The sequence below is a fragment of the Indicator indicator genome, chromosome 14, assembly GCF_027791375.1.
Source record: "Indicator indicator isolate 239-I01 chromosome 14, UM_Iind_1.1, whole genome shotgun sequence".
NCBI lineage: Eukaryota > Metazoa > Chordata > Aves > Piciformes > Indicatoridae > Indicator > Indicator indicator.
In genome coordinates, this window is record NC_072023.1 from 10,016,975 (window position 1) to 10,089,063 (window position 72,089).

Sequence of the window (72,089 nt, forward strand, 5' to 3'; positions counted from 1 at the left end):
TTTTTGTCCTCTTTTTTTTTTCTTTCTTTGTAATGTGTGATTCAGGAGCAGCTGTTCTGTGAGCCTGAATGAAAAGGTATAGTGCTGCATCCCTTATTTACCATACTGGGTGGTGAAGATAGCTTTCTAAGAAGACTGAATATTGCTATGATGTTAAGTTGAGGGCACTATTCAGACCATGCTTGAAACAGGCATTGTGGGACAAAAATTTTGTGGCCATATCTCAGCTGCCTGAATTAGGTAGTGTCCCTGAAGACTCATTGGAGAGATTTAGACATTCTTGAAGTGCAACAGCCCTTGCCATTTGCACATGGTACGTAATCTGTCTCAGAGGTTGAAACAGCCAGCATCACTGAGGGCATCTGCCATCGCCAGCACTGAGGGTAGGATCTTTGCCACTGCTGCAATTCCAAAGCAAAAAGCCATGGCTGGACATCAGACCTACTGATGACAACCTCTATCCACCAGGACATGTGCTCCAAGTTTTCTTTGCCTAGAAGAAGGATGGGATGCACAGTTCTGGTGTAGAGGAAGAGGATAATCCCTTTTCGAGGCTGGGTTGGTCAAAGCACAGGCAGGAATGCAAAGGCTGTGGGACCAGAATGAAAACACACATCAAAGAGCATGATCAGGACAGGCTAGTCTGCCTGGAGAAGCAGGACTGGGGCTTGTCTCCCTGATCACGAAAATTAAGGCACAAGTTTCTACTAAATACTTACTCTAAGAACCAGTTATTTCATAGCACTGCAATAAAACACTTGCTGGGCTCATGCAGTTTGCTGCAACAGATCCAACGAGAGCTGAAGAGATTTCACTTCCCAGTAAAGAAGGAACTAGTTTTCATAGCTCCATCAGCACTATCATTCACTGTAATATGAGTACAAATTTAATTTTATTAAAGCAGCATTTCTAAGGTAGCTCAGCTAAACACAGCAAATACGAGATGCCACTACACGCTGTTGTTTTCATAAGGACAGCAGCTTTTATATTGGAGAGCAATAAATTACTTGGAATGATATCAAGCCCTGGAACGCTGTGCTAATACTGTTCTGCACTTGAGTAACTCCCTGTACAACATCAACAGGCCTCTGGCTGTAGTTTTGTTCAGTGAGTAGGTGTCAGAGGCTTTTTTTTTCCCCCTCAGCATATACCAACCTGTGGTTCTGACAAAGATGATGAATGTTTTCCTATTTTCCTGTTGATAATGACAAGGACTGAATCGGGCTCTCACAACCACACTCCCACAAGACTCATCACCCTTCCTGGAACTATCCTTAGCACCCAGTTATAAAGAGCTGAACAGCGAATTTACATAGTATAAATCAGAAGGGAATGTTTGCCATGTAATATCCTACTTGTTTTGTGACTGGTTGTAGGAAATTCGTTCTTTTATGTGCAGTTTGTGGGTTTCAAGAGTCAGCAAAGGCTCATGACACTTGGGGACCATTTGGACAATTTGGTGATTGAAGATGGATCTCCTTTTCACATAAGGCACCTTACATCCACCTCAGACTTCAGTCAGTCCTCAAAATGTCTAGGTGAACCCACTGGTGTCACCTCTGGCTAGACCTCCCTTGACACTCCAGAGTGCAAATTCTCCTCCTCCAGCCAGCTGCATTTCCCTCTCTAGCCACAACCCCTCTGCATCATCCCACCTTCCCTGGGGAATATTATCTCACACTATTAGGTTTGAGGAAGTTGCTCCACTGTCATGATCCTATGACTGAGGGATGCTCATAAACCAGGGAAAAGGGCTCTGGTGGCTGTCTTGAGAGCATGGGCCACTAGTTGTTCACAGCGAGCCAAGAACTGAGCTTGTGGGAGATGTTGGGCCATCAGAATAAACATTACTAGGGAGCATTGTCACCCTACATCCCGTGTAATTGCCATAATCTGAAGGATGCAGAATAAACCTGTGCAAACTGATATTTTCCAAAGACTGATACTTTGGCAGGAGTTGGTGACAATGATGGCAAAGAATATGATTAACAGAAAAGGCCACCTCCAGATTTCAAGCTCCAAGTGCTCTTCTCAAAAGTGTACCAGAATTTTGTCACCATAAGCAAAAGAGCACACTTCCCCAGCTTCAGGGACTTGAATTGCTTATACTTAAGGCATCAGCCTGAGGCAGAAAGATAACATGAAAAAAGGTGAAATTTTGAAAGGGAATATTTGGTAGAATTCTAAGTGTCTGAGACAGGGGAATTGCAACACAGAGTACAGCAAAATGCCATCAACAAAAGTTTGTCCAAACATCTGCAATGCTGACAGATTTAGGACCCTTTGGTGGAGACATAGTTTTCCTTAACTCTAAAAAAGATAACCCTGGGAATCATGTGGTAGACCCCAAACACCAGATGCCTATCTACTCCTCTTTCAAGTAAATCAAGAAGAAAGCCTCTTCTGAGTAGCTCCCTACAGAAGCAACCATTTCATGGCAGTGAGGGTGCTTTGAGCTACCTGATGTCCCTAAAAGATTGTCACCTATTTCTACCTAGGAAATCCTGTTTGTGACAGCCTTAAATTCATGGAATAAAAAAGAGATTAACCAAGAGAATAAAGCTAAAGTAGCAGTAGCATTTGTTCCGTTAATGCATAGAGGAGACAAAGGACAGGAGAGGGAGAATAGCAAGGCTTCAGGGAGTGGAAAATTAGTAACAGGCAAGGCTGATATTGCTGAAATCCTTAAATATTTTCTTAGCTTCAGCAGTCACAAACAAAGCAAAGGGTACCATCCTAGAGTGAGGAATGTGCTTCCTGCAGAGAAAGAAAGAAAAGTGTTAAATTGACTTTTCCTGTTGTTGAGGAGAAGATGAAATAGCTCTTTTCTACTATTTGAAGCATTCAAAACCATTAAAAGCTGACAAGGCCTGGGGTCTGTATGGCTGTAAATAGCAGCATCTATATTTAATTGAAGATGATGAAGGAATCATTGAATTACTGTCCTATAAGCTTGACATCAGCTGTGTGACAATGATGACGAATTCAATGAGCAAGTATGTGACTGGGAGTTTTGTAATGCAGAAAAAGAGGCAGCTGCTATGAATTCCTGGCACGTGGCTGCTGGCTGGTACTCTTTAAGAGGTGTTAAAGATTGTTCAGGTGGCCAACAGATCTTGCTTGATATGCTGGTCTTGGAAGGGTTGAAGCAGCACTGCAAGCTGCATGATGAGTGGACATCCTCTCCTTGAAACACCTATGAAAACAGCTGTTGGAGCAATGAATGATTTACTCCTTTGAGACATAGACCTATATTTTTTTTCCTTTGAGCTGATTGAAAAAAAAATCTGTTTGGGCTTTCTCTTCAAGTGTTTAATCTAAAGCCACCTTGTGGCTTTGACACCAGGTTCACTTTTGATCAATTCTGGAGTCCTTTCTAAAGCTCTAGCTCTGACGAACTAGAATGAAAGGCATTTTGCCTGCCCACCTTCTTCATTCAGCTGGGCTTCCTGAGGTCAGAGGGTGAGTTTTTATTGCTAGCCACTTGAAAACAAAAGTAGTCTGTGCAGATATCTTTTGATAGACACTGTAAATGATGGATTTCAGCAAAAGCAAGAACATGTCATGGAAGTGGGGTAAAACCTGGATAAGGAACAGAGCAGGTTTGCATGGCACAAGCAAGGGGGAAGTGCTACAAGAAGCCTTCTTGGAAGAGCCAAGGTTTCCTGGTTGGATTAAGCCCACCTGAATTATTTCACTGACCATCACATTTTGAATGAAGCCTCTATTTACACTCAGCCTTTTTGGCTGGTCTCCCTTGAGGTGCACAGATGTCTGAGCTAAAAAATGATAGCATTTTCTCAAAACCCCCAAATTCACCAAACTGTCAAGAGGCAGAAAGCAGAACAGGAAAACAGAAGCAGGCACTTAGGTGAAACCTGTAGTCCAGGCTAAGGGGAGAGGTAAAGTCACAGAGGAAGGACACTTTGCAGTCACTTAGCAAAGTCAGGTCAGAGCGCAGAGTGGGAAAAGGCTGGAGAGCTTGGTCAACATGCATGAAGAGCCAGATGTTCAGCTGCTTTAAATCACATCTTATTTTTGAGCCAAGGTCGAGTGTGCACCTGTTAGGAATCGCAGAGCAGGCAGCACTCTCTCTGCACATTCTCTTTCTGACTGTGATCAGAGCACATGCTAATCACAGGGAAAAAAGCCAAACAAAACCCAACAAACCTTTAAAGGTAAACAACTCCCTGCAAACCCCAGCTCTCTTTTCTAGCCACCCTGAGAAAACAACAACTGTAACAGTAACAGAAATCCTTTCTAGTGGCCCCTGGGCTCTCTTACTGTGTTACTGCTAAAAGCCATCCAATCTGGAAACTCTAATTTTAAAGAGTAAAAAAATTCTCCCAACATGAGCTTTTGATCAGAAGAGCAATCATTGCATGTGTGTCTTCTTGCTCTGCCCATTGATGTGCATTTTAGTGTGAGATGCAGCAAGTTTTCCATATTAAATCATCCAAAAAAGAGTCAGGTAGCTTCACCATCCATTTTTTGTGGGGTCCTTTTAAAGCCCAGGTTTCCTCTGCTACAGTCATGCCCTCTTCCCCTTAAGCAGCACAGGCCCCCTTCTCTCAGGTAGCTGATACATGGGCAAAGCTGATCTCAACTCTGCCAACTTGCCACACTCCCCATCCCCTTCTTTCTGATGTATATTTGCAACCCTGTTTGGACTTTGTCCCAGCCTCCACCCTCTTGATTGGTGCTAATTTACGTTGGTTCTCGGACCTTGGTCATCCATCTAATTGTTTTTTAATCCAATTGAGAATTTTGCCCTCACTACCTATGTCCCAGATGGATTTACAAGGGAAGATTAAGGACAACAGATAGCTAGGTGAGCTAAAGAACAAGCCAGTGCAGTCTGAGGGCTCAGAGGTGTCTGCAGTATGCAAACATCATTATCAGGATTGTGTCTTCCTCCTTCCAAAGAGGACTAATTTCCCTGAAATTGATGGCCTGGCTCTCTGAGAAAAGTCAAAGTGAAAATGGAAATCAGGGCCATAAGCTGGGGGAAGGAATTGTTCAGGTTGTAATATGTTTTATGGAGCTTTAAAGGATGAAACTGTCATACAGAAAATGTAAGTGGAGTGTCAGGGAGAGCTGTGAGACTGCAGAGGGGTCTCTGCTGAGAGGACTGCAAGCACTGTCATTTGAGTGACTTGAAATTGGGTGAGGCAAACCTCCCAATATGTACCATAAATAATAGCTGTTCAAGGACTAGGACAAGATGGGCTCTCCTGTCTCTTGTTTCCAGCAGACCGTGGCAAAAGCCTTCCAGGATGTGCATCGACAGGGAGCACACAGCTCCGTGTTGTCACTTCTCATTGCCACTACCTTAGAGAAGTGATTCAGAACTGCTGGGGGAGCAAAATGTTATTATGACTGGGTTTGAGCCTAAGCTCTCAGCCAGACCCTTTGGGTAGAGATAAGAGCCGTGCATTTTTTGTTTGAGAAGTGGGATGGATATTCTGAGAGGTGGTCAGGGTGTTTCTGTCTGGGACGTGTAGCACAGGTGCTGGGAAATTTGATGGATTCATTTGCTCCAAGGCAGCACAGCTGGAGCCTGTGAGAACAGCAGTGAGAAATCTGATTCCATATTTTTTCCTAGCCACGTGCTTAGGGAAAACCACAGACTATTACTCTGAAGTCAGGATGAAATTAAGACTGCATTGCTATATGCAGGTCTTGCTAGTGTGTGGCTAACTTCCTCAGATGACTTCCTAGGAACCTTTTGACAGGTCTAAGACACATTTATGCCCCAAACAATCCTATATGTCTGAAAGACTGGGGAGTTTAGGGAGTCCCAAGACTAGTGTGCCCAACTTGGCATTTTTTGGAAACACTACAGTATGAAACAATGCAAAACCAGCATTCTGGGGATGAGCACAGCCATATGGACTTTCTTAATTCTTGCTTTGAAGATAAGTAGGAGGTACAGAGGAAAGTAAAGATGCTGCTATTAGATGATATAAGATGAAAACTGGAAGACTAAAGGACATTTGGTTTTAACGAGATACCAATGCCAGAAACTGTCCCACTCAGTGGTAGTTTGTTTTGGCTACAAAATCAGAATAAAATTATGAAATCATTGAAACACAAAGTAATAATAAGTACTAAGTGTCTCTGAGATTTGAGCAGCTACATATAGATAAAGATGCTAAATGTATCCTGAAACTTAGATTTGCTGTTCAGTGGAAAATTCTGAAAAGTCATAAAAGAGCACAGAAAGTTCAAACAGAATTGTTCTGTAACAAAACAAACCCTCCAAGTATTGAGCCTGCTAGTAAAAAAAAAAAAAAACCAACAACAAAATAAGACTTTGATTTTTCAAGATGAAGTTGATGGAGTTTGCTCAGCAGCTCTGCTTCTCACCACTCTAGAGGACTTCTATAGAGGACCTCAGAGTCATGAAACAGAGCTTCCTGATGTGTAGGAACCCTGGTCATGAGGTTATCAAACAACTGAGATGGACAGAAAGTAAGCAACAAAAAAATCTGCCATGGAAAAGCTGCTTGTTTTCTATTGAAAGAATGGAGAAATTTAAACACTCCATGTCTTGACCAAAAAAAACCAATTGCCATGTTATGATCATCCCAGAATCTTTCTCTATGCTATTCTATTCATAGAATCATAGAATTGTTCTGGTTAGAAAAGACCTCTAGGTTCACAAAGTCCAGTTGTCAACACCACCATGGTCATTAAACCATGCCCCAAAGTGCCTTGTCCATACATTTCTTGAACACCTCCAGAGACAGTGACTCCACCACCTCCCTGAGCAACCTATTTCAATGCTTGACCACTATTTCAGTGGAGAAATTTTTCCTAATATCCAACCTAAACCTCTGCTGGTGCAACTTGAGGCCATTTCCTTTGATCACTTGACACTAGGGAGAAGAGACTGACCTCCACTTAACCACAACCTCCATTCAGGGAGTTGTAGAGAGCAATGAGGTCTCCCCTCAGCCTCCTCTTCTTCAGAATAAACAATCACAGTTCCCTCAGCTGCTCCTCACAGGACCTGTTCTCCAGATCCTTCACCAGCTTTGCTGCCCTTCTCTGGACATGCTCCAGCACCTCAGTATCTTTCTTGTGAGGGGTCAAAAACTGAACACACTATTCAAAATACAGCCTCACCAGTGCTCAGGTACAGGGGCATGACCACCGCTGGCCACACTCTTTCTGATAAAGCCTAGGATGCTCTTGGCCTTCTTGGCCACCTGAGCACACTGCTGTCTGTCAACCAGCACCCCAGGTCCTTTTCTGCTGGGCAACTCTCCAGCCACTCTGCCCCGAGCCTGTAGTGTTGCATGGGTTTGTTGTGACCCAGATGCAGGACCCAGAACTTTGCCTTGTTGAATTTCGTACAACTGACTTTGGCTCATCAATCCATACTGTCCAGATCCCTTCGCAGAGCCTTCCTATCTTTGAACAGATCAACACTCCCATGCAATTTGCTGTAGTCTGCAAACTTACTGAGGGAGCACTCCATCCAGCACTCCAGATCACTGATAAGGATATTGAAGAGAACTAGCACCAAACCTGAGCCCTGGGGAACACAAAGAAAATAAACTCATGCCCCTGAAGAGACTGGAGGAATATTCCTGCAGGTGCTGGCATGCAGCCCTGGTCTACTTGTGCAAAGAGTCATGCACCCTCAGCTTTAGATGATTGCAGTGGCAGCATCTCTATTCAAGCTAATCATTGTATAGGGACAACCATCACCCTGGAAATTGCTGTAATGCGTCGACTAGAAACCTTACTGTGATCACTTTTTCTTCTTTAAAGTGAGCCCAGGGTGCTTAGCTCAGGTGTTTGTAGCTGAAGTGCAGTCACCTAAAGTTGCATGAAGTAAATACCTTATCTAACTCCTGTTGATTTTAAATAGTTGGGTGCTTGAACTCCTTTGTTGGAGCTGAAGTGTAGTCCTTTATCTGGCTGAACTGTCCTTCAGATGACAGATAGGATGACAGGGATGAAGAGGATATAAAGATCCAAGCAGGTGTCAGGAAAACGTCATGTATAAGACCTATAGGAGGAAGGACACTGTGTATCTGACTCCTGCTGAATAGTTGTGGCCTGGAGAAATGAAATAGGGTAGGATTTACTTTTTCCCCTGCAACAATCAGCTACTCCTTAGCTTACAGATCTCCCAAAGCTGAAGTACATGGAAACCTGGTACAAGGCAGACAACAAGAAAACTATTGACTCACTGTGCTTCACTATGTAACTAACAATTAGTGGCCAAAAGAAGGCTGAAGACCTGGCAGCTGCAATCTGGCCAGGGAGATTTCATAAGTAAGCAACCTATTCATAGTCATTAACCTAGCAGCACTCCCATGTGCACAGGATAGCCTGCCCAGCAAGCCTTTGGGTCAAGATGTGCTTTGCTTTTGTCATGAATGGCCACCCTTACAAATGGTATGTCTGGGGGGAAGCCACATTTGAATGGCTTTGCTCAGTAGCTGCCCCTGTCATTGTGCAATATGTTGTGTGGCTGCAAGGCAGAAGATGGTGCAAGCCTTTAAACAGTGTTTTCTGACAGTGCCTCCTGTGAAAGTCAGTGCAGACATTAGTGGTAGCAGGATTGGACCCTGAATAAGCAAGGGGAAAAAAAAATCTAAATATATTTTGGAAGGAGGTGAATAATATGTAAATATTAAGGCATATAGACATTTTATAAATGGGCAGGCCAATCTCATTATTGATCTACAATTAAACTGAACCGTGGGGTCATAGCATCCTATTATGTCTAGTAGATTAAATTCAGGCTGCCTCTTTTTGTTATTGTTTCTGATGGAGTTTTTGAGCTTTCTTAATTCAGGTCAAAAAATGAGAGGCTTCCTCATAAGCATTTTAATTAACAAGCTGAAGGATTCTCTTGTCTCCAGAGACTCACAATACCAATCCAGTGCTCAGCACTGCTACCCCTCTAAAACTGTCACACTTCAGCTCACATTGTTTTTGTGCCCCTTTATTCATGTCAGAACCAGACAGCAAATTAAACCCACAGCCTTTCCTCATTGACTGCTTGGGGGGGAAAAAGTATCTTGAAAGCTTAATTTTTGACCTAAACATGTTCTTTTCACTCCCCAGCATGTGAGGACCTGAATGTGTGGGGAAAGAGACCTAAATCTGTGGAGGAAAGTCCTTTTGGTTAGTCCTTGGGGCTATGCATGCTTCATCACAGGCGTCTTGCCTGCCCCAAGCCGCCAGTGTGATCAGGTCATCCAGCATCATCTCAGGGCTGAGTAAAACCCCAGTCCTTTTGCAGAGGTGCTCATTGCACTGTTCCACCACGCAGAAGCTCTCAGCTGAGCAGCTGGGTTATTACAGAGCATGCTGCTCCTCAGGCCGATGGGGATCCCCTTCCTGGTCCCAGTGGCTGTTGCCCATGTTCTCTAGACTGTCACTGCAGCGACTCATGGGGGCACTCCTGTAGCAAGCTGACCTTGCACCACAGTCCATCCATCCTCCTTGCAAGCTTGTTTGAGCAGAAGAATGGCACATCACCAAAATAGTCATGGGTGAGGAAAGCATGCCCCTAAAGTCCCCCACTCCCTCCCCTATGTGGAGCTGGTGCAGATACTGCTTCTTTCCAATTTGTGGGGTAGTGGTGTGCCATACATGGGGAGGACATTGAAGAGCAAGCATGGTTTTGGGAAGGGCATCAGCTCCAAGCGGTGAGGGACGAAGGAGAGCGTGCTGGGCAGGCAGGCAGTTGTCAGCTGCCCTTGCAGTGGTGAGTAGTATCCCATGGCAGGGATGGTAGCAGAGAGCTTTCTTGGCATCAAGCTGGGAGCCTTTCAAGAATAAAAATGCAGTCTCAGGTGAATCAATACAGACTTTTAGTTAGATAATTTACCATCAGCCTTATTTTTTTCCCTGGTGCTCAGTAATTAAGAAGAAAAGTTTAGAGGAATAGACTCCCCAAAACTCAGTGATGTGTTGTTACTCAGGGAGAAAGACCAAATACACATTTTTTTTCTAGCCATGGAAAATCTTCTGACAGGGAAAGAGCCTGTGTGCTAGCCTGGATAATATTAACTGTCCTGGACTTGGAAAGGACATGGGCCAAAGTAAAAAGGGATGGTCAGCTTAACTGCCTGTAAACTAACGTAGCTTTGTGGCTGCAGATGTCATATTTCTTCCCACTCAGGAAACTTCTCATGGTAAAGGTATTTTGAATCAGAATTTGATTTACAGGGAAGGGATTTAGAAGTAAAATAGGGAACAACCATCCTGCAAGAGATGCCTCTCAACATATTTACAAAACGTTTTAATTTAAAGAAGAAATAAGCTATTTGGCCAGATTTGCTGGGATTTCTCTTCATCATTACGCCATTTTTGTCACTTTCAATCCTCTTTCTCTGGGCTAGTCCCATGTGAAGAGGTGACCTAGTAAAGGATAGCTCTCTTTCCCTAAGTGGCTTTATACACAGCCTTCGATACTCACTGTGATACCTGACTTGGGAGCAGGAACATAATCGACTTCTGTCAGATGCTGAAGTCCACCAAAGTTGCCAAATTTTTCGTGTTTCCTCCACTTTGCTCGCTGGTTCTGGAACCAGATCTGGATATGGGTAAGAAATGAAAGGTGAAGAAATGAGCAGGAGATGAAGGAAGAACTTCTCACTTCTAACTACTTTTCCTGTTCTCTAAGTGAACACAGGAAAAGACTGACCTCTGGTTCAGCAGAACCAGGGGCTGAACCTAAAGGGAAATACTGAATTTGACAAAGCACCTTTCACATTTTATGTAGTATATCAGATGTCTGGGCTGTCAGCACAGCCTCTTTTCTCTCACAGCTTACAGAAGAGCCAGGATCTCCCTGATCAAGGAAAGACAGTGTCCCAGCATGCAGCAGGTGTTCCAGGGCTCTCCTGGGAAAGCAGATCCTTTCACGGTCAAAGGTTTGCAGCAGTCAAGGCATTGTATTTTCCCTAGAAGGTGCAATTTGTTGCATGACAGAGCTCTTTCACCCTCTTCCCAAGCAAAGACCCACTTAGATGTTTTGCTGGGCTGCAATAAAAATGCATTACCAGCAGAGATGTAGTAACAGGGTTCTTCCTATCTATAGCTGGTAACATTTTGAAATTCACATAAGGAATCTAAGGAAAAGACCCGAGGGGATGAAATCTTCTGAATCACTCAGAAGTCTGAGTATGTTTTCTGTCATCTTCTTTTGCACTAGGAACCAGACAGCAGTTTTTCTCGGTGGAGTTTCTTTCACCCCTCAGCTGATTTGACCAGTCTGGCTTCTGGCTACAGCATAAAAATATTTACTGTGTAGCCACAGTGGAGCATCTTGCTGGATTATTGTGAAAAGTTGAATTGTAGATTTTAGCTGGCTTAGGAACTTGCTGTTTGAATGTAAGCAAGTGGTTCACATGAACACAATTGATTAGTGATCAACCCCAGAGGCTACAGGATATAAACATGTATGTATTTCAAACCAAATAATGAACAGTTCATTTGTTTCTACATCACTTGCCCAGGAAGTAATGGGAGTATCAGAAGCCTTCTGCTATATTGCTAATAGTTAGAAGCATCCATAGCTACTGAACAAACAGTTTTGTTTTTCTGGGTTTGTATGTGTTTGAGAACTGCTTAGACTGTACGAACTGCTTTGTTCCCTTTCTGCCATGTAGCAATTATGTGGTGAAATGGTACCATAAAAATGACTCCTCTTCAACACTGACAAAGTGATTTAGGGCAGAGGAGAGACTGAAGCCAAAATTCAGCCTCTGAAGACTGCACATTGGATAAAGTCCTCACTAAATGGATTTTTTTTTTTTTAATAAAGGCAAAGCTGTGATTACAGACCGAATTTCCTTCTCTATTCCCGCCCCCCCCCCCCCCCCCCCCCAGCAGCTCTCTGTTACCCTTACCTCTTAAAATGCCTGTCCTGAATTTCTTTACTGGGATTTAAACCTATTCCTCCATGCTTTATCTACCACAGATATCAAGTTAATGATACAAGTTATTCTTTGCACACTGCTAACCTTCATTTTTACAGTGTTCCTGAGCTATGGTACTGAGATAGAGCACAGTATTCCCATGTGTGTTCATGAAAGTCACACCAGTGCTGAAGGCAGGGATAAGTACTTTGTGCCTGAGATTTCACAAAGGACTGACTTGCCCTTTCAGTGATCAGCAGATTCTCCAAGCAGCCAAGGACTAAGACAGAGTGCAGAGGGAGAGTGGCATGGCCTATATTGTAGGACTGGCCTCCACCTGTTCTCTGTAAGATTGTCTATTTGTTGTTCTCCTTGTAGACCAATGATCCAGAGCATGATGTACTAAGAATCAGCCTTTTGATTATTTTCCATTTCCCTTATATTTTTACCACTTCATAGCACTATCATTAAAAATGCTACTGATTAGGTAGTTGGAATTCATCCTTGTGTGAAGTAAATGATTCTTACGAGAGACCACCTTCGAAATGTCCTCGTTTGCAGTTGGGCACGTGCTGCAGACATAGATTTTTTTGTCTGTTACCATATGACACTTGATCTGCTCTTTTTTCTTAATCCAAGCAGGGTATAGGATCAAGGCAAGTTCCTTACAGTGACATGCTATCAATGTTATACAGTCACAGAACCACAGACTGGTTTTGGATTGGAGGGAATCACAATGTCACAGTATATCAAAGGCTGGAAGGGACCTCAAGAGATCATCAGGTCCAACCCCCCTGCCAGAGCAGGATCACTTAGGGTAGTCTGCACAGGAATGCATCCAAGTGGGTTTTGAAAGTCTCCAGAGAAGGAAACTCCACAACCTCCCTGGGGAGCCTGTTCCAGTGCTCTGTCACCCTCATTGTAAAGAAGCTTCTCCTCATGTTGAGGTGAAATCTTCTATGTTCTAGTTTGAACCTGTTGTTTCTAGTCTTATTACTGTGAACCACTAAAAAGAGCCTGGCCCCATCCACTTGACACCCACCTCTCAGGTATTTATACACATTAATGAGATCCCCTCTCAGTCTTCTCAAGACTGAACAGCCCCAGAGATCTCAGTCTCTCTTCATAGGGGAGATGCTCAAGTCCCCTAATCATCCTCGTGGCTCTCTGTTGGAATCTTTGAGAGATGATCTAGTCCAACCTCTCTGCAGTGAGCAGGGTTATCTTTTACTAGATTAGGAGGCTCAAAATCCTGACCAACCTGACTTTGCACACTTCCAGAGATGGAACATCCAGCATTTCTCTGGGCAACCTGTTCCAGTGTCTTGCTACCCTCATTGTAAATAATTCCTTCCTTATATCCAATCTAAATCTACCCTCTTTCAGTTTAAAACTGTCATCAATAATCTCATCATAAAAAGGTGAGTTTGACTACATCTGTTTTCCATAAACCAGTCTTGAATAGCCTTAAATACATTACCCCTTTTTTGATTCTTCATTAACAGAGACTCATATTGGCTTTATCACTGTTTTGCCAAAAATCAATGCTAGGCTGACAAGGCAGTCATTATGTGATTGTCCTCTTTACCCTTTAGATACTGTCACAACATTAGATTTCTTCAAGGTCCCTGGAATGTCTCTTGTGTGCCAGGACCGATTAAATGTCAGCACTGATGGCCTAAAGTGCTTCTAAAGCAGCTTTTTAAGAGCTATTGGAGGTAAGTCACCTAGAAGTCTGGATTTAAAAATATCTGTCCATAGCTGCTGCTGTTCAACATTGTCTTTATGGAAAGTGTTTCATCATCATGACCATGTAATACTACCACCTTACCTGACGTATTCCAAGGATAGAGCAGAAATCATAGATTAACATCTTTGCCATTTCTGCATTACTCTTGGCAGTCTCACTATTTTGTAAAATAACACTTTGTTGTTGTCTTTAATGGACTTCTGTTGAGTTTCTGATGATCTTTAATTTTTGTGACCAATGCTTTGAACTGTATCCTTCTGCCTTGCTTAATTTTTTTTTACATTTTTCTTTTCCTTTTTCTTTTCCTTTTTCTTTTCCTTTTTCTTTTCCTTTCTTTTTCTTTCTCTTTCTTTCTTTTTCTTTTTCTTTTTCTTTTTCTTTTTCTTTTTCTTTTTCTTTTTCTTTTTCTTTTTGTTTTTCTTTTTCTTTTTCTTTTTCTTTTCTTTTTCTTTTTTTTCTTTTTTTCTTTTTCTTTTCTTTTCTTTTTCTATTTCATTTTCTTTTTCTTTTTCTTTTCCTTTTTCTTTTTCTTTTTCTTTTCCTTTTTCTTTTTCTTTTCCTTTTTCTTTCTCTCTTTCTTTTCTTTTTTCATAATATCTTGTTTCTAATCTTTAGTCATCCAACACTCTTGATTTTTTTGTTAAATGTAGGCCTGTACACATGCAGGGCTATAATTCCAGCTATCAACTTCAACTGTTTCATGGCAATCATACCTTCATTTCTTGACTGGAGGCCATAAGCTTTTACACAGTTATGAAATGTTTCAGTTGGTTACCCAATAGTTGCTCACTTCTCTGTCTCTTTTTTCCCCCCCCCCGCCAGTTAGATTATCTCTCTGATTTACACTGATTTTAGCTCTGTCAAAATTATTATTTCAAAACACCAAGAGCATATAGAAATTCTCTGCAAGTGCAACCAACCAAAATTATAACAACTTGTAACTAAGTTCATGCTTGTAACTAATTGTAACTAAGTTGATGCTAATTATTATTTCTGTGACTGATTTTGTCTTCACCAGCCAAAATGGGGCCAAATGCAGAATTTCCTGTGTCATGTGTAACATTGCCTGAAGTGGGAATTTGCCATCCACAAGTGGCTTTTTACTTCCTCCGTCCACATCTCAGGTTCATGTTTCCCATGATAGCTCTTTTCTACTTTTACCCAGCAGATGATAAATAGTTTTTTTAAGCAGAAGATTGTCCTGCTCTTTCATGTGATTTGCTGTTCTGTTGGGAACACTGACTAGTAGCCCTCACTTGTGCTTTATACCATTGGAAATGCATTGTGAGTGCACTGGTATTGCTAACGGGCACATTACAGCTACGCTGTTCCAATTCTCCCTGTCACCTAACTATGAAGCAGTATCATCATGGTTAGTCAATAATCCCAGGCATGTCAGAGTCAATAAACTGCTCTGTGTTTAACTTTGATTTTTAGAATGGAGTATGTGCACAGAAGTTCACTGATGACTCCAGCATTCTGGCAGGTACAGAAACTGCCTTATGCAAAAGTCATCACAACAGTGCCTGGTAAACAACACCAAATTCCAATACACAGTGGTATGTATATTTTAATCTATCAGATTTAATATGCAGGAAACATTTGGGGTTAATTTTGAGCTCAGTCAGGAAGAGTACATTACAGCTGGGGGACACTGGATTAGTTTCCATGCACTGAAATTGCCACCAGGGCATTTATAGCCTGTAATATCAAAATACAGAACAATAAGAAAGCATTTTGATCCGGGCAATTGTTTCCACTTTTTTTTGAGACCCTGGAGAAAGTGGATGTGGATGACAGTTTGTCCTAGAGGTACATTAGTCTATAAAAAGTTGAAAAGGAAACAATGGGTACAAGTTTGAACATAGAAGATTTCACAGAATCACAGAATCAATGAGGTTGGAAAAGACCTCAAGAATCGTCAAAGTCCAACTTGTCACCCAAGACCTCATGACCACTAAACCATGTCACCAAGTGCCACGTCCAATCCCCTCTTGAACACCTCCAGGGATGGTGACTCCACCACCTCCCTGGGCAGCCCATTCCAATGGCCAACCACTCTCTCTGTGAAGAACTTTCTCCTCACCTCCAGCCTAAACCTCCCCTGGTGCAGCTTGAGACTGTGTCCTCTTGTTCTGGTGCTGGTTGCCTGGGAGAAGAGACCAACCCCCTCCTGGCTACAACCTCCCTTCAGGTAGTTGTAGACAGCAATGAGGTCACCCCTGAGCCTCCTCTTCTCCAGGCTAAACAGTCCCAGCTCCCTCAGCCTCTCCTCATAGGGCTTGTGCTCAAGGCCTCTCACCAGCCTCGTTGCTCGTCTCTGGACACGCTCAAATATCTCAATGTCCTTCTAAAATTGAGGAGCCCAGAACTGGACACAGTACTCAAGGTGTAGCCTAACCAGTGCTGAGTACAGGGCACAATGACTTCCCTGTTCCTGCTGGCCACACTATTCTTGATGCAGGCCAGGATGCCATTGGCTCTCTTGGCCACCTGGGCACACTGCTGGCTCATGTTCAGGCGGCTGTCAACCAGTACCCCCAGGTCTCTTTCTGTCTGGCTGCTCTCCAGCCACTCCAACCCCAGCCTGTAGCACTGCATGGGGTTGTTGTGGCCAAAGTGCAGCACCCGGCACTTGGACTTGTTGAATGCCATCATGTTGGACTCTGCCCATCTGTCCAGCTGGTCAAGGTCCCTCTGCAGAGCCCTTCTACCCTCTAACTGATCAACTCCTGCTCCCATCTTGGTGTCATCCGAAAATTTACTGATGCCTGACTCAATCCCCTTATCCAGATCATCAATAAAGACATTGAACAGGATGGGGCCCAGAACTGATCCCTGGGGGACACCACCTCAACCTGAGGAGAAACTTCTTTACAATGAGGGTGATGGAGCACTGGAACAGGCTGCCCAGAGAGGTTGTGGAGTCTCCTTCTCTGGGGATTTTCAAAACCCGCCTGGATGCATTCCCGTGTGGACTACCCTAAGTGATCCTGCATTGGACTCCATGATCTCTGGAGGTCCCTTCCAACCTCTAATGTATGGATGCTTCCTGTGACTACCCTAAGTGATCCTGCATTGGACTCCATGATCTCTGGAGGTCCCTTCCAACCTCTAATGTACTGTGATACTGTGATACTGTGATACTGTGATACTGTGATACTGTGACAGATGAATGATAAATACTTTCATAAATGGCTGCTCTGTCGCTACAGTCCTACAAGTTGCTCATAACCATCTGCAATTCCTATTTGCTGTGCATTTAGTGTGTTTAGAGCTCCTGTTAACCCTTTGATTAATCCCATTTGGTTAGTCCAAGCTGAGTGAAAAATAATTTTTTCCCTGTGTGTAAAAGGAGAACAGTGATAATGGTAAGGTAACAGAGAGGTCATGTATTTCATTAACGTTATCACCCAGGCATAAACTCTTAAGAATGTACTCTGAATAAAGAATTGGTGCAGTGAATATAGCCTTTTGGAGACACAATGTACCTGAACTCTGGCTTCTGGGAGGTTTATCTTTGCTGCCAGTTGATTGCGAATGTGGACATCAGGGTAGTGAGTCACTTGGAAAGTCTTCTCCAGTTCCTGGAGCTGCTCAGCTGTGAATGTCGTCCGAATTCTCCGTTTCCCTTTCCTCTCAACTGTGCAAACAAGGAAAGGTGTTTCACATTTTACAGGAAAACCCACAGGGCCACAAAAAGATTCACACAATTTCTGTAAATAGTTATGCAGCTGGGATGGTACCTCAAATGCCTTCTAGAGAAGTACTTGCCATAGGTGACTGCCTCCTGACGCAGCAGTGAATGCAAATGAACTCTTATCAGTCAAGGAGTGAGTACCTATCTGTGTGCCTATCTGCAGTGCTAATTCTATGGATCCACTGGATGTCATCAGCTACAGAACTCTATGTATTTTTACTACACTAGCCCTGAAATTTGTTTGTCATCAAAGTCCTTTAGTGCTAGACCAACCTTTGACCCGTTTTTGCTGCTGGCACATGCACACATCTGTTGCTAATTTATAATCCCATATTAACTATTGGTGAAGAAACTCTTGATGTAAATAAAGAGTAGACACTCCATTTTGTCTTGGTGCTGCTCTCATGCCTGTTACAAATCATCTTTCTTTCAGCTCAATTCTTTTCTGTCCCTATCTTTTCCTGTTTTAGTGGTCTTACTAAGCTTTCCTCGGGCTCTGAGGTATTATTTTGTTCTATTGCCACTCTACTGATTTTGATAAATTTTCTCCTCCTCTATGTGAGCAAGACCAAGGAGTACCCAAGATGTAAGAACTCTGTGGAGAGAAGTCAAGCATTTCAGGCGTACTGTCCACTACTCTCTTCCTGTACCATTCCTTGGCAGTATTTGCTAATAGCCAAATGTTTCATTGCATTGTGACAGTGGCATTAAAAAAATGTTATGTTACAAAGAAAAGTCCTAGCACTCTTTTGACTGCACTGTTGTTGTGTGGGGACTTTCTAAACAAGCTTAACTCCTCTGTTCCTTCACCTGCTGTAGTGTGACCACACCAAAGACTCAGCACTCCTGCACTGCTTTGAAAATGTCCTCCTATACCTGGGTATTTTATTTCTATCGCGAACCCTCGTTTGTCAGTTGGTGCAAGTTAGAACAAGCTCTAGGTGTCTCTGAAATTATTCTCAAGGGCTGACATCTTGCAAGGAGGAGGAGAAAGGAGCAATAGAAGGCAGCTGATATGTAGACTTTGGAGTTCAGCCTTGTCCAAAGACTGGAACCCTCTGATACACAAATGAAGTATCTTCCAGCTGACACTGAACAATCAGCACAAAAGCCATGCTTCAAGTTTTGTGAGTGAAAGATTTTTTTTTTTTTCTTGCTGAGCTTGGAAAACTGCAGCCTTATAGGAGCATAAGAAATCTAATATCACTAGCGACTATGATGAGCTTGCTACTCAATGACCTGAAGAGATTGTCAATGACACCATGTTGCTCGAGAAAATAACCTTTTTGAATGCTTTTGGACTTCCATGTTCTGATGACAACTACCCCTTCAAACTATGTAGCTAGATATATGCACTTCCAAATGGGAACAGTTAACCAGAAAAGGTTAGCTTAGTCCCTCAAAGAGAATTTGTACTTCCTTTCTCCACATTTTTTTCAACCACTAACATAAACTTTTCCTTTTGGGGGCTAAAGCAGTGAAAAAAGGTAACTAAACACCTTGGTTAATATAAACAAACCTTGCTGCCGATCAAAAAAAAAAAAAAAAAAAAAAGACAGTTTTTATTCTGTAATCAAAAACCCCATTGTGTTTCTCTTGGCCCAGAAAAAATAAGGAAAAAAATTCCGTCCATTGACTTGGTAGGATGGTACCTATGGCACAATACCTCAAGACCAAGGAGTGAATAAATTCCTTTGTAAATATTTCATCTTTCCTAAACCCTTCAGGTACCTTGAAAGGCAGCTAGTCATGCAAGAGTGACTGCAGAGCGTCATTTATCGTAACTGCTGTCAATACACCCATATCTCAGGAACAACTCAACAGAGCTGAGGTACAACCTAGTTAAATCCATATCATTAGACTTTTCACCAGCTTATCAAAGTACTACTGATTAGACTGCAGTGCTAGCTTCAGCCCCAAGAGAAAAATATTATTTATGTAGAATCTCGCTGGCTGTGCTGGGTCAGAGATCTGAAAGGAGAATATTTTTGTGCATTTGTGTTGAAGACAACAATAAGCACCCTCTTTTAAGGAGCCCTGATTACAAAGATGCAGCTACTTGAACCTCTTCACTCATATATCCTCCACATGTTTCCTTCTTAAAAGGTGAACTGTTTCACAGACAAGACTTATATAAGGAGAGGGTCTACCCAGTGCTCAGAAGTGTCCATTCTACTGAAACCAGATTTTTCAAAGCTGAAACTCATCAGATCAAAAAAGATACAGCAACATGAGGCCAGCTATGAGCCAGTAGAGACTGAAGGACAGGTTTCAACTGGAAATGAAATTTAACTTGCTAGCAAAATGGACTTCTGTGAACTAATCAAGGCTTTTTCAAGAAGAAAATCCAGAAAAGTGCATTTTTTTTTTCTAGAAGTAATCAGTCATTCTTTTGGTTTCATATATAACAACCTATAAAAAAAAAAATCAGAAAATCTGAGACTCTGTGCCAACATCTTTTCTTGCAAGATGAAACTTTCTCTGGCTATAGCTTTGATACTTCCCTTTGCCTTGGGACCTTAGCTTAGAGATCCCACAGCAAACAGAACTACATTCAGAATGGCACTCAGAACTACAGTCTAATAAAGGATGTGGGTGGATGATATAAGACTAGAAAGTGTTGGAAGTGTAACATTGGCTTTACAAACGTGACTCTAGAGTCCCTGGGGAAATAAGACTCTGTCTGAGTTTCCTGAGCTTTCTTTCTATGTAAAAACTGGGGATATTCAAGTGTGCTTTTATTCTTTGTGAAAGTCATTTGCAGGTTAGCTGCTTGCTGAAACCAAGCCGGAAAATACCAGGCAGCTAAACATGTCAGCATTTGCAGATGCTTAGCTATACAGCTGTCTATACATTGCCTTACTGTTGACACTGGAAGGGCCAGATTCAACATGCTGATAAAGCAATATAGCTCCTTTAAATTCAGTAACAGGCACAGTTTGGCTTCTGCAGTTCTGGCTTTATTATTAGGCTAGACTTGGACCAAATTCAAGCATTTGATTTTTTTGTAGAAATAGAAGTTGTTCTTGAAGGTGTGCACCGAAGGGAAAATTCTAACTACATAACAGAAAAAAATGTTTTTACCATGAAGATATCTTGATGTGGGCCTGAAGAGACTGAGAAGTATCTCTTTGTAGACACTCCATGTTTGACTGGAAAAAGGCCTGAGCAACCTGATTGAAGCTGGCCATGCTTAGGAGCTGGGATAGGACAAGATGGTCTCCATAGGTCCCTCTCACTTTATTACATCTCTAACCTGTAGATATCCACGTAGACAGAAATGCCTCCATCATTTCTTTTCTAAAGAGTAAGGGAACTTAAAGCTTTAATACTAAGCTCAGCTCAAGGAATCTGATTAGCAATTCCTTATTTACACAATTTTAGTTTAGCATATTAGCATATTGTGGCTATTCAGTATAACACAGTTACAAGATAGATTTATGAGCAAATCAATACCAAAGACTAATTCTTGTACCTAAGTTTGCTAAGTGAAAGATGTGATTTCAACAAAGCCAGACTTGAGCAAATGCATTCAGGACTGTAGTTTGCAGAAGGCAAATAGCCTATGGTGCACCTTGCACTGCTCTTTCTCAGCTTCCCTGCATACCTGAACCAGATAGATAAAGGCTACCTCAGGGAGATCCTTGCAATGGCATCTTTCATCTACACTTAGTCCACTAATAGGCTAAGACTGTAACAAGCCTGCTTGGTCTCATTACATAGGTGGAGGGATACACTGGAGGGATAAGGAGACAGAGATCCAAGAGAAGGGCTGTAAGCCAGTGCAACACATATTTGCTTTGGAGTATGTAATCTAGGTAAATGAAAACTGTTAGGATCAGTTTATCTTGCTGCAATTCTCTTTGTCATTTCTGGATAGACACACTCTCATGCTATGTGATAACTAGATTCAAAGACTTTGCTGCTTCTTTGACAAGAAAAGAGAAAACAGTTACATAATTGAGCAACTGGCTTAAGCCATATCCTCAGAAATATTTTTTAGTCTGTGCAAAATGTTGACTGTATCATTGGTTTCTCAGAAAGAAACTTAGGAGTGTTAAAAAAGAACCTCACTGTATCTGGTTAAATTCTGGGTTTGCTTTTGGCCTCTTTTAAACAATTTCCCCTCTCTCTTCTTATTAATTCAACCAGTTACAATACGTGGATCTCCCAGTTAGTTCTTTCTTATAGCTTTTCTGAATATTGTTCTCTAGTGGTGAAAATTTGCTCGTGGCAGCAAAGCCCATAGCAAAAAAAAAAAAAAAAAAAGGTCAATTGAAACTCTAGCAAACAGTTATTACAGAGTGCTGGTGGCATCGAGACAAAATATTCTCATCTGTGTACAGAGATGGGCCTGGGGCAGTCCCTCTGCTAGTTAAAGAGGTGGCTCACAGCTTGCAAAAGAGCTTGTGCTGCAGTTTTTAGGTTGGAGTATGGCAGTGGGGCTAATCCTCATTAAAATGAATTTTCAGCTTCTTTTGGGAAGGACTGGCACAGCCAGTGAGACTGATCCTAATTGGATGGGTACAGTGTGCTCTGGGTAGTGCCTCAGCCTAGTGGAACCCAGCTTTTAGCATCCAGCAACTGCCTGCTCAGGTGTGGCAGAGAAACACAACTTGAAATTTTAAAGGCTTGACTTCCCTTTACACAACTCCTTGAGGGAGAGTTGCTTCCACCGTAGCGAAGAGCACAGTGTCTAATCACCTGACAGCAAGGCTGAGATGCAGAGAGGAACAGACTTTAGGTGATGTAAGCAGGAATGTTAAAAAAAAAACCTGTTTAAGCAAGCTGTGCAGTGGCAGCCAGGGGAGTTTCTTACTTAGCCTGCTTGTCAGAGGAGTTGTCAAGGAGTAGATGGCATATATGAAACCATTCTTGTGGACAGGTCATTGCAGAGGATTGTGCTCACTGTCAGCCTGAGCCCCTGGTGAATTTAACCCTTCCTATCTGCTAGCAAAATCATAGTGTTTGCAATTGTTACTGCCCTAAAATGGTTTTGTGCATAACTCTGTAGTACAGTCAGAGGTCAGCACAATACCTGGAGGAAGAAGAATGCAGGCCATCGTTTGAGAGACCCCAGCTGACAGGGGTGTGTTAGTTTCCATCACTTGGTATCAGTTGTCTAGCTAGCATAAACGACCTGCACCTTCATGAATTCCTTCAGGTCACAGTGGATTTGGGATAGACATATGTGTAGTTTCCACATTCAGCTAAATCTCAAGATCTCCTACTTCCTGTGAATGTTCAGCTGTTGCCAAACTTTATCTTAAAAGCAGTGGCCACCCTAATCAAATAACAGTTCACAAAAAGAAAAATAGGTTTCCCACTACTCTTCCTGCATTCTCTGGTCAACCACCTTTGCTGGAAACCAAACATTTCCCATGGAGTAAACTGAGCTTATTACAGGTTGCACAGACAGTCTGTTTTATACTTTATTCCTGTTCTTTGTGGTGGTTTATACCTGAAAACCTCTAGACATCAATCAGGCATGCTTGTTTACATCCTTGCTTCAGAGTCTGCACTCCCTCCAAGAAATCATCATTCCATCATTATTTTAGCATGTAGTTTCTGCTGCTTCCTGTTTCACTTTCTAATACAGTGTGTGAAAAGCCTGACCTCAATTTCAAAGAGCAGTAATTAAAAGTACCAAATCCCAAGGATGTAATAAAGAGTTCTCAGACAATTCAGGAGAAGCCAAAAAGCGCTAATAAGACTTTTGATATAAACTTAATCACCATGTGCTGTCAACTTTACAAGTGGTCACATTACATGGATGTTACTAGCAGGAACAAAATAACACCTGGGTCCTGTGTAATTTACCCTTTGGAACCAAAATTTCCAGGAAGGAAGGGGCCGTTTGAGGAAATCATTGAATGCTAACATTTGTGTTAACTTAAAAAAAAAAAAGACGACAACAAAACAACCCCACAAAACCACAGAGAAACAACACAAACAGAATTTATTATAGCCTCCTAACTTCTGACAGCTTTGCTTTCTTTAGTGGTTACTTACAACAGTGAGACTTCTGTGTGAACACAGACTGAAGGGTGGGAGTACAGGATTCAGGTTTCATTCCTTTTATTTAGGCATTTCAAGAAAGCAAACTTCCTACTTTTCAAGGAATTGGTCAATAGGACCCTTGGGAAATTGGTCAGTAGGAGCCCCTGGTATCAATACGTTCAAATAAAAATAAGTAAAGAAGTAATTTGTAAAATTAAAATACAGATCATAGAAGCGCAGAGCCACAAAAATGACTAAGGGAGTGGTACATCCTCCTTATGAGGAGAGACTGAAGGAGCTTGGGCTCTTTAGCTTGGAGGAGACTGAGGGGTGACCTCATTAATATTTATAAATATGTAAAGAGTGAGTGTCAAGAGGATGGAGTCAGGCTCTTCTTGGTGATGCCCAATGACAAAGGACAATGGTTGGAAGTTGAGACATAGGAAGTTCCATGTAGACGTGAGGAGAAATTTTTTTGCTGTGGGGGTGATGGAGCACTGGAACAGGCTGCCCAGGGGGTTTGTGGAGTCTCCCTCTCTGGAGATATTTGCCTGGATGCTTCTCCTTGTGATCTGGTATAGGTGATCCTGCTCTCGCAGGGGGGTTGGACTAGATGATCTTTTGAGGTCCCTTCCAACCCCTGACATTCTGTTATTCTGTGTGATTCTGTAATACAGGCTAGAGGATGAAGGGATTGGGAGCAGCCCTGAAGGGAACCACTCAGGTGTACAGGTGGATTAAATGCTGGACATGAGCTGGCATGGTGTGCTCACAGCTAGGAGAACCAACTGTAGTCTGGGCTGCTTCAAAAGCAGCATGACCAGCAGGTGGAGGCAGGTGTTTCTGCCCCTCTATGCCACTCTGATGAGACCCCCACCTGCAGTACTGTGTCCAGCTCTGGAGTCCTCAACACGAGAAAGACATAAATGAACCCGTTTGAGTGAGTCCAAAGGAGGGCCACAAAAATGATCAGAGGGCTCAAACACTTTTCCTGTGAATAAAGGCTGAGAGAGCTGGGGTTGTTCAGGCTGGAGAAGTCTCCAGAGAGACCTTTTTGTTGTCTTTAAGCACTTTAAGGGGAAAGATGGATGCGACCTTTTATAGCAGGGCCTGTTGAGATGGGATAAGGGGTAATGGTTTTAAACTAAAAGAGGGGATATTTTGACTAGTCATAAGGAAGCAAGCTTTTACAAGTACGATGGTGAAACACTGCAAGAGGTTGCTCAGAGAGGTGGTAGAAACCCAGTTCCTGGAAACATTCAATGTCATGTTGGATGGGACTCTAAGGAACCTGATCTAGTTAAAGATGTCCCTAGACCCTGTTGGGCTAGACAGCCTTTAAAGGTCCTTTCCAACACAAAACTTTCTATGGTTCTATGATTTAATATCCAGGATGTGATTAAATATGGTCTTCATGGAGGGAGAAAAACAAAGACCCAGACTTCAACAATCCCTCAGGTAAACTCACCAAAACAAGGTCAATTGTCTGCTGCATTTCTAAATGTGTACAGGAATACTGCACTTCAGAGACACAGGGCTGAATGGCTATTCACACAGAAAAACAGAAGACTGGTAAGAGAGCTAATGGAAGCAAAAAATATGTAGAGAGGCATTTATTTTTTGTCCTTATTGCTTTTCTTTTTCCTTTAGAATTGCTTCCTTTTAGGAAGCAGGATAATATTCTGCAGGACAATGGGATGCTTCTGTCACTTCTCCCAGTTCCATTGGTGTATTCTGGGCAGCTGATATTTATCTGGGATTGTCATTATACAGTGCTTCATTGTTGCTTAGGTGTTTTATAAATGAATTAAGATGAGTTAGCCTATTGGGGAAAAGAATGTTCTGCAAGAGATAAACCATGCTGTTTCACAGGGATACATGGATTTGACCATATTATCCACAAATGAACAACACAAATTAATTTATGGCTTCACAGAAAACATGAACACTAAGCTAAAGACACCTGCAGCTGGCATCAGTACAGAGGGGACATGACTTACTCTGGAAGTTCTCCAGAACTGAGATAATTTCAATATTTTCTGTATCTTTATGATAATTGCCACCAGAACTTGTCAATGTGCTTTGGATTCAAAGATGCTATCACAGTAATAAAACAATTAGATTAATTTTAAGAATCCCTGACCTCCCAGTTAGCTATGTGCAGAGGATTTCTGCTATGGAAATATTTGGGTGATATTGACTCATTACAGCAGCCTCCTCTACAGTGAGTAATGAAGACGTGAGCTGCAGGACATAACAGAGACCTGGTTTTCCCATGGCCTGAAACCCCCAGTTTCTGGTGGAATTAGGACCCAGGTCCATTTATTGAAGCCTGATCTACATTATACTTTAATTACTCTCCAGAGAAGAAATTTCACAAGACTGGGCACCCACCAGTGTCTTAAGCTGATATTGCTATCTGGCTTACCCAGGGTGCTGATGGCTCCCTTGCTGGAGCAGAGGACTGGATCCAGTGTGTGCTGGGCACACTCACCTGCTGCCTTTAGATGTAAATATTTACAGTGCACACACATGGATGTATACAATCAGGCCCAGCATGTGCAAAAAATGCTGCAAAAGAATTGTCCCTGAGGATCTGAACTAGTCTAGGATCCTGTATGTGGCACTCTCCAGCAGAGCTGCTGTGGGTCTGGCATGCAACCCTTTCAGGCCCCAGTGCTTGGCTGTTGTGAACTGGTCAGGTCCCTAGGGTGTCACACAGAGCAAAGAGAAGGAATTAAAAGGATGGTGGGAACTCAGGATTGAACTTTACATGAACATGTTGCAGTGATGCTCACGGACAGCCACAAGACTTTGCCCTGCTTGTTCTTAAGTTTTGCACCTAGCAGAATGGCAGTCACAGCGAGTTGGCCCAAACAGAGTCTGTACCCACAGCTCTAAAGTAAGGCCCACCTCAGAATGGTCTCCTTGTAAAATAGCTTTTATCATGCTGCTTCATAAAGAAAAAAACAAAAGGAACAAAAAACCAAACAGGTTTTCTGAAGAAGTTCTGCTGATTCTTTCTTGCAGGAGGTCACAGGTGAAAGCACCCAAAATTCATTATGAAGGCTTCCAAATTCAAATGGAAGCTTAGAAAAACTAAATGCCACTACCAGCATATCATTAGCATATGAGAGCTTTTCCCTATTTTTTTTTTTTGCTTACAATGCAGCCTCTTAAGTTCAAAGTGCAAGAGGCATTGCTTCTTGTAAATCTGTTGTGATAAGGACATAAATATATTAAATTGAAATGACACTGCATTTGTAAACCACTTAATTGCAGGAGCTATTTTATGGGAAAAGCATATTTTTAGGAATACTACACTCTTACAGGTTTTCCTGGAAATATGCTCCTCATTCACACTCATGGTCACAGTGATGGTGCTCTTGATAGCTCAGACCACCTGCCCATGAAGGTCATATTGACATAGCCTCCTCTTCATCTTTCTCCTCCCGTCCAAAAAAGCAGCAAACCCAAGCCCTCCCACCTCCAAAGTCACACTTGATTTGTTCTGCTCCCTGACAACCACACAGAAGTGTACACTTAGAGTCTAGTGCCCTTCCTCACAAATTATGCAGGTGTTTTATATAGATAAAAGCAGGCTTTGAGAAAGACGTGAGGGAATGCCCAGCCCAGGGCTTCTGACATCTTTTTCATCAGGAAGCTCTCTCCTGCTGCTGCAGTTCATGCTGTTCCCCTGGGTGCTTGAAGGCATCCTTTTCATGGGTGTGAAGGAGGTCCTGGGGACACATCCATGGCATATGCTATGGGCATTTGGCACTGGTCAGGTGCCTTGTTAGAGAACCTTTAACCTGCCTTTAACTACCATGTCAAAAGTGTGTCTGAAGTACCACAGTGTTAATAGGCATGGAAGCAGAAGTTCATTTGCTATCAGCTCGAACTGTAAGGATTACTGTGTGCCTTCAGGGGTGGCACAGTTTACCTCTTCCTCAGCAATGGTGCTGACCTCATCTGGGAAAGGTGACTCCAACCACAGTTAGAGGCAGGAGAAAAAAGACTACCCCAGCACAAAGGGGAGGGAGGAGGATGACGCTTATGGTGTTGGGAAGGATTTTAAACCCAGGCCTCCATCTCTCTGCTAAAAACGGCACAGTGCAACAACAGGATCTGAACGATTATTGTTTGTGCACCATGGGCAAAACGCCAGTCGAGTGCTTTAGGATCCTCTTTCCTCCGGTTTCCATCAAAGGCTCAGCAACTGCAGGAACCAGTAGCATAGAAAATGGCAGATCATTAAACCTCTGCTCGGTTTCAAAACTGCACTGCCACCAGGGAACACAGGGATTTAAAAAACCCCATGCCTTTAAAATATAAGTGGTGTCATTGAAAAGGCCTGCTCAGCCTGGTTCAGTTTTGTGCAGATAATTACATGCTTCACCCCTGCTTTAATGATGAGGCTGCTACCAACCACTGTGCTGGTCAATGAAGCTAAGCACTGAGCCAGGACAGCCACCTCCCTCCTCTCTCATCCTGGGAAAGACACCTCCCAGCTCTGGTGTGATGCCCATGGCTGGGGACTCCCTCCTGCATGACATACGCTCCTTTATACCACTCACCGACAACTATAAGTGCTAGATACGTACAACCCTGGCTCCTCTGCCTGTAGGCAATGTGACTTTGCCCTAATGCTGTCAGCTGCTTGCAGGGCAGAGGTAGGCTAAAATATCCAGAGATCTTACAGGCTTCTCTTTGCATTAGGACAGCTGCTGTCTCATACAGGAGGAGGTGACAGCAACTTGTCACAAGGCTCACGTATACCACAGCAGCAGCAGGAGCAGCAGCAGCAGCAGCAACAAGGCTTTTCTTTCAAATGTATTTCACACAAAGAAATGTTTCCTCTGCCACACTGCAAAGTATGGGCTGAGGAAGATGTGTGGATCTCAGAGAAGCCAGCAGAGTAACCCTGAATCTGCAGTGACATGAACTCACTAGGAGCCTTCAGTGGATTTAATTGAAATTGCCATTTGTTTTTTCTTTCAGAAAGGAGTGAATAATAACAAATGATGCAGGAAACATCTTATTGATGCTACTGAGAACTTGTTTTCTGGAGTGCAATATGATCATATGTATGAACCTCTCCTAAAACTCAAAGAACTTAGAGCAGGTTTTGTTACATCCTGCTAACAAATTGCAGTCTGTCTTTTAGGAACTTGTTCTGGGTGCCAGCATTTTGCTTAGCTTAAAGTCTCTGTGCAACATATTAGCAAAGTGTGTTTGTATTGTCCTTTGCTTTGACTAAGAAACAGACTGGTAAGCAGTCCTCACAAGTCATGAAATGAGCAGATCTACCAACACATGCCTGACGCATCCTGCATGCCAGACCTATTGCACATCGACACTTTGCCTGTGTGCCTTCTGATGACCTCTCCATCACCTCTACAGTGGGTCCAAGGTGTACAGAACACATCGAGCTGATTTGGCATGTTCAACAGCCTTGCTCCCCACGTTGTGCAACACACATTTACCAGGAAATGGGCATTGCACAACCAGGGAGGGAGGCTGCTGAACATGGTCACTCTGTAGATTGCCACCCCAAGGTGGAGGGCAATAAACACCCAAAGCAGTCCCTATGACTACAGTTGTTAGGGTTGGCAGGTGTGAGCTAGATCTTTAGCTCAAAAGATGGGTCTCCAGGTTTTTGATGGTGAGACTTAAGAACTGTCCCTGTTACTCAACCAGGAGCTTAGCAGTAGAAACATTCATGATATCTGTTGTTAGGTATTGCCATGTACATCATTGTAAAATGACAGATGTATTTTTGGGCACTCTATGAGAAAGTTTGGATACAGAGGCACTTACCATGAAGTGGATGGTCCACAGGGAAATCACACAACTGATCTTCATCTTCCTCATGCTTTCTTTTGCCTCCTAGCTGTTCACGTCCTGTGTTCTCACCCAGGAGGGAGGCTGGGCTGTCAGTAGGTCTTCTGCAGTAAGCTACTTGCACTTTCTTTGCCCTGGCCATGGGTGTAGCACATGTGCCAGCAAAAAGAATTTTGGCTGATGATAAGTCACAGTCTAACTGACTCCTGTTGAGGGAATCTGAGAAAAGACATAACACAAGACAGCTTTGAATAAAGCAGCTGTCATTCAGCACACCTTCCATTTTGTGTGAAAAGAGCCATGGCTGTGGTCTAGGTATTTTACCATTCAAACTGATCATATTTTAAATGGCCTTAATCCTTCTATGCTGTGTGTTAATGCTAAGATGACCTTGTGCTGCAGGGGCATGATCCTGGTGGATTTGACCCCCAAATCTAGCCTGTTGTCTGTTTTCTTCCACCTCAAAACTTTCAAGGGTCCTTGGGCGAGATTTTCATACAAAGACTGCAGAAGAAAGGAGACAACCAAATTATCAAGAAAGCTCAGCTTCCCCATCAGTATCCAAATTGGTGGCTGGCTTTACTGAAGAACCCAGAAGTACAGCAGGCATGGAGCTGCACTGAAAATCTATCAACAAGAGTGTGGTAGAATTTGCTGGATGCCAAAAGCTCTTGAAAATCTGGTCCTTTAAAAAATCACCTATAGGTACATCTGCCCTTTAGGAAAATGGACCAAAGAATAGGCTAAATGTCAGTGTCTTCCTCAATTCAAGTCCCTTTGTTCTTCTACACCTGGGCTGCCTGCTACTCAGATATATAGGTGTTGGATAATTTTAATGTCTGCCTTTGCCCAGGCTGTCAATATTTCCCATCTGCCTTTGTGACAGGTGACACTGGTGATAGCTAGGAAGGTACTGACAGCCAACTCATCTTCCTGAAATCACATGCATACTCTCCTTGACAGGACAAACATAACAGGACAAACGTAAGAGTAATGCATATTGGCTCATTTTCCTGAAGTGCAGCCATAAGGTTAGCTTAGATTTGAGTGCGAGCATTATAAACAATCTCAGTGGGGGCTTAGCAGCAACCAGTGGTGATGAAATAGAAGCCACAATCTTTCTTCTTCCATGGTGTTGCCTTATTAGTAATATCAGAATCTCTGTGTGTGGCAAGGGCACTGCAAAGATCTTTCAGATTAGTCTTCTGCCCTCATGAATGTCATATAGAATCATAGAGTCAGTCAGGGTTGGAAGGGACCACAAGGATCATCCAGTTCCAACCCCTCTGCCATGGCCAGGGACACCTCACACCAGATCAGGCTGGCCAGAGCCTCATCCAGCCTGGCCTTAAATACTTCCAGGGATGGAGCCTCAACCACCTCCCTGGGCAACCCATTCCAGGGTCTCACCACTCTCATGGGGAAGAACTTCTTCCTTACATCCAGCCTGAACCTACCCACTTCCAGCTTTGTTCCACATGAGTCCTTTCTCTTCCTTACAAAGGTAAGTGGATCTTTCAAAGCCCTGCAGTGAACTATAACATGATGGGAAGTCTCATGGTTCAAGGCAAGTGGGTTGTCTGTGGCTAGTGGCATCCCAAGAGAGGTAGACCAAATTCTTCCCATTCTCTTACTCGTTCTTTTCTACATTAAAGCCTCACCATAAGCCTCAGTTCTGAGTGCTTTATACACTGCCTTTGATAGATGCAATCAAGGCTCAAGCCTGACTGTCCAAAAACAAGACAACTTGATCTGTGCTGCTTTAATGGCAAACCTGGAATTTGATCTAGATTTCATCTGTGCCTGGAATTTTTTGCTTGGAAAGACAGAATAAGTGACAACTCATAAGCATAATGGACCTGTGACCCTGTGAATGTAACAGCACCAAAGAGCATTAAAATCTTGATGTAATAATGAACTGCACTCCTGAGCAGTCACCCACATCTAGGCTCTGGGATTTGCAGCACCTTTGGGCAGTCACCCACATATAGGCTCTGGGTTTGCAGCACCTTTGGTTGCTCTCCCCTCACCTCTCATATCTAAGTAGCAGCAGATGTGAACCCCAACAGGTTGTACTGGAAGGAACTCCATTTTTATTTAACTTACATTTTGCTTCTGATAATGTATCTGGCATTGGCAAATCACCTAACTTTTTTGACTTGTCAGAGTTTTATGTTCTGAACAAAGAATAAGTCCAGCCTTGGAGCAATGATATAACATCTGGAGACAAAGTTCCCAGTCCTGCCCTCAGTAAAAGCCTACATAATAGAAATTTTACAGGGGGCTGGCACTGACATGAAGAACATGCAGTTACAAGAGCTATGAAAATTAGCAAAAGCCTCATGGCAATAAAGAATGATTGTTCAAATGTTATCTTTTCAAATTACCAACAACCTTTGGGTAAACAACTAAATACAATTGCATGTGTCCAGCCATGCTAACCTTAAAAACCTCGTATGAAGTCCACCTCTGTGTTTGAGGCATATTGTGCCAAATGGGGCTCTTCTAATTCCTCTAGGATCAACTAGGTTTGAGTTTTCTGGTGAGAGAATGGGTGAAGTTTTGAACAGTATTTGTGTGATAAAGCAGAACCATAGACCTGGGAGTGGCCTCTGCCATGGTACTGGGGTCAAATTATTTGCTCAAGAACTCAGAGGATATCAGCGTTGCCATAGGTTGTTAGCCCAGGATTTCCATATCAATCCCTCCTCTCTAAATTAAGGACTAGTTGCAATCCCTTGCTAGATGCAATGTTGCAAAATGAATATGTTACAGAAATGATGGTGCTTATATCTTACAGTAAGGAAGAACATAAAGGAACCTGATCAAGGTGCTCCTGTGGGCAGTGATTAAAGTTTTCTAAGACAGACACTGGCATTTTCTAAATTCTGGAAGATTTTTCATAGGTCTTTATCTTTTATACAGAAGTTTACTCCCTGAAATTTTTCTCTGAGATGCTCACATACTCATCAAACAGTGCTGAGTTATGTATGAACATGGATAGAATAATTATAGGCTGAAGAGGAGAATATATAGAGAGAATAGAGAGAATAGAAGACTGTCCTAGGCAGATGGGGAAATACCAATGCTTCTGTGCCCTGGGGAAAAGGAGCAGGAAGATCTGTTGTCCGAGATCAAAGAAGCAAATTAGAGTGGTATGATCCTTAAGGAGAGTCTGGAAAAATTAGGGAAGTTTTCTGAAGGATAAGATAGATGAGACATTTAAGCACATATCTGAGAGGAGTCCCAAGGGCTAGTCCTGTTTGCATTGCAATCATTTCTGTTGTTTGTTGTCCTGAATAAGCAACGAGACCATCTGAAGTGGTAGCCCTTTAGGTCAGCCACTATTTTTTTTGGTGCATATTCATGTGAGATCTGACAAATACCTGAGTTGGCATGGGGTAAAATTTCCTCCAGGAATGGCAATGACATTTCAGCCTGTCACAATACGATATTTGTTACCATCATGCACAGAAATTACTTTGAACTGTGGCTCAAAATGGTTTTTTTGGCTTGAGTTTCAGTGGCATAGGAAAGGATAGGAAATTTCAGGCAAGATTGAAAGACTTCTTTTTGGAAGCAGGAGGTTATATCTTGTGGCCTAAGTTCACGTAAGCCTTTTTGTGTAATCACTGGAAAGAAAAACAACCTGTTGTAGACATAAGGCTTATGATTTTATGGTCTGGTGAACAGAGAGAAGTCTGTCACCAAGAAGTGCAAGCTGCTCTTTATTGTCCTGCTTTATTCTTGCTTATATATATACATATATTTTTTTTCCCCCTGTAATAGGTGGGGTGAATTGGTGACATTGGCCAGGTGGTATCTGTTCAGTTATGTTCTGTCAGCTGTTTCATCTCCTGCAATAAAGCTGGGTGGAGTGTTGCTAAGGGTGAACTAAACAATCACCATATTGACATTTGTGTGTGCAGCAGCAGTTGTACTCCTGTTAGTTTGCATACCCTTAGCACAGTGTGGCACAACACAAGCAGAATGACAAAATGACTTTATCTATTACTGCTTTTACTATTAATTTCCTAGGTGTAAAATCCTCAATCTGAGCTCTCCTTGACTTGATAAATGAACTTCCTGTTGTTGGAACCTCGTTGGTGGAAACTGAGGAAGTAATGAAATGATTTCAGATGTACTTCCAAGCAGACTGAAACCAAGTTCCCAGGGATCTCAGAATGATTTCTTCTGAAATAGGGCTGCTGGTCTTCTCTGTTTAAAATGAAAGAGTTTGCACTAGGAAGGAGATCAACACCTGCTTGGTGTTTGTGTCCCTTGCAAAGCCTCTGGTTACCCTTTCTAGGTCCTGTGACCAAAAGAAAAGAGAGAAAGCACAGACTGAATATTAAAGTGTCTTCTTGTTCACTATTCTATTTTTAACTTGGTCAGAGTCTTTCAACATTTAAAAGAAATTAGTAGGCTTCAGATCACGAGCTGCAGGCCCAGGTCATCTAGTAGTTGTGTTTGTGCAGTACACTCACAAATGGCTAATACTGCAACTGGGAAGTTGTGTACACCTCAGGAGGCTGCACACTCCATATTCCAGCTCCCACTGGAATTACACTCACAAAAAATGGTCAGTTTAGGACATGGCCCCAGAGGTCTTCTCACAGTTGATTAAGTCCTGCACCATCTTTCCATGTGAAGACTGTACATCACAACATTCTTTTTGTTAAAGGATCATAGAATAATTCAAGTTTGAAGTGACTTTTAGAGGTCATCTGCTCCAGCACCCCTGTGTTTTCTTGGGTAAAGGCGTCAGGACAAACTTTTTCTATGTCCTCTGCTTGACATTGTGCATTTTCTGGTCCTACCTGTCTCCTCAGCATTTAATGGCTAGATTTAAACTTTAGGACAAGTGTGATCTTGGTACCTAGGCTGCTTAGATTAGCAGGTGAGCTGGATGATAATTTCTGGCCAGTGTATTTACCTTAGGGTAGCCATGAATATGTGTGTGGTGCCAGTTCTTGGTCTCATATGAATCATGGCTTGGCTCAGACATGCAACATATGGGATGTTGGAAATGCTCTAAAAAATCTATAGTAAGATATAACTCAGCCCTGACCTATAACATTTCCTTCATTGCTGCTGCTGAACATTTCTGGGAAATTAGCTGGATTTGCATCCCACCTTGGAATTTCCCACAACTTCCCTTGCTCTTTTCATTTCCCTGACCTTGACCAGCACAGAGCCAAATTAGGTTTGGCTGACTATATGAAAACTTGTTTAACTCCAGTGTTATATCATGTGAAGCTGATCAAATACAGCAATTATCCCAAGATGTACAGAACTGAGTATTGCATTTCTGAAATAAATAAACCTTATCTGCAAAAATTGCCAGGTCTGCTAGGAAAGCAAAGGGTATCTCTTTGGTGTTAGCAAGATAACCAGCAGTGGAAAAGCTTTGTTTTCACTCCCATTTTAAGCATCCTCGATCAATTGCAAAAGCAATGTACAACAACATCTTGGAGAATCTCTGCAGCTTGTCTGTTTTCCTGCCTGCAGTGACAGTTAAGTGTATCTTCATGTGTATATACTATTTTAATTAGTGACATTTTACATTGTGTTGAGTATATATTAATCCAACCTTGCTTTCTAGGAGGGGAGAGAAGAGTTACTATATTCTCTTGCTACTACTACAATCTCTCTCTGGCTAGGTGATGAAGCAAAGTCAAAGGCAAGGCCTGGCTGTTCCACCTGCACTGCTTTCAAGGAGAAAAACTGACTGTACTCTCAAGTAGAGCAATTTGGGACGAGACAGTACTGGCAGTGCATTAATGCAATCTTAAGAACCCAACATGTCCTGCATACAGATTTGTCAGATCTTGTGCTTGTAGCAGCACACTTAGCCAAGGCACACAGTGAAATGGGGCTTCAACATATTGATTGTGAAACAAACTTAATATAAAAAGGTTCTGTCTCTGCCACGCTTCTCTGTTCCAAGAGTCTCCTGTTGTTAAAATGCAGTTCTGTGGTCCATGTTATGAACAGCATTGGCTTCATTTTCGCTGGTGTTATCTGTCTCACTTTGGATCCGTTGTCACAAAGTGACTGCCATGAGCCCTCTAGAAAGGACTTTCAGCTCACAAAAACTCATTCCCACAGAGCTCGTATCAACATTTTCCTCCCTTTGCAACCTGCCACCTGGGCTCCTTTGACACAAAGAACCCATTACATTTGCAGCAGAATCAGGTATGTCCTTATCCACCCCTAGAAATTACCAAGGTCTCACTTGTTTCAGGGCCATATTTAAAACATTGTCTAGGTCTGCTGTTTAGCTCCAATCTGCACTGGCAGCTTTAGGAAACCCCTCAATGCTGTGGGCCTCCAACAGTACCAGTGAAACAGCCAAGCAACACTATCCATGGCCTTCAGAAACCTCTTATAACTTTGAAGCTGGCCTTTCTTTGAGTAGCAGGCTGGACTTCCAGGTGACCTTAAGAGGTGGCATCCAGCCTCAATTACCCTGTGGTTCTGTAAAACATCAGCAGGATGCTATCCTGCTTGTCTGTATGCAGGTGTCCATGGAAAGCAGGTACTAACACCAAGGCAGGGGCTGTATACTCAGCCCCAATGCTTAGGACTCCCATGGCTGTGAGATGTGCTATGGGCTCGTTCAGACCCATGGTCAGGAAACAAGTTCTTCACAAGAGCAGTGTGTCAGCTATACATACCCTGTGTCAGCTGTGAACCAGAGAGTTCAAATCTTGTGCAAAGCATGGTTTGAGAGGCAGCGTTTGCAGGACTGGGCTCAAATTCAGGTGTGACTAACATTACAAAAGTGATGTGCTGCTCACTTCACTGCACTTCTCTTCCTGATTTAGCTATTGTTTGCTTTCCAGTCAAGCTCAGTATCCAGCTTGGACATAAAACCAGCATAGAATCATAGAAACATTCAGGTTGGGAAAGACCCTCAGGATCACCAAGTCCAAGCATTAACCCTACTCTATAAGATTCACCCCTAAAACCAGGTTCCCAAGCACCGCATCTAAATGACCTTCAAACACATCCAGGGTTGGTGACTCAATCACCTCCCTGGGCAGCTCATTCCAATCCCTGACCCCTCCTTCTGTGAAAACTTTTTTTCTAATGTCCAGTCTAAACCTACTCAGTTGTAGCTTGAGACCATTCCCTCACTAATTACCTGGGAGAAGAGACCAGCAGCAGGCTCTCTACAAGGCCCTTTCAGGTAGTTCTAGAGAGCAATGAGGTCTCCCCTCAGCCTCCTCTTTTCCAAACTGAAGAGCCCCAGCTCCTTCAGTTGTTCTTCATAAAACTTATTCTTCAGGCCTTTCCCCAGCTTCGTTGCCCTCCTCTGCCCTGGCTCCAGCACCTCTGTATCTCTCCTGTATTGAGGTGCCCCAAACTGCACCCAATACTCAAGGTGTGGCCTCACCAGAGCTGAGTACAAGGGGACAATCAGAAACTATGTGAATAAGCAAGGTTACTTTGCTCCAGGTTTGTGGAAAAAGACTCTCTTCCTTACTCCTGGGTCGTTCATCAAGTATTCTAGGGAATAGGGTCCTGATCCATGAAGGGATCTCTGCGTGTTTCAAATAAAAAATAAAGTGTGGCATTAAGCTTTTATAAAAGCAGTGGAGTGAGAGGTGAGTGAAAATTTTCTGTCCAAAGTACAGGTCATTTTTCAGTTAAGTGAATGTGTTTGTATACATAAACCATCTGCTCTTTATGGAAGTTGTAGATTGAAAAAGGAGAATGAATAATAAATCTAGAAAATATCAGCCGTTGGTCTTTGTTTAAGAAAAAAAAAAGAAAACAATTTCTGTGTGGGTAAAAGTTCTCTCAAGGCCAAAATAACTAAACTGAGGAAACCAAAGTCAAAAAAGGCTCATGCACTTGCTGATTTACTAAGATTGAAGTGATGCAAGTTTTCTACTATCTGGTTTTACTTAGTTCATGAAAGGACCTGGTGTTCTAGATGATAAGGAAAAATGATTAAACACCAATGTTTTCTTTTTTTCTTTTCTTGTCCCAGCAACTGAGTTCTAACACTCCTTAGCTACCATTACCCTTACAGACAATTTCTTCTGCTTGAGGATGAATTTATCAGAAAATGATGCTGCTATGAGATTTGGCTGTAATTCCAGAAAACAGGCAGCTCTTGATATAAGTGAAACTCCAACAACTTAATTAGTTGTAGCAATTTTAGGATAGTTTCCTATGTTTGAATGCCTGTCCTTACTTATTAAGTATCAGGTGATTCTTTTGTTGTTGCTGCTGTTGTTGTATAAATAACAAAGGTATTGGCTTTTAAAGGGAAAGACACTAGGGTGTTTTATTTGTTCACAATAAACACTTCTCATTGCTACTGAAGAAACCTGTCTGCAGTAAGTATTCAGGTTGCACACCCACCTCTCCGACGACAATGGGGCTTTATAATCCCACCAAAGTCTGGCAGCAGAGCCCAGTCTACTGCTAATTATTTTTTAAAGATATATTTATAAAGATGTATAGATAATGAATCGATTGTCCCTGACTAGGGAAATCTCAGATTCTCACAGAAGCTAAGGAATAAAAACCACGCATGATCAAATGGGATAGCTTTACCTGTTAAAAAGAAAGGAGCATTTTCATTAAAAGCTATGACTGGTACTTACCAAAGGCCAGTGGTGACCCTGCTTTTAGTTCTGGAGGTCTCTCAGCATGGTTTCTTCTGTTCCTGGTTTCACTGCTCAGGGTGGTGCTGGCAGAAGGTTTCTTTAATATTTCCTCAATGGAGAAGGATAGGCTGGGCTTCCCCTGGCCAGCACACGCTTGAGGATCCATCATCTTCATGCCAAATTGACCACAGGGCAGAAAGTCCTCTCCTGTTCTCCTGGCTCTTGATTCACTTCAAGCAACATGCAGAAGGAAGGTGCAAGTCTCTCCCCACCTGTACCCAGCCAACCCGCAGGAACACCGGGAGGAGAAACAGAGGTGACTCATGAGCGAGCACAGCCGCCTGCTCCTCTGCTGATCAGCTTGGGACCAAGACCTGCACTCTGTGCCTAGGGAAGACAACATTAGAAGTGGAGGTAGAAAGTCTTACCAACCCCACCCACTGCCAAACATCCCCCAGCCAGTGCAAATTTATGGAGTTCTGAACAATCACATGATCATACCAGGAGGAGGTGTGCTTCTTGAGGACCTTGGCCAAAAATGCCCTGAGAAGGGTTCCTTCTTGTCCATATATTCTGTTTGTGGGGCAGTGATCCTCCTTTTCTGCTTTCAGGATAAAATCTGTGAAAAGCCCACTGGATTTCTACCGTTGTGGAGTTAAGAATTAAGAATCAGCATGATGAATACTTGCCCCTCACGCCAGCAAGTCTGCAAACTTCTGTCACATACAAGGAGGTGTCACACACAGAAAACTCCCTTACCAGCAATTCCCAGGTTATCCTTCAGTCATCCCCCTCAGACATCAGCTTTGGTTCAGATTCTCTTTTCTTCTGCTTTGGAAACCCTTTGAACTTTCCAAACAGGTGTTTTTCAACATCATCCCATCTTATCAATTACAAGAGAAACATGCTTAGAAATAGGAATTAGTGCCCTCTATCCACTACCTATGCTTCTAAAGATAAAACATTATTTACTTTATTTCTTTCCTGAGGCAAACCATCTTGATAATCATCCCACTAGTCACTTGTGCTTGCCTCCTGGTCAGGCATCCACCCCAGGGGAGAAGTTTTCCCAGATAATTGAGATGAATGCCAGCAAGTTGTCTGCTGAGCCACTTCTATCTCCTTGTTAATTTTTGTTTTGGGAAGAATGTGTGACTAGATACACCCCCACTCCTTCTCTCTCCCTGCCCCTGCTGGCATTTCTTGCCACCTTCTGGGATTGCCCCTCACCTTTTAAATTACTATGGTTGTGTCTCCCTCTCCTGCTGGTTCTCCTTTGCGCCTTCCTTATCAGATTCTAATAATTGCATTGGCAGGCCCTGCCTTATTTGTCCAATGAACTGACAATTCTTGAGCTGATATCCCACCCATCATATGACCTCTTCATGGAGTGGAGACCAAAATTACTGTGTAACCAGGGGGCAATAAACCACACCTGATAAGATGAAAGGCTTTCAACTCTTTTCAGATTTGAGATACTGGAACAGTGGTGGGGGTGGTGGGGAAAAACCAATGAAAGAGATAAAAAATGGTGCAGGCAGTGTTGATGAAGAATATTTAATTATCTGATTTTATTAATCAAGTTTCTTCCCAGGTGACAGGGTAAACAAGCAAAGTGTCTTTCATGCTGATGAAATGTTTGGGGTAGAGATTGAGGAGTGGTTTTTTTTTTTTCTTCCCTGTTCCCTTTGCAGCCCTCTGCCCAGTGGCTCAGTGGAGCCCTTTGTGTAAAGGAGAGTTTCATGCCTTCCTGGCTGTTGGATGAGGTGGCCTGTTGTGGCCCTCTTGGTAAGCAGAGGACAACTTGCTGTTTCACTTGATGCATGTGGGGCTGCCTCTCTTGTCAAGTCATATTCTCCTGCTTTGTTGCCAGTACCTGTGATTCTGACTGGGCACACAGACTGGGATGCATTCTCCTTCTCTGCTTAGGCAGAATGAAATAGTGGGTAGTTTACAGGCTGAGAAGAAGTGTGTGTGTCATCCATGTGCAGATGGGAAGGGAAAGAAACATGATCTGAAGTGAAACCTTGGGTGAGAAGTGCCTCCTTAGTAACAGAGTTCCCCTTTTACCTCATGATTCCCAATTCAAAACTCAGGAAAAAGCACAAGGAGAAACCTAGTGCATTCATTCTTTCACAAATTCCTTACATTCCCTACTCAGCTTACCCAAGGCAGTCAAAGAGAGGAGACTTTTCTTGCTTTCACTTGCTTTCGGTAGAGCAATGGCTTAAAATCCTACTCCCTTCTCAGATGTCATGAGTTGAATGCCCTTAACCCAGCCCTCAGTGTATTAATTTAGCATTTATGACAGTGTCTGGGCTCTGATGTTTACCGTGCTACCTTTTACCTGAAAACATTCAGGCAGAGGGCAACTAGCTCTAGAGACCAGGAGCCTCTGATTTTTCAGCCTTCCCCACTCTCTGGTTTGCATAGGCTTTATGTAGTTGCAGGAGTGAAGCCCAGGAATTTGTCTGCCTTAATTGCTAAGTGAAGCCCATGAAAGGGCACATTTTGTTTTGCTGTGAAAAACAGTGGCTTTGGTTTGTTATTAAAGCTTCTCTGTGTTTGTGGGGCTAATTTCAGTGGGAGGAGAAGGAGAATTCCACGGGAAAATCCAGTAAATTCCTGCACTCCTTATGAAAGGACTTCTATCTTTGGAGGTCATTAACTGGAAAAATTAGCCTAGATACTATGCCTCCTACCCCTCTTCTTTGCTCCGTTTTTGTGAAGTTAAATACTGTTTTGAAAGAAAGAAGCACAGCCTTCTAGCAGCAATGTCTTTATGAATGCTCACACCACCTCCCAAAGAAATACATCTGCCTCTGTGTTAAACATTTTCTGAAGGAAAGAGCTGAGACAGGCACACTCAAAGTTTTCACCTCAGTGAAATACCTTTACTCAATGATCACACTGAGAGCATGTACCAAGTGAAACCGAGTATCTCTGTATTCAGAGAGTAGGTGCTGCCTGTCTCCAGTGCTGGTGGACAGCAAGTTCTCCACGGAACAACAATGTGCTCTTGTGGCCAAGAGAGCCAATGGGATCCTGGGGTGTATCAAGAAAGGTGTGTCCATCAGATCTAGGGAAGTTCTTCTACCTCTCTACTCTGCCTTGGTAAGACCACACCTGCAATACTCTGTCCAGTTTTGGGCTCCCCAGTTCAAGAGAGGCAGAGACCTGCTGGAGAATCCAAAGGAGAGCCATGAAGATGATTAGGGGACTTGAGTATCACCCCTATGAAGAGAGACTGAGATCCCTGGGGCTATTTAGTCTGGAGAAGAGAAGACTGAGAGGGGATCTGATCAATGTCTATAAATATCTGAGGGGTGGGTGTCAGGAGGAGGGGGCCAGGCTCTTTTTGGTGGTTCACAGTGATAAGACAAGGAGCAATGGATTCAAACTAGAACATAGAAGATTTTGCCTCAACATGAGGAGAAACTTCTTTACAGTGAGGGTGACAGAGCACTGGAACAGGCTGCCCAGGGGAGTTGTGGAGTCTCCTTCTCTGGAGACTTTCAAAACCCACCTGGATGCATTCCTGTGCAGACTACCCCAAGTGATCCTGCTCTGGCAGGGGGGTTGGACCTGATGATCTCTTGAGGTCCCTTCCAGCCTTTGATATACTGTGAGACTGTGAATGCCACCAGCTTGCTCTGTGTATGCATCTGCTGAGACAATGCAGTAGTCCTGTGTCACAAAATCAAACTGAGCTTGTTTGTATAAATATTCTCTCTCAGCCTGAGACTTTAAACCTCCTTGCTGCTTTGCAGGACAAGTTGATTTTCTGTGTGTGTTTAAATGAGAGTAGCACATGCAAATTTACAGCTTGAAAGCTTCCCTGTGAAGGCTTTATTTTTGTTCTGTCTTATTGTATTGTTCTTTTTATTAGAAGTGAAGGCAATGCCAAGCTAGAAATATATTTTTGTTCTTCTGTATAGAAAAGCACAACAAGCACTAAAGTAGGAAATAGGATGACTAAGTGACAATTCTTGAAAGGGGATTAGAAAGAAGCAGTGTAATGATGCATAAATCTCATGTTTGCCCACAAAAATTTTATCAGAAAAAAAGTGCAGATTTGATATGAAAATGTTTAAATAATACCAAAAGATTCGATCATTTTAATATTTTTTAAATTAAAAAAAAGGAAAAATAATGATATCTCATTAACTAAAAAAAGAAATACTTTCTTTGGAATGATCCCTACTTTGGAATTTCTTTGTTTTGTATTATGTTAAGATAAAGATGAGTGGCATAAACTAGAGGCTTGAAATGCAAATGAACATTTTGCAAACTAAAATAGTTCGCAGCTGACCCCCTTTTTTGAGTTGATTGAGTTGCTGAAATATAACAAATTATTTATGTTCAAAACAAGAAATTATTTCCTTTTAAACTACCAAAGAATGAAGAGGTTAGTTTTCTGCTGAGTTTGAATATGATGGCTTTTGTAGGGTAGCTTGGGGATACCTTTGTGTTTCTGCTTGACCTGGCAATGCAGATGACCCTTATTTGTTACCTGTCTAATTTACTCTATAAATGCCTTGAGGTAGAAAACACATCTTCCCCTGGGGTTACTGAATTTTGAAGGCATCTCTTTACACCAGAAGGCAGCTGTCTAGAACAAAATCATGCTGTGCTGATTTTCTCAGCTTGTTCTGCCTGTGCCAGGCAAATCTAAAGGTCCATAAAGCCTGTGAGGTTGTTAAAATACGATGTGCTTTCAGAAAGTGAGAAACTCTGGATATGTGGACTTGAACTGGAGATCAATATTTGGGGATTTTTTTATCCTATATTGCCTGTCTCAATGAGGAAGAAGTGTATTTATGCTGTCATTCAGGAAGCATGACTGTTCCTGTCCCACTGCTCTTTTCCTCTGCTTAAAAATGGTATTGGGACAATATTCTACACTTCTGAAACATGTTGTTTTAGCTCCCATTTTTGTATGTGAGTCAGAGCTGCCCGGTGTTTATGCACAGCATGTATGCTGCATCTCACAGCACCTCATCTCTGAGGGCTTGTGCTCAGTCATCTGTTCAGGACAAGCCCGCGAGCTCAGGCAGTCAGAGGTACTGGTGCATAGGTGGACTGGCAGTTGGCAGTGATGGTGCAGCTGCAAATTGCCCACATCACCTCTGGAGCCTCATGTCCTTGTAGGTTGTCTTGCATCCTTTACGCCTTGCTGGACTCTGACAATCTCCCCAGTGACGGCTGAGCTGCTCTGATCTTCTCAAAGTTCAACAGCTGGCCAATGATCTAGCAGAAAGCCCATGCAGCCTGCCTTCTGGAGTCCTTTTAACCTCAGATTTATTAACCCTGTTGTCTCTGTAGATTTCTCAACAAGCTCGTAAATTAGAAATATTAATAAAAGGGACACTGTAGGTTTAAACTGATAACATTAATTATGCTCTTTTATGGCATAATTATTATCAATTGACATTTAAAAATGGCATCATAATCCATCAAGGTGAAATGGACTCAGAAAGACATTTCTCCCAGGCCAAAAATAATAATAACAGCAGCAGCAGGATTGCAAGAGAGGCAGCACACAAACAGTTTGAGTCCAGGTCACTAATTACGTATTTTGGAGGTGGTTTTTAGCAGTTTCACCCTCAGTTTAGCCTATTATTGTACTTCATGAGGTTTTTTCCCCTTCAAGCCCTTTGTGGAAGTTTTTTCTATCAAAAATCTTTAGTTATTCCATGATGGGGAGCCTGGCTCTTTACTTCAAATGGAGCAAGTATTGTTTTATGTAGGAAGGGCTGGAGAGATCAAAGGTTGTTCTCTTCAGAGCGATTCAGGCTTCTGAGCAGCAATTGCCATAGTGAACTGTCCGGCATGGGCTATAAACTGGCTTTGATCCATCTGCTCTTTGGCTGAGGGAAAGTCACAAATAAAGGAAGAGTCTGCTTAATGTAGCCCATCCTTGTAAACGTGGGCTGAACAATAATTCTCTCCCCACCTACTGAAGATTGCTACATGGACAGAAATAAAAACAATTCTTCAGGGGTAAAAAAATAAATAAACTGATCTAGGAATCAATAACAGAGTAAAACAGAAGGTTCATGACCCCTTTCTCATTATTTCAAATTGGTTGTAGTTTGATAGTGAATAAATGTCCATAGTAATGCAGCAAAATATATTTCCCATGCCCCAGAAAAGTTCTTCATCACCCAGAGGTGGAGAAGGCATCAAATCCTCCCGGCCCCAGAACAGTTCTTCATCACCCAGAGGTGGAGAAGGCACCAAATCCTCCCATGAATCACTTGAACTCTGCAGGACTGCTGTTGTTTTGTAGTGGTATCTTCAGTTAAAAAATTAGGCCTTCACTGCATTTTCCATTATGGAGATGCCTAACAGAAGATAATCTTTTAAACAGTGCCATGGCAAGCTGTCTCATTTGTCAGTGGGGAGGAGACTAGCACAGCCAAATGGACAATTCAAGTTATCCTCAGGTAAATATCTGAAAAAAGTGTTCCTAACCTCTTTCAGGAAGCACTGTCTCTCTGCATTTTCAAAAGAGAAAGCCTCAAGTAGTTTGGATTAGTTATCTAAACCTTAGATGCCTATAGTAAGGTAGCACCCACCAACACCTTCAAATTAACCATGCAATGCTCAAATTGGGAGTGTGAGACTAATATTTTTGTCCTGTGTTCTTAACCATGTGTGCACTGAACTGTTTTGTTTGGCAGACAGGTTTTTTCAACGTGCTTATATGAAGAAAACTCACACAAACAAAGTGAGCCTAGCTACAGAGCAGGAGTCATTGAGGTTGAGCTGAGTCTTGGCTGTATGGGAAACATTTATGCTATATTAAGGGTGGAGCTGCAGGCTATTGTCTCATTCCTAGGAAGACTGATCTAGTGTCATTCACTTCCTGGGTACAGTTTCATGTGAGGTAGCTTTCTTGTACTTTGGGTATTTTGACATTTCAAGAGATGCTCCTTTATCGAATCAGAATGAAAAGTCAAATTCTTGAGTACTCAAAAGAAGAAGAAAAAAGTTATTTCTCTCTCTTTTTTTTTTTTCAGTTCCTTAGCCCCAGCTCAATAAAAACATTTTTTTGTTAACAGCAAAATGCTTGGTCTTACTGTTCAACTCTTGATTATCTCTTCACCATAATTATTTGTTTTTAAATAAAGAAGTGATCTCAACAGTGGGAAAACAACATTTTAAAAACAATTGGAACAATGTATTTCAAGAATTTGATGACTTTTCATAATTTTATTTTAATAATGAATAGTGAATTAAAAAAACCCAACAAAACACCAGACCAGTGGTGTAGTGCTCTCTGTGTGCAGAACAAATGCGTGTGTTTGTTGCTGAAACAGTTTCCTGGTCTCCTCAATGTAAATGGAAATTCAGCTGTTTGCCAAAAAAATGTTCAAGAAGTTATATCACATATGCTTTTCCTAAGGCTGCTGCCTGTTCAGATTAACTGGAGGCATAGTTAACTACCTAGTCATATTCTGTCATTAAACTCCCTTTTCTACAAAGGCTTTTCCTCTATTTCCATAGCTATTTTTCTCAAATCCAGCAGTTCAGTCTGGGAGACGCCCTGGAAAGCAGTTGTCACACAGATAATTTATGCAGGAATAAAGAAATTCTATACTGCATGCATAAGAGGGCTTTTATCTGTCTGGGATGGTCACAGAGTGTACAAGTTTCCCAACCTTACCTTTCTTTAAAATTGCTTCCATTCCCACAAGAAAAAAGCAGTTCCCACCTGGCTCTGACACCCTGCATGGATTTTAACCAGTTGACAACTTGCATGTGCTAGGCTTTGTAAACAGCACTGTGAAACAGTGCTTTAGTTACCATTAATTAATTAAATGTTCAGGTTGACACAGCCAGTATTAGGTGATCACTGCTTGAGCTATTCCTGCCTCTCAAAGCCAAGCAAGGAGAGGCAGCATGTCCTGTGGGACAGCATGCTAGGGCTGCCACAGCCCAGCTGAGGAAACGAAAGTTGCCGTACTTCCTTATCTTCCACTTTGACTTGAGTCATAGAATCATAGAATCAACCAGGTTGGAAAAGACCTCCAAGATCATCCAGTCCAACCAATCACCCAGCCCTAAGTGGAGTAGCAAGTCACTGTTAGGGTTTGGATAAGGGTAGAACTTCTCTGTTTTGTGGTGGTCTGCTTGGGGGCTGAGTTACATAGCAGAATAAACTGTTCAATTGCAGGCCAAAAGTTTTTCCTTCTTAATTTGCCCTCTGGGTCATGATCTCTCTGGATGCTCCCTCTGGAGCATGTCCAGAGAAGGGCAACGAGGCTGGGGAGAGGCCTTGAGCACAAGCCCTATGAGGAGAGGCTGAGGGAGCTGGGACTCCCCTGAGCCTGGAGAAGAGGAGGCTCAGGGGAGACCTCATTGCTGTCTACAACTACCTGAAGGGAGGTTGTAGCAAGGAGGGGGGTTGGTCTCTTCTCCCAGGCAACCAGCACCAGAACAAGAGGACACAGTCTCAAGCTGTGCCAGGGGAGGTTTAGGCTGGAGGTGAGGAGAAAGTTCTTCACAGAGAGAGTGGTTGGCCATTGGAATGTGCTGCCCAGGGAGGTGGTGGAGTCACCATCCCTGGAGGTGTTCAAGAGGGGATTGGACGTGGCACTTGGTGCCATGGTTTAGATAGTCATGAGGTGTAGGGTGACAGGTTGGACTCGATGATCTTTGAGGTCTCTTCCAGCCTTCTTGATTCTATGATTCTATGATTCTATGATTCTATGATTCTATGATTCTATCTTTCCACTCATAGGAGGCCATGAAAGCTCAGATGTCCAGGAAATGGACACTTTGGACCTGCAGCCAACTGCAGATCCTTCTGGCCCACAAATTACAGTCATTTGAGCCAAATTTAGCATCAGCTGTTAAAGCTGCCTTTGAGGCAGAAAAGCCCTACTTTGGCTCCCCTAGTTGAGACCTAACAAAGCCACTTCATGAATTTCAAATAAATTTCCTGCAAGAACCCATCCCCCATTTTTATAACCACAGATATTTAAAACATGGTTCTCTACTTTCTGGTGTGCCACTGCCACAGGCTATGAAAATTGTTGGACTATATAGTGGGGTGGTTTTGTTTGTTCTCCTTGCAGTTTGTAGTAGGAAAGAAACTTTTCTGTAGTTATGTGCCAGCCTGGCCTCTCTTCAAGTGCACTGTATGCTTTTTATCCATGAAATCACATACCAGAGTGCCCATCTAAAGAACAGTATTATATGAGGCTGCAGAGTCAAGTACTGGAAAGCTAAGACAAGGCCAGGCTTGAGATTATTTCTTCTCCTACCTTGAGAATAGATGCATTAGGACATTCTGAAAGCTTTTGTAGATGGTCAGATTCTTGCAGAAGGTGGGAGATCTGTCTCAATGGCAGAACTGATGGATTGCCTAAAAAAATGACTCCTTTGCATGAATTCTTTCTTGTTCAGCTCTGGCCCCCAGTCGTCTTCTCTTTGCTCATTTTAGTCCATAGTGTCCTCTGAATCTCCTAGAAGGTACTAAAATCATGGTGGCTATAGCATGCAACTCCACACTGTGCTGCAGAGGAGCAGGAAGGGGCAGATGAGGATCACCTGGTTCAGACAGCATCTGAGGGGGACGGAAGAGCATTTTTCAGCCAGAAGGTAACAGACAGAAGCTGCTAGGTAGATCACCCCTCTCTGTGGTTTGTTCCTGGCTTATGCAGCTTCCTTCAGTGATGAGCTGTCAGTCACTGGCAAGGCACTGAAAAGGGCTACAAAAGTAGTGCTATTTTCTGATCCAGTAAATGTTTCCAAGGCCTGTTCTGAGGAGAAAATTAAAATTTACCCCCATCACACATGGGCAGAGAGAAGAGCAGCTGAGTTGTGTGCATGGCCAAGGCAAGGTACTGAGAAGTGCCCTTGCATTGTCAAAGAGAGATCTGGTGAAGGGTGAGGGCTGTTAGGGGCATCTGGTGCGGGGTGTCTTTCTCTGTCCCCACCTCTGCCTATGCTAGAAGTAGTTTAACATGGCACTGAGTTTCTTTTCTAACTGAATACTGATGCTTGCTTGCAGTTTAGGCTGCCAAAAATAAACCTAATTGGCTAAAATATTCCATTCAGATGTATTATTATGGGAGTAAGTTTTGAAAAATGAAAACGTTTTCAGATTGCCAATGCTCTTTTAATGAAATTCATGAAAACAGCATTTTTTAAAATAAAAAATATTCTCTGGCTTCTTTCTTTATTTAGGGTAACAAGCAAACAAACAAAAAAAAGTAAAAAAAAACCAAAAGAAGTCTCCTGTAATTTCCCTTTAGCTTTCGGTACAGCCCTTCCCTCTGCTGGACGTTGACAGCAGATTTAAGCAGACATTGCTCTATCCCTGACATGCAGGTTACCATTTCCAGCTTTCCTTCATGGCTAAGGGGGCTAAAAGCATTTCTCAATAATGAAAACAGAGTTATTGTCATCAAAGCAGAGCTGGAGCTCCAGGCATATATCTGTGCAGTGATCTCTACAAAGGCAGGTGCAGCCCTGCATGTGCTTTATCCACAGCACCTTCTCTGTAGACACCCCATGGATTAATTGTCACCCCTGTACCGTTGACATGCCCAGGTGAATACACACAGTCACTGTCAGCTTTGGCGAGGTTTTTTGGTGAATATTTCTTTTCATTTTGTTTCCATGTTAGTACACTAACGGTAGAGGTGAGACAAGGTTAATAATCAGTTTATAATTGCCTATCACTTCCTATTTTAAATAACAAGTTTCTCTTATTCTTTGGAGTAGCTATGAAGAATATGAAGTGCAAACTCACTTTGCTTTTACATTTCCAAACTTTTCACCTTTAAATCAATGCTCAGTTAAGATTACAAGTAATCTGTCAGATCCAGATCCTGGATCTGCCAACCAGATCCTGGGCTGCATCAAGAGAAGTGTGGCCAGCAGGTCAAGGGAGGTGATTCTCCCCCTCTACTCAGCTCTGGTGAGACCCCACCTGGAGTACTGTGTCCAGTTCTGGAGCCCCTATTACAAGAGGGATATGGACATGCTGGAAGGTGTCCAGAGAAGGGCCACCAGGATGATCAGAGGGCTGGAGCACCTCTCCTATGAGGACAGACTGAAAGAGTTTGGGCTGTTCAGTCTGGAGAAAAGAAGGCTCCGAAGGTGACCTTATTGTGGCCTTCCAGTATCTGAAGGGGGCTACAAGGAAGCTGGGGAGGGACTTTTTAGGCTATCAGGTAGTGATAGGACTAGGGGGAATGGAGTAAAGCTGGAAGTGGGGAGATTCAGGCTGGACATGAGGAAGAAGTTCTTCCCCATGAGAGTGGTGAGAGCCTGGAATGGGTTGTCCAGGGAGGTGGTTGAGGCCCCATCCCTGGAGGTGTTTAAGGCCAGGCTGGATGAGGCTCTGGCCAGCCTAATCTAGTGTGAGGTGTCCCTGCCCATGGCAGGGGGTTGGAACTGGATGATCCTTGTGGTCCCTTCCAACCCTGACTGATTCTATGACTCTATGATTCTGTCACTTGGTTAACAACAGTGACACACAGCAAATACATCTAGATCCCATTTCATATTCTGGCATTGGTTATTTAGAAGTTGTACTAAAGAAACAAAACTTTTCTGCCAAAGAATTCAAATGCCTCATTCAAACATCCTCCTGCTTATCCCTGCAGGTCTATAGATTCACTTAAACATTAAATCATTTTGAACCACTGTTTTCAGAGCCCAACTTAGCTCCCACAAAAGTCAAATGAAAAGTTTGTTTGAATGAGATGGCGGCTGGATTAAGCTTACAGCACGTCTGCTCTTTTTCATTAATACCCAAGCATTGGAACTACAAAACACAACTGAAATATTAATTTTCTGAGGCAGCATTTTGAATTCGAGACTTCTGAAGTTGCACATTTTAGAATTGGGTCTTATAGTTTTTAATAGAAATATCACATCCAATAAAAATCCACCTTTAGGCACAACAAGCTAAATGGCTAAACATTCCGTTGGCTCCATCTTAATACATCACAGCAGTTAAAAAACTGCACACACACACACACACAAACACACATACAGAGTTATATATAGCTAAGGACTGCTTTCTCTTCTGTTAATGCAAGTTGGTAGTGATACAGATGGCATAGCACAGTTCATAAAAAGCAGTAAATACCAGGCACTGAATGAATGTTAAATAGTATAGAGAGCAAACAAGGAAGGTACAACAGAGACAAGGATGCAGTGAGAGACCATGGCAGTGTACACATGTCCCAGCCAGTGTCCAGCAGACACAATGCCCCGCTTGGGACTGTGCAGCACCATGCAGATGTCCTCTTTGGACATGGAGATATTGAAGCTGTGGGGAGCATCCACAGGTGAGTCTGCACAGTTAATATTCAGTCTGGATAATGAGCATACAGAGAATCAAGGAGAGCTGCAACATAATCTTTTTATCTCCTGATTCACCTTCAGAAAGGACAGTCTTTGCCTTCCACAAAAATCTTTCCATTAAAAACTTTTCACCATGTGTAACTGAGCTAATTAAATTCAGGATACTTCAGTCCAAAGAGAGTACAAGGGTCCAGTCTGTGGACCCTGCCAGACTCCATTTTTCTAATGACAAAGATTAATTCAGCTTGCATATCTCCTTTATTTGCAGCTAGAGCAGGTAGAAAGATGGGGAAACATCTTAAACTTTATGCACAAGCTGGTTGCTTAACATGACTTGAGCCTGTCCAGTTGACAGTTGCTCTTCAGTGCTGATGGTCAGCTTCTCCCCTCTTTTGCTTCCACAGTTGACAAATCTTCCCAGTGACCTTTTAGGAGATTAAATACATACACAGTGGTTTAAAGACACAGAAAGGAAGAGACAGTTTACACGGGCTTGTGTCTGTGATGAGGAAACTGTGATGAGTGCAGCTTGAGAGTATTTTTATTTGCTTCCCAAGAAGGACACCAAACCTTTGCTTATCCAACTTCTGCATGACAAAACATGACCAACAAACTATCTGTGTAGATTTTTTCATCTATTCAGTCAAGATTCCTGCCTGGAGTGAGTATCCCTGGACCACAGTTCAAGTACTGGACTTTAAGTGCACTTGAGACCTTTAGAGGTGGAGGAAATAAGGTTAATGAACTTTCTGCATGCTGGTATAGACTGATGTCATGACTGAGAAAAACATCAGGGTTTGGCTCCACTGATACAGTGCAGTGGGATAATTTGGAAGAACACAGACAAAGGGAGTGAAGACATTTGCAATTTGTGCAATGTGTACTGCCTGGCCTGGAATATTGATCAGGTGAGGCTTTGCTTTTTGGCTTACAATTACAACTGCTGCAAAGTTTTCTGATTGAGGAAGACTTAATATCTCATTTGGCACCTGAAGCTTCACTCTGGCCAAACAGGACACACGAGGTCAAAGGAAAAGAGAGTGGCTCAGTTTTCACAGGTCCTCCTTCACACTGTGGCTGCATTCAGCCTTGCATTTTGTCCTCTCCATGCAGAGTCAAAGCAGAAAGTCTTCAGACCAATAGTGTGTCATCACAAATAAAGTTTAGAAGCTGTGGGCTTGGAAATATACTTCAAACTTAAGCCATTTTCTACTAATAGGAATAGACTGGACTCAAATTATTCACTGAATTTGAAGTCTGTGTTTGTTTAATTCTCTGAAATGTAGCTTCCACTTGGACTTTTCAAGGCCCTAGTCTAATTTTAGAGCTCGCCTTTCATTTAGCACCCGAGAAGCTCCTCATGCTGGGTGTTGTCAAAATCTAGAACAAGGAGACATTTCCATGTGTGCACCATGAGAGGTGTCCAATCAATGCAGTGATCATATAAAACTAAAAATGTTATAAAAATCTTGTTATGTCTTCATGCTTGTGTTGGTGCAATGAGCTGTAGTCTGAGTACTTGTATCTGAACTTTCTTCCAGGTGCATCAAGGCATGTCAGCACCATGCAGTGCAGAGATGTATGGGCTAATTTCAAACACTCTGGTTCCCCCAGGGAGGATTATGCTGAACTTTGCTGTACTGAGGTTCTGCTTCTAAGATCCAGGAAACTATCTCTGTCAACATAGAGTCCCAAACAGCCTACTTAATCGTGTTCTGCAGTGTGAGCCCTGTGAAGTAGGTATTTTTTACAGCGCTGGCTTTTGTATCAACACACAGTACTACCCAGAGTGTGTTGATGCAAAAATCAGTGCTGTAAAAGAGAACTACTTCATGAACCCTCCACTCTCAGTGTTCTCTCTCCAAGCAAGTGAAGAATTAACTAAGATACTTCTTTTTCAGCCTGCACTGAACAGCACAGCCAGCCAGTCTTGCCTACAGTCAGCAGCACGCTAACAAAAGCAGAGAGCTCTGAGTTATGGCAGATAAGTTCCCAGGTGAAAAGTACCATCCTGGCAGGGCCCTGGGCTCCCTGTTCATTAGCCATTCCTTTTCAAGAGCTTCAGTTTAATTTTCTTTCCTTACCTCCTTTTGGGGAAGATGTGAACAGAACAGAAAACAGGATTTAAATTTTTTTCCCTCTGTAATTTCCCCCCCTGTAATTTTTCATCTCCCACTGTTGCTGAGATGCACATAAATTCTAAAGCACCACGGCAGTGCCACGGCTTGGGAAGGACCATGGCAGCAGGGAATGACCAACATGCTAGCTAGGATCTAGGACTGAATCGCTAACAAACTCCTCTCCAAAAGCTTCAAATTTCAGGTTCCAGAGTGCTTCTTGAATTGGTCGTGCAATTTTCGAGGTCTCCAGCCTTAGGCCTGGCAGCATCCCAGGCTCCTTGCTGCCTAATAGACTGTTTCCTGCTCGTGCTGTAAGACAGACCGAGGTGGCAGGGCGGTGGCCAGGCCGGCCCGGCTTAAGGTCCCACGGGGCAGCCATGCTGGTCGGCTGCCGCCAGAGGGAGCCGTGCTCACGGCCGGGCCAGCGCCGAGCCGATGAACTGCCCTGAGCCGAGCTGCGCCGGCCAAGCTCACCGGCGGCTCCGCGGGTGCGGAGCCCTGCGCCCGCGTCAGGGCGGAAGGAGTTTCTTCGAGGAACTTGGGAAAGGACGCAAACTATAACTATGCTCCTCACCTCCCGCTGAGCTAGGACTAGGAGAGGCTCTGGGTATGAAAAAAGGGAGTTTTAGTATAAGAAGTTGTGGGTACTCGAGTATGGGTCTCTAGCAGGGGAAAGACACATGGCTTGGGTATCCCCAAGATACAGGGCGGTTTGGAGACTGTCATTGTGGAAACCACACAGAAGGCAGGGACAGTTTCACAAAAGAGGGAGGTTGTTGGTGTGGTCCCACAGGCACAGCACACCTGAAAATATTCTCTTTGGAAAAGAGGTGAATAGTGAATTGGCATAGCCACCTGCTGACATATTACTTACAGCAGTCAAAGCTAAAACTGTTTGTGAAGCCTTGCAGAAGGAGCTCAAGAAACTGAGTGATTGGGTAATAAAATGGCAGGTGAAATTCACTATCAATAAATGCAAAGTAATGCACATGGAGGAAAACAACCTTAACTGTATGTTCACAGTGATGGACTCTAAATGAGCTATTACCACTCAGAAGACAGATTTGGGAATCATTACACATAATTCTTCAAAAACATCATCTCAAAGCTAGCAGTGGTCAAAAAGACAAATGGAACTTTAGAAATTATTAGGAAAGAAATAGCAGACATGATAGAAGGCATACTTTTGTTACCATGCAAACCTATGCTGTCCTTACATCTCGAATGCAGTTCTGGTCTCCTGGCAGAATGAAAAAAAAAAAAAAAAAGGTATGAGGTAGCTGTCAAAAATATAAAACTAGAAATTCATGAAGAAGATGACAAGGTTCACTGGAGGGAAGGAACAATTTGTTAGATAGCAGATTTAAAAGAAGCACCACAAGTATTCAGGAGACAATGTCACTGTGGAACTCAGTGCCACAGGAAATTTTGAAAGCTTGAATGTAATTAAATGAGAACAATTAAATGAAGATGTTGGCATTAGGCCAAGCGAAGGTTGAAGTTTTTGAGTGATGTAGATGCAACTACACATCAGGAAATAACATTGTTTCTAGCTGCTGGAAAGGCATCTAGGGAGGGGGTTAATCATCCTATCCCAACCTTTCTTCTAATGCTCTTTTAAAAAAATCTTTTGGGATGCACAGACATTCACTTTTAACCAGCAAGGCCATATCAACATCATTATTCTAAAAGTAAAAAATATTTCGGTCCTGAGGAAAATCAGTGGCAGAATCCATTGATCTAAAGACCAAGGAAATCAGTTCTGCCTCTAGCTGGGTCATGTCTCACTGTGCAAATTGTTGCCTTGATTGAAGCCAGACTGCTGGCACAGCATGAGCAGCTTGTAACAGGTAGCTCTGAGCCACCCAGAAAGTAGCAGTGACTACGAGTGGGATTCATTTCAGCTAACTTTAGCTGGTGTTGAGAACTAGGTGCTTATTCTTTAGGCAAGTGAGATACCTCTTACTGTCACAGCGTTCCCACAGTACCAGGTTCACCAGAGGGAACAAGGACAAGACGCATATCATGTTCCCAGAAAAAAATAAAAAGCAGCCAAAACATCAGGAGCACCTTGCCTGCTCTTCAGTACCTGGAACAGGAAATTAAGATGATAGCATTTGGACACCTTGGACTAAAGACATGAGCTGAGAACTTCATTTCCCTAAGGAAAATAAATGTGATACTGTTTGCCTTGGGGATGTAACTGAGACCCTATAGTTTTCAGGTGTTGAGTAAGCAAAACCTGGGAACAGTATTTGCCTGAGAAGCATATATATATATCTGGCTGGTGCAGGATTATTGAACAGGAATCCCACTTTAGGTCACTAGCGAACTGATACAGAGATGTAACTGCTTTGTCTAACCAGACTTTTCATCTCTACCAGAAACAGACCTTCTGCCTCTGAGGAAGTATCACTCCTCAGAACTGGATCTTGACCACTGGAGAAAGCATATTTTAAATTAATAGTTAGCAAAACCAAAGCAGAATGATGCAGAAGGCGATAGATGTGAAACAATACTTTGGGCTATATATTTTAGGAAGGTGGGAAGGAGGGACCTAGGTTTGGGAGAATCTGGACCAGGGATATTAGATTATGTCTCTCTCTCTTCCCTCCCCCCCCCCCCCCCCTCCCCCCTCCCCCTTCAATTGCTTATGTAGCACTTGATCTCCAGTTCTTTTGAAAACCTTCAAAATTTCATTGTTTAGGAGCATTTTTCCCATTCTTTCCAGATTTCAAGCCTTGTATACCTCATGATGGTCAATTACTGAAATTTTATGTGGAAAATAAATATGTATGTACACTGATGTATTTGTTTATAAGCAGAGAGAAAAATAAAGGGTGAATAATCTTTTCAGAAGTGGTACATGGGGCCTGCCAGTCAGCTGATTTCTTTGGTATACACAATTAATCCATATTAATTATAATGTATCGCAGTGGTGCTTAGCAGCTGCCACTGAAACTGAAGCTCCCTTGTGCTGCATCTGCACAAACACTTAAGGAAGAGTCCTGACCTTGAAGCTATCATTGCTTTACTAGACAAAAGAAGCCATGGCAAGAAAGAGGAGACATCTCCCCTGTTCAGTTTCTCTGATTATCCTCCATTTTTAAAGGAATGTTTACCCAGAGCAGTGCTTGGTTAGAGGTCACTGACCAAGCTAGTGCTTTGAAATGTCCCAGGGCAGTACTGTGCAGGGATCCTAGATCAATCCCTGGATCCAGAAAAGTGTCACAGATGGAATGCTGTGCCTGCAGCTCCTCTGACCCAGGCTGGTGTGGCTTCCACCCCCACAGCAATTCTGTGGACTGTTGGCATAAGGGCCATCACTCATCCTGCCTTCAGTGACAAACTGGGCATAGAGAGGGGCAGTACTAGAATAAATTGCAGACTTGCCTAAATCTTCCAAATGAGGAGCTCCCAGTTCAGCAAATCTTATCCACAAGTGTGGTCACATATAATTTGGTGCTCTTTACTACACTTCATGGCACACCAGGTCTCAGAAGAAATTGTGTGTTTATGCAGTGCAGTTTCTGGGTACTGCCTTTTGTTTGCTAAAAGAAACTTGCCATTAGTGCTCGGTGTGATTTCAATATGATGATAACTCGTGCATTAAAAATGCATAGGTATGCTAGATATTTAATATTCAGTTGGAGTTCTGGCACAGTCTGAGGGCATGAACTGTAGCCAAGAATATATGGATTCTTAAAACTGTTTCCTGTGCTAAATCTCAGCATCAGCCTGTCCATAAGTAATGAGGAGAAGGATGAAGTAAAATAATGGTATTGTTAAAAAACCTGCCATCTCTCCCTCCCCCACATTTTTTAAAAAAATATATTGCAACAAACTCATAATGCACCTGGCCATCTTTCTCATGCCTGTCTTTCTTCCTCATCCTGATGGAATCACTGCTCTATATTGCTCCTTAGATTCAAGAGATTATGGCAATCTTCTCTGTTTTTTTTCATTAGTTGAGCTGATTCTGTGCAAAAGCTGTTTAAGATTAATGAGTGATTTTTCCTCTGCAGAGAATAGGAATGCAGCTGATGGGAAAAAAAAAAAAAAAAAAAAAAAGAGAGAGGTTTCCAATATTCTAGTCTAACCATAGGATACAGATGAGGAATATGCACACAATTAACTTGAAATGAAATGCAACAATTTCTTCCTTCAAGACTGTCCTCACACACTGAAGCATACCTAGCTTGCTCCATCTTGTGCAGGCTGATGTTGCACAGGCATGCCTCTGCTTTACTGAGTCTCTGCAGAGCCATAAGACCTCAACAATTATTACAGATTTTCCTCAACCTGGGAACCTGTCTGTGTTTTCTTCAGACAGATCTCATTGCTTCAGGCTGAAGTTGCTTATTTTTTTTCACATCAGAAGGCTTGCAGACAGGACAAATCAAGATTCCCTTGGTGTCACTGATCCTGAGAAGCAGTGGAGAAACAAAACCCTCTCTGCTCACATATCAGCTGCATAAAACATTGTTCTTGAGGCATGATACCTGAGTGCCTGGACAACCCTAGCAAAGGGTAAACTTGGGCTTAGATAATTCCTAGGATCCATATCTGTCTGTAGTTTTCACTTCACATCTGTCAGTGGGCGTAGGGATGATTTTAACCACATAATTTTAGGCTGATTGTCATAGATCTCACAGGAAGAAAAACAAAACTAGTAGTAGGATCCCTGCTCCAGTGGGCTTGTCATGCTTAGAGGTGCCAGTTACAGCAGTCCAGTGTCGTGCAGTTCAATGCAATAGCTTTGTGCCTCTTGATCCTCCAGACAACTAATGAAACTGGTGTGAATCATTTGTGTACCCTGGATATGCTTAGGAAACTCCAGGTGCTGTGAAATGTCATCTCTTCCACACTGAGACTTATTTGTCAAAAGTCTGTACAAATAACACATATCTCCCTTCCATCCTGGTTTTCCCATCCTATTTCTCCAAGGTACTTGGAGCAGAAGCATGGCATCGAACATGAGAAAATCTGCAGAACTACCTTCAGGCTTATGTTTAGGCACATTTGCTCCATGACTTTCTTGGATCAGGGCCTTAACACCCTGCAGTCACCAAGGGAACAACACTAATGTGAAGCTAGCACCAACTTTGTGTGGCTAAGCAACAGACCTGGCACATTGTATTGGTGTGATCGTATTCATTAAGACGATTCAAATATCATTACTTCTTGAAAAGCATCCAGCCTGTGAAAAGATTCAAGCACTGTTGATCAAGTTACCATGCATTTCTTCTGAGACATTCAAGCTATTAAGAGCAGGAATGTTTTGGCTCAAATGCTATACAGAAACCTACTGATAGAAATAATCACTTGCTAGCTGTAACCTTTCATCTTTTGTACACAAGTACAAAGTTTACTGTGTTCCTAATTGCAATGAATTAGGTGAATTTGTCCTAGCAAATCAGGCCTTTCAGAGTGTGAAATGGAAGAGCAAAAAAGGGCTTCCAACAGTGAGTTCAGAAGAAAATGTTGTGAAGATGGGCAGATATGAGTCACAAAGGTGGGGTTCTGTAGGTGCCTTTCATACCTCGTCTTGATGTCTCTTCTTGTAGATAGGAAATTAGTAGCATTGTACTCAAGCAGCAGAACATCTCTGTTTGAGCACATAATTTATTGGAGCTTCTCAAAGAACCACTCATTATTTTGTATAATGGGGCCAAAAGCCTTTGAGGCACCCTGGAATGTTTAAGTTATACAAACTAGAAGAAGCTAACTTCTGTTCTCTAACCCCTCTCTAGAAAGCTTCCAAAATGAAGCCTGTACCACAACTGTGGCTATAGAAAGATTTGTTTTTCATTACCAGTTGCAAAACAAAACAAAAGTGAGACTCATCTAAACCAACCAACCAAATAAATAAGTATACATATATAGCTTTTTGTTCTCATTTCCAGAAAGGTCTTTTTACAAATTTAGGTGGTTTAAAGTTGAGTGGGATGTGACCACCATCTAAGAAATTGGGGAAAGAGAAACAGCTGCTCCCCAACCTGAAGCTGAGGGTGTACATAGCACCCAGCATATGCTGTGAAGAAGTACTATAGCCTCATCAACCCTTCTCCTTACAAGTCTATCCCTGATATAACAGCAAGGAATAATTGTGCAAATATCAGTATTTACTCTCACCCTAATGTCCCATGCCATGGTAAGTGTGGTGGAAATAAGAGTCAGAGTCTCTGTTCATAAAAGTTACTATAAGCCTTTACCCTGTCTTCCTCAGGGTTATGAGGAGTACAGTGCCTGGTAGCAAAATTGCAGGTTCTCTCTCTGAAGCTGTCTGAGGTTTCAAATTGTTTAAATTCTTCCCCAGGTTAAGAGAAAAGTCAAGACAAACACCTGCTCTTTAATTTTTAATCCAGAGGACAGTGGAATTGAGAGAAGCCTAGATTCTGCTCATCTTTCTGAATGCAGCTAACTTTGGGCAGAATACAGTCATTTTTTAACAGTCTCTATTACCACTGCAAAATTGGCTGGGGCAGGACAGGAGGTGACTGAGAATGTAAGAATAGCTCCTTGGTGAACTCTCCATCCCCTCTGTGTACTAGGAAAGAATCTGTAAATTCACTGTGATTCCTTGGGAATCAAACAGCTGCAGAGGACAAGCTGAGGAGGAGAAAGAGGTTTCACATTAGTGCACCTGGCAAAGGAGACTTTGAGAGTCATTATTTAAGCTCTTAAGTTCCCACTGGGACTCAGGGAAGATTATGAGCTGTCCTCTCTGAGAGCAAATTGACTTTAGTTAATACTTTCTTGATTTGGTTTCTCACATACTACACTCTCTACAGCTCCTCTGCTCTCCAGCCTGATCTGATGATTTGGATGGGGACTCCCCAATTCTCTGCAGCTGAGCTTCATGTGAGGAGAGAGTGCCCAGCATGCTTCATGCATCACTTGGCACAGTTCCCCAAAGATGGAGCTGAGGTGACTGGGCTGTCTCTCACATGGGTGCTACTATTTTCTCATGTCAGTGTTTTGGTATGTTAGTATCGTTAGCAAGCACTGCACAACATCATCCTCAAACAGCTAGGGCTAGGCAGAGGAGAGAGAGGAGAAAATCAGCCTGAAGCATCTAAATGAGAAGGGCCACAGGGATTGCTGTTCAGAGCCACTGACCTAAAGAGAACTTTTAGGTCTAGTCTGCTAGCTAAGATACACCATTTTGGGTTTCAAGATTGAAAGTTCATCTCATCCTGCCATACAAAAGTTGAAAGGATATGCTCAAAACAACACTAGTTATATATAAATATGATTCTCTTCCAGCTTACATGCAGCTGTGGTTATACAGTCTGGGTGGATCTGGACACGTTTTTCCTGGAAAGGAATGCATTAAGTAACTACACTGGCTGAATATCCTGCCACTGTTTTGAACTCTGACATCAATGACCCTGACCAATGAATGAATCACATCTAAAATATACTAAACAAAGACATGCAAGATAATTACTAGCAGGTTCCTAAACACCCTGGAAAAGGGGCTATTAATTTGCTGCTAGTGAACACAGACATCGCTGCTGTTTCTTTGAAGTTGCTATCTACATTTTCAGTGTGACGTCCAGTCCTATCAAGATCCAGTTCTTCCACAGCCTTCACCCAGTCCTGCAGGCACTTGTGTGAAGCTTTATTGGAAAGTGGTTAAGCAGTCTCCTTACAACATGCACAATACTTGCTGGAGGCCTGTAGCGAGCCTGAGCGTGCACAGAAACCTATCCTCCCACTGCCTCCAGTGCCTGTGACCATTTCTGTCTTCCCTCAAGCAGGAGGCTAAAGGGCCAAAGCTATACACTCCTTTTTAAAATTAAAAATGAGCAATGTTATCTATAATTATAACATTCTAGGTCATTTTTATCATTTGCAATGCAGCTATAGTAAATGATTTAATTGTGTGGCACCTCTTTGCCCCTCACAGCAAGCACATAACACTTACTAGCTTCAATAGGAATTATGTGCACATAACTATGCAAGAAATGAATATACCCTTTTGATTACAATAAGGTTATAAGCAGCAGGAGTCCATTATGATTAGCAGTAAAATGAAGAATTTTTCACAAATCATAAATGTTACTTTATAATTTCCATTTCTCCTTATCCTTTTTCTCTGTGTGCATCTACAAATTTATATTTTGTCCTAATTCAGGCACTTTGCAATCATCCCAAAAGCTGTTATCCATTATAAACTAAAATGAATTTCCTCATCTTTCTTTTTGAATTTCCAAAGGATTGATTATGCCAACAAGAAAGTAACAAAGAAAAAAAAAAAAAACGACCAAGAGGAAGAAATGTATTAAAATCACTCAATAATATTTTCCTGAACTGACTTTCTGTTTCTTTACCCTAGGGCTAGATCTGACTTGAATGTCACTTTGCATCCTTTCAAAGACTGCCACATCCTAAAGTCCTCAGACTGGAGGCACTGTGTTAGTATCACCTTAGCCTCTCCAAACCACTACAAGGTCTAATGAAGAGGAAGAAAATGCTACTGGCAGCTGTACTGCTATGGCTGCTACCACACTATCTGCCTAAGGTGGTACAGTGTGACATATATTCTTTTGCTTGTGAACCTCTGTTCTGAAAAGGGATTTTCCCTGCCATCCTGTCACCTAGCAGTGATTCTGGGAGGCCACATAAGTGAAGGATGCAGATTTTGTGCAGGCAAGGTGTGAGATCCTCAATACCTGTGAAAGCTTTGAGGCAGCATTGGAAGAAAGATGGAATGGTTCAGAGGTAAGGGTGGGACTGGGGCTGTCTCTTTAAATATTACTGTGCATTCATGGCTGTTGGAAGTAGGAAAGTGGACTAGGCAGACTGCAGCCTCTGCACTTCACACATATCTGCATGAAATTGCAATTCAGGCCAGTGCCTATGCAGTGGAAATGGCCAGGAGTTACATCCTTCTTTGACATTACAGAAGAGGTTTAAGCTGAGAGAACGGGAAATAAAAAAACCAAGAGATAAAATCTTTGGTGCTTTAGGTGGAGCTACATCTCAATAAAGAAGGCAACATTTCTCTCCTGACATACAAAGCAAATGAAAGCAGATTTAGAATTATATCCTCGGGTACTATGTACTGACTAGTCATTAGAAAGGACTATTAAGCTTGTTGCCACTTCTGTTGTTTTTCCATAGCTGCTTTGGTTCTGGCTGAGAAATAGTGTCTGGCAGAAAGAGGAGCCTGTGTGTGGCTCTAGAAAGTGGCCATCCTGTGTTTCCAAAGGACAAAGCTTTCCTATGGAGCAGATATGCTGTCACAAGGAATCACACTGTACCTTCCATTAAAATTCCTATCAAATGTTATATGGGTTCATAGCAAGTAGCAGGCACAACATCAACTTGAAATAGAAGACCAGAGAGCTGAAAAGCATGTTCAGCTGTGTGTATACAGACATAACCTCATTATACCACAGTGGGTCAAATCCTAACTGTGGCTGTGATGTGTAACCAACATACCTGCCCACCTGTTATTGCCATGTTGGACTATTTGTTCTACCAGCCAAAGAGTCATCTGTAAGGCTGACCACTTCCCATTCACTGAACTCAGTGGGTGTTAATTACATCTTGTGACTAAAGAAAATAATATAACTGGAACCCTGCAAAGTTAAAAAAAGAAATTCAGTTTGAGCACTAACCAGATGGAGTTCCTTTTGAGGGTGAATACTTGCTTTCCTTGGAGCCTTGGGGAGGCTCCTTTCTGAGAGGTGGAATGGTAGCTCTGGAGTTTAAGACACTGGCTTTTTGCTTTGCTGTTAGAATTATATTCCAAAGAAGATTTTGCAACACAGCAGAAACTTCTGCCCAAGTTGAAGAATATGGTTTGTGATGATGAGCTCTTTTGTTGAGTGGAGGAAAAAACATGACTCCTTTATGTTTATCACTTTAAAATTATTGCAAGACTATAGCAGAATGGTCCCATGGTAAAACCACGTAAAATAATGCCTTATTGGGTCTTCCAACACCTGCAAGCACTAATAACTTTATGATTCTTGTGCTTCAAGTGTGAATGGGAAAAAACCCTGATTTTTTATCATGTTCCTTCATATTTCACACAGGATCACACACAGAACCAGCAAGGTTGGAAAAGACCTCAGAGGTCATCAAGTCCAGCCTATTACCTAATACATAGCACCTCCTGACACCTAAACCATGGCTCTAAGTGCCACATCCCATCTTTTTTTGAACACCTCCAGGGATGGTGACTCCACCACCTCCCTGAGCAGCTCATTCCAACAGGCAATTACTCTTTCAGTGAAGAGCTTTCTCCTCACCTCAAGCCTAAACTTCCCCTGGCACAGCTTGAGACTGTGTCCTCTTGTTCTGGCACTGGTTTCCTGGGAGAAGAGACCAACCCCCACCTGTCTACAACCTCATTTCAGGTATCTGTAGATAGCAATGAGGTCTCCCCTGAGCCTCCTCGTCTCTAGGCTAAACAACCCCAGCTCCCTCAACCTCTCCTCACAAGGCTTGTGCTCGAGACCTAAGTTAATCTTTTTTTCTTCCTAGAAATCTTAAACGCCTAGAATCAAGGTACTAGATGCAAAATTATGTTATTTGTATACTTGTAAAACTGTATTGACAGGTGTTAAAGGAAGTGACAGCTAGCTCTATATTTACAAGGTCAAAATGATTTTTATTACTAAACTGCTTTCAGCTACAGCCATAGCTCACAAAACATCTACCTTCTAGGCTAAGATTTACCATGCTGGGTGAGCAGTTTTGAAAAGTTAACATACAAAGTATTCAGATCATTTTCAAGTAAGAATGAGAAGCAGAATAATTTCTGCCATTGTATCTTCTGACCCTCTTCAGCAACTTTCATGGGTGAAATGGCTGCCAATTGAAAACTCTGATTTGCCATGGAAATAGCTATACCCACATTGCAATGCCTTGCTTTGCTGTGAAGGAAATTGATTTTTATTTAACTGAGATATGAATGTTTTAAGATCTCATGCCAACTGCTATACACTGTAAAGGCTTTTTTCATCTTCCTTTTCCCCCCCACCCCCCTAATTTTGCCTTACAACCCTGATCTTGAATAGATAAACACTTCACTTGGTATGGTCTGAGCAGTTCTCTTGGCTCCAACAGAATGACTACAATACATACAGCCTGGGGAGCAGGTCTTTTTACAAAGGGTTACATTATTATTATTATTATTATTATTATTATTATTATTATTATTATTATTATTATTATTATTATTATTATTATTAATGGATCCTGTAACTAATCTGAATGCAAAATGACCTGGTTATATTTGAAATGCTTTTGACAACTTGAACAGGTTTGAATAGCTCAGACTCTCAGCAAAAGAAGCACTCTTTGTAGAGTATACATGCTTCTGACCTCCTGCTGCTCTGATCTATAGCAAACATACACAGAGCAGAGAAGAAAAATACTCCTGAATTTTATTCTGATCTGGTTTTCTGATTGGACATCATAGCTTTTTGTAATTGACGGCCTCTCTTTGCAGCACTCTGAGCAAAGACACAGTCTAATATGCAGGAGCTGGAAAGCTGTAGTTCAGGATGCAGGCTGGCTTCACTAATCAGCCATCCCTCTCATTGTTCCTGAAGAAGCATTTGGCACTTGATCAAGAGAACATTTGCAATTCCTATGCTGAAGCTGGAACAGCAAGTTTTTGGCAAGACCGGTCAAAACACTAAAAAAAGGTGGTCCAGTGCCACAGCTATTAAAAGCTATTAAAGTTGGCCACTGCAGGATAAAGGCTGGGAAACTCTTTCTACTGGCATTGCCTTCCAATCTCTGAACCAGTCTTGTAAGCATTGCAAAAGGAAGTGGAGACAAGAGACAATAATTTAGTGACAGCAGAGTTGAAGAGCTTGTGAGTGATGTTAGCACATATTTTTTTGAAGAGCTCTAGAAGCAGGTATCAGAGGGTCTGCAACTCACAGAGAATGTAAGCAAAGGGAAAGCATGTATGGTCTTCATAGGTGTCCTCTGCTGTTGTATGGCACTTCTCATAACAATGATGGGCTTGCCTAGAGGCTTGGGAGCCAGCCGTTTGCCATCTGGGTATCTCCACAGTGCAGCAGTGCATTGAGATATGAGCTCCAGTCTGAAGGCATTCAAGTTATATTAATGTGACCAAGCTAATAAGCTCTGCCTCAGGAAACTGTTATCTAACATTTCAACAACTGTTTAGGGTGAAATGCCAAACCCAGATATTTTCCCTACCCAGGCAAATCCTCTGATCATTGGAGTAGAAAGCAACAGTTGCTTGTGCTTTCTTGCTTGTTGACCTGATTGAGCATTCCCATCTGCCTTGTGGCTCCTGTTGAATAAGAGTTGCAAGAGCCTAAAATGTTGTTAAGCAGCTCAAGTGAATGTTGAAAAAGATAGATGTGAGACTGTCTTTGCTAGGCAGTGAAGCAAACTCAGGTTTTTCACTAGGCAGAGAATGACCCAAACCCATCCTTATATAGGGACAAACCTTCTACTCTCTATCCTTGGAAAGAAGGGCTATCTCCCTGTAGTGCTGGGAAGAGCAGTCCTTCTCTCCCAAAACCCAGGAAATCCCAAGTGCTAAGCCTTGTTCAGCAATGTGCTCACTACATTTCTTGGTACCATTTTCAGCCTTCTCTGACATACTGACCTCCCTCTTCCTGTAAGCCACAGGGTTTGTGGGCCCTTAGCACAGGTTTTGAGCCTCTCTGAGGATACCAACCCAAAAGTTTGATGCTGCAGCTGCTGTGAGAGCTCTGGTCTGTAAGGTACACCACAGATACATGGCCCAGCTGAGAATGGAGAGCCATGTGTGAGCTAATTCCTGATTTACACAACAGCTCCTTGGAAAGGAGGGAGGGACATGGATGGGGGTCTATGAAGATGGACTAGGTGCATGATAGGATTGTGCTGGGCACAAAAAAGGCACATTTTTCATGATTTTCAAATGACCAATTGTGATCCATCCCTCAGCACTCAAGTGTAAGAAAAAGAGTGGGTGCATTACAGCATGCTGGCTCTCAGCTTGCAGTGGGGGCAAGTATCAAACTGATTCCTCCTTATTACAGGCAGTCAGAGTGCTTATGTGTGACAAAGCCAGCTTATCTAAACAAAGAAGCAATTGTGTATTGCACACATGGTTTATCCACAGGCTCTGATGACTCAAGCTTCCTTTCTTGCAGCTGATGGCATCATCATTAGAAGGTTTCTGCTCTGAATGAGAACCGGAACCCTTGAAGGAGTAATAGCTTCATGATTCATTGCCTCCTGTTATTTATTTGCTCAATAAATTACTTCATCCCATTGTAGAGAGATCAGGGCAAGGCTGTGTGTAGTGCAAAGGCTGCCAACAAGTGTAAAGGCCTGGGATTCAGGACTATCAGGGGCTGAGGCATGAACACATGGAGGACTGCCTCTTTGGGGCAAACTTGAAGCACTGTGGCAGCTTTATTTAGTGCTGGGGAACCTACTACCCACACCTCTTAGTGGTGTACATTTCCACCAATTTTGAAGAATGGTGAGAAGAGCTGTCCTCACTCTAGCTGAATTGAACCACTCCCAGCTCCTCTAATATTTCCTAGGTTCAGTGGATTGTAAAACACTGTCATTAAGCATGCAAAATGACATTTACTCAGCAAGGAAGAACATATGGAGTGAGCCCATGCTTTGTGCTCTGCAGCACTTCAGAGGCTGGATAAGCACCTCTTTTTTTTTTTTTTCCTTCAGTTGCTAGTCTGGCCTGGAAGGTTTGTTAATTGATTATCTTTGTTAGCCTGGCAAAAACATCAGTGTGTTACTCTGAATGCAGCTGCAACCATGATCCTAATGTAATTTTCTACTTTCTGATGCTTGATTTCTAGATTATCACCAATATTTGTCTACTGACATCACCTGTGAGGTTACACCTGTTACCAAGATGTTTTGTTTTTTTTTTAATCTCCTAGTTTTTCATCACCACACCCTCCCCTTGTTCCCCACCAACACTCAGTGATTGTGTGATAGAGTTTTGGTTTTGTAGCTTTACTCCATGCCATGTAACTGGGGTCAAGATATAAATACAGGTCCAGAATTAATATATTTTTTTCACTGAAAATTCAGTGAAAACTTCAAATGCAATTTACAAGTTTTACATTGCAATAAATGCTTCTAAAAAGCCATTCTGAGCAAAATGGGAGTATGTGCCTTTAACCCCAGTTCTTCTATATTTGCAGCTTGTTATTTCCTCTTTGAAGGGAGAATGCAAGCAGCAAATAAAAATTCTCTGCTGGAGAGAATTACTGCAATGAGCATTTTGGAATTGGAGCTTAAGGCTCATTCTACACAATAAATGGAAAAAGATGGAAGGAGAAAAATAGTCAGTTGTAATTGGCTCATGGATTTTGCAGTTTATTAACTCTCTTTTTCTCTCCTTCTTAATAAATATATACATACATCCATGTATATTTAATGTACTGATTTATTGCTCCTTCCTGGTTTTCCCTACCCCTTCCAACACCAGAGGAGAAAAAGTGGTGTAAGCTCAGTCATCTTTGTGTTAGGAAAGCCCCAGGAGAGCACCAGGCTTGCACCTAAGCTCAGTTGCAACATTTTGCATACCTCTTCCTGGGGCAATGGAAATGAAGTGCTTTTGGAGTGAGCTCTGGACCTGTGTTTGACATTAGAACAGAGTTGGAGTTGAGTGGCTTAGTCTTCATCTACATTTACAAGCTGCATTTCTCGTCTGTGCAATTCCCTTATTCAGCGCTCATTTCCAGAGTGCAAGAAATTAGGGTCATTTCTTTGACTACTGACCTAGAAAGTCAGGGTCAAGTTCTCCTGCTTCTTTGTAGAATTTTCTATCATATCCATTATTGCAGCCTAAAAGTTCTTTCTCATGAAAAAAAAAAAAAACAAACAAAACCAAACCCCAAAAAGCCAACAACTCACCAAATTCCTCATAGAGTTCATGGGGCCCTTGGCAGTTTCCTTTTTTTGGGGTCAGCACTCTGAATGATGACTGTTCTCTGTAGAGGGAATGAGGGCATGAGTTAGGGAGAAGAAAAGGTTTTGTATTGCTAGCATCAGTGATAGCTGTAAAGTTGTATCCAGGTGAAACTGGGTGACATCCTTCAGGGAACCCCAGACTTGGGAATGTCCTTGCTCCCCACTTGAATAATTTCCACAGAGACTTCCCTTTAAATCAGAGCTGTTTTGTTGTCAGTTCTTAGAGGCACTGGCTCAGAGAAGCTCAGCTGTCAACAGGAGTCACAGACTGAAATTTGGTCCTTTGTGAAGAAGGGATTTAATCCTTCAACTTCTTTGAAAAATGAGGCTTTGAATTGATGTCAGAGGCTATCTGCAAGCTAGGGAAGGGACTACAGCAGAAGCTGTGGGTGCCTGCTGTGGCTTCAGCCATACAGAAGGCAATGTATTGTACCAGCTGGAATTGAGTGGAGACCTAAAACCGATGTCCAGATATGGCTGCTTCTAATAATCCATGTCAATGATGATAAATGCATAGAATGTGTTAGCCACATCCCACTCATGGGAGGAAAAGCTGAAGATGCTTTTCAAGCCAAGCATGAAAAAACCCCATCATTTTTAGAATTTAATGTGAATTGATTTCCCAGGCTTAGTGAGGAAGAACAATTTTGATAGAGATTAAACTGACTCCTGTGCTTTGGGTCAGACTGCTGGAGTGGGAAGGAGGAGGCAGAGTAGAGGCAGAGTAAACACTTTCCTAGGACCAACTGCTCTAAGGTGTGTGGTAGCAAAAGGGGAACTCTGCCTGGGAAACTCTTTCTGGATCTGAGTGTCCCTCAGAAGGCAGATGCCACTGCAGAAAGAATGGTCTCGTGAGGGAAGTGTGGGTGGCCTGTGGGTGGGAGCAGATAGTGACAAATTTTGTCCTGGAGCTCCTTGCCCTGGTTCTTTCTGCTGTTTGTTACCTACAGTGTTTGTAGGTAGCATGCAAAGAAATGGAGCAGGCTGTAAAGGGCAAAGTGGAGAGATGCCACAGTACGGTGTGAGGAAACTAAGAGCAGATGTCCAAGTCAAGGAGAAGATGGAGATCAGTAGCAGAAAAAGGCTGGGCATCCAATCCTTCTTTCCAGCACTGGCCATGGAGGAAGCAGCAGAAAAAGTGGCAAAGTGAAGATGAGAAAGTAGTGTCACTGACGTGGGTGTTGGGGGTCTTTGTGCGGAAGAGGTGCTGAGGGAAAGAGGATGTGAAATGAAAGAAGAATCCAAAACTGGTCTGGTGTACCAGAGGCCAAAAGGTTTCACTAGGAGTATCCTTACAGAATTTGGCATCTGATGTTGAAAGCGGGTTTTACAGAGAGGTGTGCAACCTGACTGTAGAGATGGAGAACCCATCATTGCCCTAGGAATTTTCTTTCACTGGTTAATCGTCTGTTCTCCTAAGAAGTTGTGCCTCATAACTATGTTGGATTTGCTGGGCTTCACCTTCTGGAAATCAGTTCATTTTATGTTTCTCTCTGCTGGATTAAAGATTCCTTTTGTAGCCAGTATTTTCTCCCCATGTGGGTAATTATACCCTGTAGCCACTATGCTTCTCAATCTTATTTTTGATTAACTAAACCAGTTTGAGCTCCTTAAGTCTTTCCCTGAAAGGCAGCAGGGTTTTTTGTTCTTTTTCCATTCTTAGTCTTTGAATTACATTTTGTGACTCTTCCCCACATCCTGCCCAGTCTTGTGGTACCTTTCAGACAAATGGCTGATGGAACATAATTCAGTGTTCTTCTGTCACCAATGCTCAGAGTTGGTCATCAACCATGAACTTCTATTCTTATCTTTTTATAGTAAACAGTATGCTATTTTAATTTACTTTCTTTAATTTATTTTAACCCTCTGAACTCTGGACTCCTTCAGATACTCAGATATCAAATATTAGCTGCTCCAGATTGGGCTCTGGTTTCTTCTGAACTCCTGTTGGCGTGGGGCAGAGTTGACCTGAAAGCTGATGCCTTTGCTAAGAGGCAAGGATTTGCTGCACCATAGGGCATTCTGCTTCTCAATGTCTCAAGAATGTGAGCTCTCTATTTCTCCCCAGAGGGAGGGAGGGGCTTCCACATTGAGAACTTCTGCTTCAAGCCTCCTAGCTTGCTACCTGTGCATAGGAGATGAACTCTTTTCCAATCTGATTCACTTTTCTTTATAGTTATATATGAAAACTGTTTTAGCTCTTGTGGACCCAAAAGCTTGTGTTCAGCTGTCTGTCTTTATGAATGTTACTGCCCTGCAGGCTTTGTGCTATGTCTGAGACAGACTTTGTAAGCTTCTGTATTAGCTTTTTGTGTGGCAAGGTTTTACTTGTGGTGGGATTACAGGGGTGATTTCTGTGGGAAATTGTCATGGCAAAATTAGTGTGGGAAGCTTCTAGAAGCTTCCCCTGTGTCCAACAGAGCCAGTACCAGCTGACCCCAAGATGAACCTGCTACTGGCCAAGGCTGAGCCTGTCAGTGATGGTGGTAGTATCTTAAATACATATTTAAGAAGGGCTAAAAAGCCATCTGCTAGACACCAGCAGCAGCTGGGAGAAAGGAGTGAGAATATGTGAGAACAACTCTGCAGACACCAAGGTCAGTGAAGAAGGAGGGGCAGGAGGTGATCTAGGTGCCAGAGCAGAGATTTCCCTGCAGCCCATGGTGAGGCAGGTTGTGCCACTTCAGCCCATGAGGGTTAACAGCAGAGCAGATATCCAGCTGCAGCCTGTGGAGGACCCTGTGCTGAGCAGGTGGATGCCTGCAGGAGGTTGTGACCCCTTGTGAAGCCCAGGCTAGAGCAGGCTGCTTGCAGGACCTGGAGAGAGGAGTGCACTCTGGCATTGTGTGCTGATATGTCTTGTGACCCCATGGAAAGGACCTGTGTTGGAAGAACTGCAGCCTGCAGGAAGGACTCACATTGTTCATAGAAGACTGTCCTCCATGGGAGGGACCCCACACTGGAGCAGGGAAGGAGTGTGAGGAGAAAGGAGAGCCAGAGACAATGTGTGATGAGTTGACTATAACCACTGTTCCCCGTCCCCATGGGCTGATTGTGGGGATGAAGGAGAGAAAATTTGGAGTTTGTTTTGTGCCAATAATCTAATCTTCAGGTTGTGATATGGAATCACTGAAGTATCAGACAAAAAAGTAAGTTCACTCCACAATATTAACAAGAAACATGAACTGTTTTCTATTCCAGATTATTTTGTTATACACAAGATATCATCTTCTAGCTTTTGTTCATACATTACCTTCAGATGTAGAGGGTGTCTAGGTGTGGATGAGTTGCTGTTGCAGACACATCATTATTTTGGGGGGGGGTATCTTGCCTTTGGAGTATTGAATTTCAAGATTTTAATGTTGTAGTAAGCCAAAAGGCTTATGCTAAGGTATGAAAATACAGTCATCACAGTGGATGTTCTTCAGGTAAACCTAATTTACAGCAGCGATCACCTAATTCTGATATAATTAAAAACAGACAGGAAGATAGTCAGAGAGAGAAAAATATTCTAACTAGTAGATCTTTTGGTGATTACATGCACTAAGAACATTAGAATAAACAGATTTAAACATGGTTAGGAACTTAGATGGTATATTACTTCTTTCTGTTTAACAAAAAAAAAAAAAAAAAAAAAAAGGAAGGGCCTTTTCTGCCAAGCTTGTCTGATTGCTTGTGAAGAGATTTGGAGGAATGCCTTTAGAACAAATGGAGGTTTTTCTCTTCAGTGATCCCAGTCTGGGTGCCTCAACTGGGCATCAGAGAAACATGACACAAAATTCCCTTGATCACAGAGGAGGCTTCTAAAGGAGGGCAAGATGAACAGTTTTGAGACAGGCAGGGAAGACACTTTTGCACTAAGGCAAAAAGAAAAAGCCATCCTGTGCTGTACACCACGTATTCCATATGTGCCATACAGGTCTCCAAGAGCTGGAGCTGTTTGTGCCAATATGAAGACTGCTCGCTCAGGGCACATCTCCACAGAGGGAGCACAGGCAGATGGGGGCCTGCTATGAGGTGCAGGATGTGAACAATTTCTGAGCTAAGCCAGGTGAGCACAGCTCACAGATGGAGGTAGAACACTGTCCTAAGAGGCATTTGCAGAAAGAGGGAGCAAGCAGAATTACTTCCCCGTTGTACAGATGGCGAGTTGACACACAGATGGCAGTGGCCAAAAAAACCCAAGCAAAAACATAAAAAAAAAAATTATGGTCAAGCAGGGCCTGGAAGGTGGATCTTCCAAGTCCTTCACAGGGGCTGCTGAAGGGGTGGGAGTGAGGTGGTAGGATTGGGGAGAGAGGACTGTCAGGACCAGATGGATGTCTTGAAGCGACCCCAGGAGATGAAACTAAGTAAGCAGTCGGAAGGGACTGAGGACACACAGACCAGAGCTATGCTGTACTTGATCAGCTTAGATGCTCCCTTTGCTGCAGCCAACACCAGAGTATGTCAGCCTCACAAATGCTTTTATGACCACAATGAGCTCCTCTAGGCTGTCAGACATAGTTGCCTAGAATAATCAGACAAATCAGGGAAAGAAAGAGGAAGAAAAGAAAGAAGGGAAATGAGAAAGCTCTTTGATCAGAGCCTTCTATGGCTAGGATTTGTTATTATTATTCTAGTACCTTTCAGCACAGCGGTGGCCCTTTCTCAGGCAGGAGGTGCCAGCTGGGACGAAACAGGTGCAAAGCTAGTTCACTTTACAACATGGATGCTTGCCTAATAGGGGCTGAACTCCAGCCATCAAATGCATTTCAATTAGAGGTTCAGGTTTGTCTGAAATATCAGACAACTCCCTGATTCAGCCAGCTATGCCCATCTTCCAGGCAAAGCCTTTTACTCTCCCTCTGGGTCTAAGCAGGCTGTGCCACT

At 42.6% G+C, this 72,089-nt stretch overlaps 1 protein-coding gene across 1 annotated transcript; it reads right to left on the reverse strand.

Moving 5' to 3' along the window:
• Nucleotides 1–9,560: 9,560 nt before the first annotated feature.
• ISX (intestine specific homeobox) lies at nt 9,561–37,984 on the reverse strand. Its single transcript, XM_054387068.1, has 5 exons — nt 37,813–37,984; nt 29,165–29,407; nt 17,136–17,287; nt 10,451–10,567; nt 9,561–9,797 (listed from the first exon to the last, which is right to left on the reverse strand). The coding sequence occupies exons 1-5, from the start codon at nt 37,982–37,984 to the stop codon at nt 9,561–9,563; spliced, it is 921 nt and encodes a 306-aa protein (XP_054243043.1).
• Nucleotides 37,985–72,089: the final 34,105 nt, after the last annotated feature.

What these genes read in the sequence shown, in the direction of transcription:
- ISX (XM_054387068.1), bottom strand. Translation starts at nt 37,984, where the DNA reads ATGATGGATCCTCAAGCGTGTGCTGGCCAGGGGAAGCCCAGCCTATCC. An exon ending in AGGGTCACCACTGGCCTTTG is followed by an intron (nt 29,408 to 37,812) that starts GTAAGTACCAGT and finishes GTCTTTTCTCAG; the next exon opens with ATTCCCTCAACAGGAGTCAG. An exon ending in TCCCAGAAGCCAGAGTTCAG is followed by an intron (nt 10,568 to 17,135) that starts GTACATTGTGTC and finishes ACCCATATCCAG; the next exon opens with ATCTGGTTCCAGAACCAGCG.